Source organism: Echiichthys vipera (genome assembly GCF_963691815.1).
Source record: "Echiichthys vipera genome assembly, chromosome: 9".
NCBI lineage: Eukaryota > Metazoa > Chordata > Actinopteri > Perciformes > Trachinidae > Echiichthys > Echiichthys vipera.
In genome coordinates, this window is record NC_139834.1 from 8841143 (window position 1) to 8912700 (window position 71558).

Below are 71558 nucleotides of genomic sequence, written 5' to 3' on the forward strand. Positions count from 1 at the left end.
GAATTGAGCCGCTTAATCCCCGATGTTAACGGAGAGCGAAGGGGTGTGTATCGGGTTGCTATAGCACCGTACTAGGTGGCAGCCTGTAACAGCAGCTCCAGTGGGTTTTTAAGTTTTTGAAAAGTTTTTGTTGTGTTTGTGTTCTGGTTTTTGCTGAACTTTTGGCGACTCTTCTCCGGAGACTACGAGAGGACGAACACCTTTCTTTTTTTTCTTTTTTTGAACTTTCATGGCACTTTTTGTGTTGTTTTTGTTTTTGTGATGGTTTCGCTAACCCTAGCAACGGAGGGTCAGGAGCGCATCACTGAGCGCATTGTTTACACACGAGACCAGCTGATTGCGCTGTGTGAACCTGTACTGCTGCCCGGAGCCAGACCTGAGGTCCTGAAGGAGCTGCGGAGGAGACGCCGTGGCTGCAGAGCTGGAGTGAAACGAAGGGTGAAGAGGAGGAGACACAGACCGGCTGTACCGGCGATCATCATGGGAAACGTGAGGTCTCTGGGGAACAAGACGGACGAGCTTGCCGTGCTGATAAAGGCTCAGAGGGAATATCGTGAGTGCAGTGTGTTGTGTTTCACGGAGACATGGCTTCACTCACACATTCCGAACCACAGCGTGGCGATTCCCGGTTTCAGCACTGTTCGGGCGGACAGGGACGTGACAAGCAGCAGCAAAAAGAAGGAGGGATTGCATTGTACGTGAGTGAGAGGTGGTGTAATCCCGGACACGTTCACGTGAAGAAACGTCTCTGTACCCCGGATATTGAACTGTTGACTGTGGGGATGAGGCCTTATAATTTGCCCCGGGAATTCACGTCTGCCATCATTATCGGTGTGTACGTTCCTCCTTCAGCTGATGCAGCGCTGGCCTGTGACGTCATCCACTCCGCTGTTGCCCAGATACAGACGCTGCATCCTAACGCATTTATTGTCATCACTGGGGATTTTAATCACATCTCACTGGATAAAACCCTCCCAACATTTCACCAGTAAGTTGACTGCCTCACCAGAGACTGCAACACACTGGATGTGTTGTATGCAAATGCTAAGGATGCATACAGTCCCACAGCCCTCCCCCCTCTCTGAAGATCTGACCACAACCTGGTTCTGCTGACCCCTAAGTATATTCCCCTTTTTCAGCGGCAGCCTGTCCACACTAGGAGCGTGAGGAGGTAGACTCAGGAGGCCGCTGACGCACTACAGGACTGCTTTGAGTAGACAGACTGGGATGCACTTGTTGAGCCACATGGAGAGGATGTGGACAGCATGACCGACTGCATCACAGGTTCTGTGAATACACTACCATGCCAACCCGGACTGTGAGCTGCTTCCCTAATAATAAGCCGTGGATCACCAATGACCTGAAATCCCTTCTTAACAAGAAGAAGAGGGCGTCCAGGTCTGGAGACAGGGAAGAACTGAGGAGAGTGCAGCATGAACTCAGGGATATGCTGAGGACATGTAAAGACGCCTACAGGAGTAAGCTGGAGGCCAAACTCCAGTAGAACAATGTGAAGGATGTGTGGACTGGTATGAAGCAGATCACTGGGTGTAATTAGAAGGTATTTTTAAAAAGTCTTACATTTAGGGCGCACTCACACTGTCCTTCCGCACCGCGCCCCGGCTTTAGGGTACTTGTCCCCCCTCCCTCTCCCCCCGCGCCCCAGGCCCGTTTGTACTCATCATGATACAGGTGTAAACTGTCCAGCCTTAACAAGTGCGACAAAGTTAACAGGACTTCCTGGTTGAGCCAATCAGGAAGTGCCATAAGTGTCCACTAGTGTCCACTAACCCAGGTTTCATAATAGAGCAGTTTCTCATTGACCCCCATGTTAAACCGGCCATTTTTACAGCATAATTAAACCTGTTTAAGGCCTGGGACAAAATAACATTCTAGTCTGTATTTGGTCATATCTCCATGACAACACTGAGGGGGTGTTTTTTTGTACCAGGCTAGTTTTTATTTTATTGGAGGTTAAAGTTTATGAATAATTAGGGGCGTGGACTCTTGAGTGACAGCTAGCCCATGGCCGTCAATTCTCCTCAGAGTTAAACGTCAGCCAGAGGGACGTATCTCCCTCCCCCCATGCTTTCATACATGCCCTTTTTTGTCAGTCAAAGTCTCGATCAATTTTAGAGAACCAACCCCGACGGGTTTGCTGCGTCTATAATTAAGGGCGCACTCATACTGTCCTTCCGCACCGGGCCAAAACCGTTTTTTCGGGTCAAGCCTAGTGCGTTTGACCAGTGTGAGTGCACCCGCTCCGCGCATAACTGCGGTCAGATTTGGTCGGATGAAAATATTCTAAAACAGTCGGACAAGACGCACAAAAACTCTGAGGTCTATGGAAAGATTTGTAAACAAAGCGACGTATCGCGATGACGTCAATCAATGCGTGTGACGTGTTACGGCGTGATGACGTATGGACAGCGAGAAGCATTTGCGCGAGGCCCAGGCAGTGTGAGTACAAATGGGCCTGGGGCGCGGGGGGAGAGGGAGGGAAGACAAGTACCCTAAAGCCCGGGGCGCGGTGTGGAAGGACAGTGTGAGTGCGCCCTAAATGTAAGACTTTTTAAAAATACCTTCTAATGTCTTTTTGGAGGAAAGTGAATTTATTATTTCTAAGGATATAGAGCCTGTTTTCCTGATTACATACTACAATAGAGTGTAGTCACTCCAGGTTAAATGGTAAATTGGCTTCACTTTGACATGTGGACAGGAGGAGCCGGGGACAAACTGCCAACCCTGTGATTAATGGACGACCTGCTCTACTCCTTGAGCCTTCACCATCTACCTTACATAGAGCAAACTAAATACTTCAAACCTTTGCCTTGCGTCCGACTTCCAAACAGTCCTGAAGAGCCACTTTGTCATCCAGAGATGTAGCGAGAGGTCTAAAGAGAAACGCAGACAGGCATGTAAACTCAACACGTTTTTAAGGAATACATTTCTGTTTTTCAATGCGAGGATATATATGAAGAAAGGGGATATAACTGTGTATCAGTACCTGTTCATGCCAGGGAGGTTCCCCCAAAAGTAGCGCGCTCTGTGAGCAGGACTGACTTTCACTGCATCGATTAGAATTGGATTACACTGGAAAATAATGAGCAATAAAGATTAATACTGCATTAATCTTTATTGCTGTTTCCTGCCCCTGGGATGAAAGGATGCTTTAACGGGTAATTAAATATAATCACCTCAAGGAATCTGCAGATATCTGACTTGTCGTGGGCACTCATGAAAACCACGTTCTCAAACAACCAGAAGAACGGACGGTCGTCGTCCTCCTTCGGTTTCAACAAGGTCAGGAGGCGGTAGAACTCAAAAAAGAGCCTTCCAGTGCCCTCTGCAGTACAAACAGAGAGAGAAACACAGAAAGATTCATGAGTTTGTGTGTGTAGAAGATGCTGAAAACTGATTTTCTCCAGTATTTTATCAGTAACTGTTTGCTGTTCAGCATGCACAGCTATCAAAACGCATTTGCTCAGCTCTGAAGCTGCATACCAAATAATCCTTTGCGAAGAGGGTTGACCATTGACAGGTCGTTACACGGACTGCCTCCAATCAGAAGATCAAATGGACCCCATTCAGCGATCTGCAACACAACGATAGACCTTTAGTTCATATTTTCATGTTGTTTTAAGCCTCTTTGGTGTGACACAAATGACACAAACTAAACGAGTTAAAGATGAGTTCAGATCTGTTTTTAGAGGTTGGAGTGGCACCTGCAGACAAACAACAGCAGGAGTTGTACTCACATGTTTCCTGGTGATGGTTCGAACATCGTTGACATATTCGATCTGTCCTTTGTGCTTGATCATCCCCACAGCGATCGAATCCTCACAGATCTCTGACGCAATGTAGCGCTCAATCTTGAAGCCCAGTTCTTTGAGCACCAGGTATCCTGCCACGATACATCCGTAGTTACAAACACATTACTGACATTTTATGCAATGTAAGCTCCATTACTGTTCAAAATGGTACTTTTGTTTCAGGTAACGGTCAGATTGAAGCTTCTAAAATGCTCTTCTTCAGTAGTATGTATGGAAAAAACACCATAGACTGGATGAGTTTGTCTTAAAATATAAGATTGTCACGTAACATGATGAACCAACCTGTTGCAATGCCGTCAAACAGAGAGAGCACCTTGATTGGTCTGCGCAGATCAGCAGGGATGGAGGGGTAAACTCTGTGAGGCTCCTGCGATAATATCAAATAAATAAATAAATACAACTGTCAACATCAGTTAACAAACATGTTAAATAACAGCATAATTAGCATCAGACTGTTGTGTAACTTTCGTGCAAATCTGTGTCTTCATGTATTTGCAATGTGGAGAAATAGAACAAATCTCTTCATGATGGTTTGCCCTTTGATTGTAATCAACACGTCAGGAATCAGTTTTGTAGCGGCAACGGTTATGAATAAATTAGTCAATCAACATAACTACATGTGAATTATTTTAATGATAAAAATTGTTTCACCACCTTCAATTGTCTGGTTTAAGAGATCATATATACCGTTTATAAATAGTGGTTTCTGTTTCATATCACAGTAAATTGAATATTTGTTTATTTATATATTTTTTTAAATAAAAAGTCAACTCAGACTGAGAAACTGTGATTAACATTTGTCAATGTTTTCTGACACCAGGGATGTCAGAGTCGAAAACGGTGAAAATGTTTAAACATCAGCCTGAGAAATACTTTTAGGATGTTTAAAAATACACAAATGGACAAAATACACAGAGCTACCATAGAGATGTAGCCCTGAAAAGCCATGCCACACCACAGTGGAAAAGTACATCCCTGCTGCGCTGGGCTATCGAGTGGAGTAAAGTTGAGTCGAGCCTGTACCATGCTGTAGAAAAACACAGGTTTTTACACACAGATGGAGACACATTTATGTTGTAATTTTAAGTTTAGGTAGAGTTTAGTACTTTAGTTACTAAGGGCGCACTCACACTGTCCTTCCGTACCGTGCCCACACAGGTTTTACGGGTAAAGCCTAGTTCGTTTGACCAGTGTGAGTGCAACCGCCACGCCACGCCCCTAGCTGTGGCCAGCTGGCCGTCCACAGCCTGTTTAAGAGAGGTGGGCTTTTGTAAAGCGTGCGCACGTGTACGAGCACGAGCATGAGATTAAGCACGAGCACGAGCTCAGGAGAGAGGTGTGGCTGAAGTGCGCCTGTTCGGACATAGAAAGAAAAAAAGAAGACGGACTATGCGCAGACATTTAACAACAACAACAATGGCGGCGAAAGGTTCACGTTGGTGTGATGCGGTGAAAGTACTCAAAAACAGTCGGACAAGACGCACAAAAACTCTGAGGTCTATGGAAAGATTTGTAAACAAAGCCACGCATCGCGATGACGCCAATCAATGCGTGTGACGTGTTACAGCATGATGACGGATGGACAGGCAAGAAGCATTTGCTTGAGGCCCAGGCAGTGTGAGTACAAACGGGCTGGCCAGCGGGGGAAGAGGGAGGTGGGGGGGGGGGAGTACCCTAAAGCCCGGGGCACGGTACGGGCGGACAGTGTGAGTGCGCCCTAATACTGTGTATACAGCCTCCAAAGGGAGAAAAGAGCTGAATCAACATCTCTCAGACAATCTCAACAAACAGTGAGTATGATGAGTTTTAAAGTGGTTGCAAGATTGTTGTATTGGATGGCAATGGGTGTACCTAATAAACTTAACTGGAACTGTTTCAGTTGGGGCATTTTCAGTAATGTTAATTGTGCGAATTAACCCTCCAACAAGCCAACATGTGAACCAGAAAAGTGCAGAGAAAATGAAGTGCGGTACGTACAAACGCCATGGCGCTGTTGTTGGCAAAGAAGTCCTGAACCCTCATGCTCCAGTCTGGCCTGAGTTTGAGGTTTCCGTCGCACTGTGATGGCTTGCAAAAGTAGCAGCTCCATGGGTCAATATCTTTCATCTTGTCAAAGGTTCCCGATCCCACCAGGATTTCCAGACAGTCCTTACAGAAACATCTGTGAGGGACAGAAAAAGTCAGAGACAACAATGAGATAATGATAACCGTGCAGATACAAAAAAGAAAGAGCCGTTAGGTAACATGGAGTGGTTCAAACGTTGCATTTTAAGCCCTCCAGTAAACTCACATGTGGTTGAGTTGCATTTCAGAAATAGATTGTATAGCCTATTTTTCTTTTACCATGCTACAAATGTTATCATATAATTACTTGAAAGAATAATGTATGCAGTACACATTTGTATTGTTGCTTTAAAAGTTAATTAACATTCCTAGTTACAGTACTAAACAATAAACATCCAAATAACACTTGAGCAGGGTTTACCTGCAGCAGCTGGCGTTGCCACACAGAATGACCTCCAAGCCGGCGCAGCACACGGTGCAATACGACTGGTAGCCATCTTCATCGTAGCGAAACAGTGTCTCTGTGAAGTTCTCCTGCAACAGTGACAAGGTTGTTTTGCAGCATTTGGAATGTCAGTAGTTTCAGATGAAGGTTAGACAAACTTGGGCTGAGAAGAAGAAAAGCAGCCCACATACAGCACACAGAGATAGATCAGTGGGTTATTAGATTACCTTGCATTTTAGACAGAGACCACCTTCAAACAACGGGTGCTGCACTTCAATCTCAGTTGATCCACAAGACAAACAAAAATCTGAAATAACAAACAGTTAGCTTTAAATTGAGAACTGAATGTTTATATCAAAGATTTTAATTCGCAACTTCTTCATTACGTACCTGCAATTGTTTTGCCTTTCACTTTGATCTTTTCTATTATTGATTCTATAAAGAAAAATATCGTACAAATCACAAAAAGGAACAAATGATGAAAATAAAAGCGATGAGTGCATCTAGTAGGTAACATTTATTCTCATGAGAGTTGGATGTCATGTTTGTGGACTTGAATAATATCTACCTTTGTTATAGGTGATGGCGACGGCTGCATTTGCCTTGTTTTTAAAAACATATTTCCTTTTTGCTGGAGGCTGGTCAGACATGGAGTCAGAAGAATCCTGCTGTGAAGCAGCATCTGGAAGATCCGGAAAAGATGGGATCATGAGAAATTCTTAAAACACATAGCAACACTGTCTGGACATGTCTTCTCTGTGAGGCGTTCTGGAAATCTGGTCTATAATACAGAAGTAAATGTTTATAAAAGCGAACCTACCAGGAGGTAAGAATCCTTCGGGTCCTGTGGGCAGGAAACCTCCAGTAGCCCAGTCCAGCATCAGCTTCAGCTCTTTTTCTCTAATACCTTCTGCCTGAGCAAAAGACTTCCTACATCGCTCACTTGCCAACTGCAGATTACAAACATTTCCTGAGTGAAAACATTCACCATGATACATGAAACATCTCCGATGTTTGCAAGAACAACATGGGCCTCATTCACCGATATCTGTGCATCTATATATGTGTAATAAAAAACATGTGGAAAAAAGAGACATTGCAAGAATCAAGTCAAGGATGCCCAAACGAAAGTCTAAAGAGGTTGTAGCTCCAGATTCCAAACATAAAAAAGAAACTTCAATATCTCTAAAGTGGAGGCACTTCAGCAGGAAGTGAATGCCAAACGAGCTGTCACATTTATTAGCGTCTCACTCTCTGCAAACGAGTCTGCATGGTTATGGAAGACGCATCCCTCCTCAGGGCACGATTTGCAACATATTGCAGCAGCAGTAAATACACCATTGTGCGAGTAGGCCTCGGGTGCAGAAACACTTTGGGCCAATAATTAGGGTGCTCAATCATTAGAAATTGGATGCCATGGTCCCCAATTAACATGAGCGATGTGAATTCAAGTGTAAGTGTAGTGTTTATTTATTGTAAAAGACCACAATGCTCAGTAAAATAATGAAAAATATTATTATTATTATTATTATTATTATTATATGTTATTATAATAAAAATATTATACATGATAAAAACCTTATTTCTTCTTAGAGAACGGTTGGTGAATTAGGTCTGCCGTTCCTTATTGTCACTCAGCAGCTTAAAAGATGATTCAGTGTTGGATTCATTATTTCATTTTCATTAGCTGTTCAATATATTTTTTAACGAAAGGGCTAACTCATAGTTTGGTCCTAATCAGCAAACCTTGTGTTCATTAGGTTGTTTGCTAAATAAACAAACACACAGCCAAAGAGCTGCAGTAGCCAACTTTACACTTATTTGTTTCAATGTCTGTTGACACTTGTCTGATGAAGCAACAGTGAGGTAAGAACTAATAAAGATGAAGAATGCTGCATTTGAATAGGTGGAAACCGGTGGAATCATGTAAAAAAGCAGAATGATATTGAATTTATATCAAAGACATGAAAATGAATCTTGAGAAACAGGATGTAGTACAAGATGCTGAGACAGTTTTGGTTTCTTACCTCGATGATCTGATAGATGGCTTCCTTGTAGACAGGCAAGCTGGCAAAGGAGTTTTTGCAGAAGCACCTAGTGAAGGCATTGAATGGCAGCAGACCCTCCGTATAGATCTGCAACAGTAAGCAACCATGTTTTAGGAATCAAATTCAACACATGCAAAGTGTTTCTGCAGCCGGAGCACATGCACTGTTCTTCTGACCTCTGAGAACATCCCGTCTCCGAACCACTCCACCCTCCGCATTCCCGTAGGAGCTTGCTTGGTTTTCCAAGGCATCACCATCCCCGGCCACCAGGAAAAGCCCTTCACTTTCCCCCACACAAGCTCCCCTGACACAAAACCTTTCCCATCCTGCAAAACAACAAAGTCAAGCACTGATGAGTCAAAATATACCTTTTTTCTATGGCATGATGATCAATCACAAGAACAACTCTACTGCTGGCTTTTTCCTGGAGCTGTGACATTACCTGGTAAGCCTGTTTCCGTTGCCCTCTCGGTGTGGGTTTACTGAATGGTGACGCCACTTCAGTCTGAGAGTCAAACACATTTAAAACAGAGTCAAACATTTAATTTAAGTCAAAAGGCGTTTAGGTGAGGATCAGTGTATTTAAAAACAACAAAAACATTCCTACAATGGCATTTGACGGTACAAAGTTCTACATTTACCACCGATCAATAACACAACTGTTGAAACAACTGAGCTCTCATCATTAGAGGATTGTTTGTCTTTTTTGAAGTGGGGCTGTATGACTCACTTATTTGTAGTCAGTGTATTACCTAGAGTAGATGACGGTTAGCACACCACTAGTTTGGAGAAGCCGTCAGAGAGCCCTTTTCTTTAGCACTATATTTTCTCAACACATTCAGTATTGCACACTGTATTATGCTGTAGATCAGCTGATGGGTCAGACTTTCCGCAGTTTATGGAACAAACAAATGCAAGAAAATAAAAATGAGCCATTATGAAAGTAACAACAAATTTGGACAATTGGATACAGATGAAGAACTTATGCAGGGAGACAATAAACAGCCACGAGAGAGAGAGAGAGAGAGAGAGAGAGAGAGAGAGAGAGAGAGAGAGAGAGAGAGAGAGAGAGAGAGAGAGAGAGAGAGAGAGAGAGAGAGAGAGAGAGAGAGAGAGAAACTTCTGTAAAAACTGTAGAAAAACGCCATCTGCTATATGAAATATAGCGTGCATGTAAACTTAAATGGATTTTTAGGCAGCCCTTCTTTTAGGTATCTAAAATACTTAAGCTGCTGCCCCTGAACCTCATACAACCCCAGTTCAAAATATCCCTTTGAGCTATAAACATTGTTCAGAGAAGTATGATTTACTGAAATATAATGATTTATCAAACAGGAAAAAATAAAGGTTAAATCATGGTTTCAGCCTAAATTATCTAAACTAAATTGAAACATGGGACCAGCATGATGATTAGGAGGATGTGTTATTCCAGTTATTGTCTCTTTTCTAATTTGACTTGGCACCATGTGGACAAATCAAGTGATGAATCTGAAATGAAGATGTGTTAGAGGTGGGATTGCATTCTGATAGCTGGTTCCATTTAACATGTTTTTTAATTTGTTAAGCTCAGAGTCTAAACGGCAATCCACTCAGGAAGTGTTTCTGATTCTGTAACCCAGTCGTCTCACAGAACCGTGTAACAATGAATGAATCTAATTTAATTTTCATTTGATCTACTAGCACTTCAGAGGGTATTCTGGTAGTATACTTGAGTATACCTACCACCTCATCTTGAGATTCCAGACCCTTATCAACCTGTTCGGGGTTGGACCGGGTGCTAGCACCAGCCTGAAACACTGTACGGGCCTGTGGCTTCTGGCGCAAGCTGCTCTCCCAGCCATAATTTCCCCTACCGGCCATCTGAGAGACAACACACTCAAATATTATGCACATGCAAATGTACACCAAAACACGCACAGACACGCCTTCATACAGAGGTAAACTGAACCTCATCAAACCAGTGATTACGTTGGCTACAGAGAAGATGTAAGTAAAGGGACAAGACTCTTGATAGATGAGGAAAAAGAGCCAAATATAATGCCGTTTTTTTCTGTGTTGTTCTGATTTTGGTGTAGTTGTGTGTATAGCAGATAGTATGTATAGTCAAACAAAACCTATTACAGTTTCAGTTTAATTCAGCACAACAGAGTCCAAGTTGTCATTAAAAACTCATCTTTTTTTTTTTTACCACATTGCTTCTTCATTCATTCATCTGTTACCTCTTTCCACGGGGTGCCATTCTGTCCAGGTGCGTGTTCTTTAGAAAGAAACAGAAGGCATTTTAGTTTGTTTAAATGTTGAGATCATATGATGAAAACTGTACTTTGACATGTTTAAACTGGAAATCTGGAGGATCCTGTACTTGATGCTCATCACAAAATATTTAAAAAATAAATTACTTGTATAATGTTTCACTTTTCTCAAGTTCCAGTAAGGTTCACTTAGGGCACACTCACACTGTCCACCGTGGCTTTAGGGTACTTGTCCCCCCTCCCTCTCCCCCCGCTGGCCAGCCCATTTGTACTCACACTGCCAGGGCTCTACAAAAGCCCACCTCTCTCAAACGGGCTGTGGACGGCCAACTAGCCACATCTAGGTGCGGAGCGGTCGCCCTCAATTTTACATTTTTGAGAGTACAATTTCACTTAGGGCGCACTCACACTGTCCTTCCGCACCGGGCCAAAACAGGTTTGGCGGGTAAAGCCTAGTGCGTTTGACCTGTGTGAGTGCAACCGCTCCGCACGAGCACGACGCCTACGGCGGCTCTCACGTCATTCATGTGCGCCTGTTAGACATAGAGAAAAAAAAAAAGACGGACCATGCGCAGACATTTAACAACAACAATGGCGGCGACACAAGTACCCTAAAGCCTGGGGCGCGGCTCAGAAGGACAGTGTGAGTGCAAAAGAAAACAGTGCAAATTCTGCAAATAAAAAGTTAAAAAATGTTAACTTGCCATGTATCTTTGTAAGGCGTACTTCACATGGCTTCACTGGCATGTTGTGGCCATTCAATTCTGTAAAATAAAGTAAAAGCATAAACAACATATGGGATCCAATGCATGACCTTGCTAAATTTAAGGTGCGTTTCACCTCAAAATTAGAATTTCTATATCCTTTACTCACCCTGTGTTGTCTTGAATTTGTGAAAAAAAACTATTTTTGACTCTTTGTGAATGAAAAATCAAAAAGCTAATTTCTAGTGATAGAGGGCTGCGATTAATAACTACTGTTTATAAACTGTTTATGTGGAAGTCTTTTAAATATTAAGATTTTAGCAAACATGTGTTTGGGAAGTACTGAGTGTACAACTTGATAAATGAGCCTTATACTGTAGGAGTTGTGTGTGTGTTTTAAACAGCTGTTTTGATATAGTTTTGCCGTTGTTAAACCACCTATCACTTCAACTCATAAAGAATTTTCTTGTTGTTTTTGAGAACTTTTTCACCCCAAGGAAATTCTCTTCACAGATGCAAGGAAACACAGGGTGAGTCATTAATAAAGTATATCCTGATGGACAATCTTTCTTCTTACCTTGGGAGTGAACCGGGGAGTTGCTGATGCTGTCGGAGAGAAGGCTGTCGGATGTGACGTCAAGCTCGCTTTCTGTTAGGGTGTCACTCTCAGAGAACAATGCAGCGTCTTCATTCTCCAGGGCCTGAGAGAGGAAACACAGCAAGTGCACAACATTAATAACACACACAAAAACTAAACACAGACAAGATGTTGATACAACTCCTCCATTTACATACCTGAGTAAACACCTGCTGAGCCTCGAGTGGCGGACAGGGTAGAGACAAGAGGGTCAGAACAAGTTTTCTGAAGACCGAGGTTGGCTTGGTGTCCATCAGTACACTGGACCAGTATTTCTGCAGTCTAGCCACTAATGAGTTGTTCTTCTCTCCCCCCTCAGCCAGCTGATACTCAAGGAATTCACTTGTGAGCTGTTTGACCTCCTCAGGGGAGCTGCAGATCTTCAGCTCGGCTCCAAGCTGCCCAACCACTTCCCCAGACACCTTCAGCCTGCTCTGGGGGTTCAGCAGCTGGGCTATGTTTCTTAGCACCTCATCATTAAGAGGCAACCCCTCTGCAATGCAACCTGTGAGTGTGACGTAGAAAGACAACGCTTCCTCTTTAAACAGTGGCAGTGCCTCTGTAGCCTCAGACTCAGTCAGGAAATCTTCAACAGCTTTCCCGCCCAGATTGAGTTCAGAGCTTGACAGCTGGAATTTCTTGTCCTTTAGGATTTTGGCGTCCCGTTCTTTGAGAAAGCGAACAGCAGCTTTAGGGTGAAGAAAGTAGGAGGTGTAGGTGCACATGAGGCTACTGGCTTCTTCTAGGATGAGCAGCATGTCAGCTCTGGCAGTTCCCTCCTGTGTCTGAAGAAGCTTTTGGAAACTGTGCAGAGGCTTTAGGGCATGCTCCAGGAACATAAACGATGCCCTGACTTTGGGATCCTGCAGTTGGAAGCAGATTGACTTGGCTTTGTTGTCATCCTTGTCACAAGACTGAAAGTACATTATGAGATCTGCCCATATTTCCAAGATTTTTGTGACTAACGGACAGAACTTAAGGCAGCTTGTGTTGAGATGAAATGATGAACTGTCCGCACCGATATCTGAGCCAAAAAGAGCCTTGATGTTGTCATTCTTGGTAGAGCAGGAGGCGTAGTGGGCATAGATTTCTACCATCAACTCTTGAGCCTGACTGGAGAGCTCCTTAACCCCAGCCTGACAAGCAGCATCAGCGATGGCATACAGCCCTCCTAAGGCTACTATGTTCGGGTTGAGTTCCCTGAGCTGTGAGCAGATCTGCTCTGAGGCCACACCATTACCATCAGAATAAACAGCAGCGAGATTATCTGTGTGTAACCCGAATTTCTTCAAGGTCTCCACCACAGCTGCTGCTGTTTGATCTGCTGCACCATCCACAGACTGAAGAGCATCCAGAAATCGGATGCAGTGCCTGGCGGCTTCCACATCAAAGAAGCCAATAAGGACCACAGAGACAGTGTCATCCTTTCCCAGGATTACGTCTCCATAAATGTATACACAGTAAGGAGAGTGCTGGCAAACAGACGTGAGGTCGTTTGGGTACTGCAACCCCAGTTTACAGCGTGCAAAATGTCTGGACACACGTTCACCTTTAGCAGTGCCGGTGTAGCAGTGTTTGTGGATAAAACGAATAGCTGCATCACTACAGGGCAGTGGCTCAGGGCGTTGCTTCAGGCCACTTTTGTGAATTTGTGCCCTTTTAATGTGTTTTCTTGTTTCCATATGCCGCCTGAGTTCTACAAGGCCTTTCGTAAATGTCTTCAGGTTTCTTTCACAAGAGCGGCAGAAGGTATATTGCTCTCCAAGAGGACTCTGGTCAGTCCAAGCAAACATTTCCTTCCACTTTTCAGAGAAAGGGAACGTTTTAGGCGCCACAGTGCTGATCTCGTCTGGGTCTGATTCCAATTTAGATATCCCTGATGAATAGAAAGGAAAATATTATTACATAAAAATTACTGCAAATAGGATAAACGAAACACAATGCACTGTCTTATTGTATGATAGCAGTGAAAGAAAAGTTAATTTACCTTTTTGCAATTGGTGAGGTACCACAATCGGGCTGATATCCTGGCTGTCTCTGGCTTTCACAGGGTCGTATTCTTCACTTTTACCGTTTGTGTGGAAGAAAGCTTTGAACCACTTCAGGAGCTCAAAGTTGCTTTTAGAATCACCTTTAATGAGCTCCTCAACTGGAACAGTCTAAACCACAACAAAGATGACATGACAACATTTAGAAATGAATATAACTTCCTCATTTGTTACTAACATTTTGGGAAACACACATCTTCTTGTCAGGAGTCAGATGCAAAGATGTGTATGACTCTCATATCTCTACATTACATATAATGCTAGAGAGAGCATGTGGCTAGATTAAAGACAACAAACATGAGGTAACAGCTAGCCTGGCTCTGCCCAAAGGTACGAAAATCTGCCTACCAGCATCTCAAAAGAAATTATAATACTACTATTAAAGAAAGGGTAGATACCTTTATGATACCGTTCTTGGTGAAGGCCTCTTGGAGGAGACTGAAATTGTGCTTACAGTCTTCCTCCCCTTGTGCATCAAACTTCACCTTGGTCATGTCAACAGAGCCAGGAATAACACAGTCCATGACCTGACAGTGACACGCACCTGTAGGATCACACAGAAAATACAGTGTTGAACACTCTTTGCTGTATTTCAGTAGCAGTGACGATACTTTGCCGAAATGAGCTGTAAGCATCTGTGACCATTTAAGTCGTGCTTGAGTGGTGCAGACATTTTTACGCGCTGCTCCTCATCCAACAGCTCACTGTGACTGTTTGTGCTATTCTTTCCTGCAATATTTAAGACTGATCCTCCAGTGAATCTCACTATAAGCAACAAATCTGATTCATTTTCTATAGCTGCTTCACAATAAAAGCCTCCTGCCTGAAAACTTTTAATGTGAAGCAGCAGCAGGAAATTAGTAGTTACTTAACACAGCTCAATATGTGAAACTTAGCTCAGAATAAAATACATTTGGTTACAATTATAATTAATTGATAATTACAATACAAGTGCTGCTGTACCGTTGCACTGCATTATATCTGCTCATACTGATGACTCACCTGAACCCAGCTGCCGCACATCTTTGAAGTCCGTCTTTAGCAGGTTGTTCATCCAGGTCAACACGTAGGAGCGGCTGCTTTTATCATGCTGGGTGACTGGAATCACAACCACTGTGCTTGCCATCTTGCAGCTCTGGAACAAAGAACACGCTAATTATTGATTTGAAAAACAAAAACATTATCATCATACTTAACCCATGTTCATGTTATACACCAAACATAAAATCACAACACTTTGTACATTTTAACTGTTGGGTGGCTAAGGAGGTAGCTTGGGTTATCTGCTAATTTATCCCGATTACTACTGTTAAATCACAGGTCTCCATGCTTGTGTTCACCTTAAACCACCGAACCTAACTCCTCATTAGATGCTGCCCGGATGTGAAAGAAATACACCCTTTAGTCCCTTTACCATCTACACCATTCAGAGTGCAGAACGAAGTGACAACCCGTGTGAGTCAAAATAAGATAAAACTTTATCAGTTAAAGTGGTAAGAATGCAAATAGAAGAGAACGCTAACAATAGGACGCAAACCCAAAATATAAACAATGCCAAACAGATGTACTTCTCTACCCTCATAATCTTATTTTATTTGGTTATTATCATAGATGTGTCATAAGGGCCGCATACACGCAGTGTGTGGATGCATTTAGTGATGTAAAAGGAAACATTACCTTATTTACTTGCTTGGTTCAATCATTTGTCTACTTCTAATGTTGTCATTCGTGATGTTGTATTTATTCACAAATAATCCAGCTTTGATCCTGTTTAAAATGTGCACCCCCCACACCAGTTGATGCGTTAGTAAACACCACAACCATCAACTACATCATTCATATACTACTGTCTTACATATATGCTATATGATCTACACGTTTCAGTGATGAATAACCTACTCAAACATTAAAACATAACCGTGGATGACTGTATTTCCAAAGCTAGTGTTTAGGTTTACCCCTGCCCCGCTGGCTGACTTCTAGGGGTGGGGGTGGGTGGGTACTAATCCTCTTCTGTTTCACTGTGGAGGATAAAGACAAGTGCTTGCTGTCAAATAATATTTACATCGGCGTCTTTTGGTTGCATCTGACTGTTTCCTCATCGTGTGAACATTAAGACACCGAGCTGGGATGAAGCTCGTTGCTGCAGGACACTTGAGCCATGCTGCTGCAGCTGCTGCTGCTGCTGTCTCCCCTCCCCTTCCTGCTCAATGTATAGACAGCATAAATGAAATCTCGCGTTGTCCGTTTTTTACCGCGAACCAACGTCCAACCATACATAACTTTCACTGACAAGGAAACTTGAGTTTTAATATCAGATGATGTTAACTTGCAGGACAAACAAACCTATAATGCACCACAAGTGGTACAGTAACTACTCCGCCGACCGGCTCGTCTACTTCTAATAGTCAGCGTTTGCCTGTAAGATTTCACACTGCATGCATGGTGCAGAGCCTGCAGCCTGGCTTCACATGAGGGGAGCGATCTTTATGTATTGTAACGTTACGTTGTAAGTCAACAGCTAAAAGGTGACATGTTCAGACAGCAGTTTAACATACTGTTATTACAGCTGACTATCCGCGCATACTGACGTTATTACAGCAACCGGCAAAAATAAACTAATTTAAGTCAATCATTATTATTATTAGGAAGTCAAAACCTCCCCGGCTGCACAATCCAATCTGTTGTTATCGCTGTGTGTGTGTTGTATGCGCTGGTCTTTGTGTAGAGAGCCCGCAGAAGCTTGGCTTTACAACAAACCAGGACAATACAAAAGGTCCAGAAAGACCCTGAACGTATCATGCGTAAACCTGCCTATACAGACAGCCTCATTAGGATATAAGTGGCTGGTTTTGTGTGTTACATAACAGATAGGTTGTGAGTTAACTTACCTCGCCGGTTCCCCCTATAGATATAGATGCCCCTCCTGACTCCTCGCTTCCTCGAAGCACATTTTACGGCAGGCAGACCGGCCCTTGTGACGTCCGCGTTAACCGGGAATAATTCATTGGACGACGATGTAAGGAGGCTGTCCCGTAAACCACAAGCCTTCCCAAAATAAACCCAATAAACTGTTAGATTATTATTATTATTATTATTATTAGGCATAACCAATGCTAGCGCCGCAAAAATAAACGGCTGTTATCTCGCCGATGTTTTCAGTTTCTGAAAATGAACCAACACTTACATGAGCTTCAGAGTTCGCAGGTTCCCGGTGTGGTGCAGGTTATCGCCGTAAACATGTTGAAGTATAGCGTTATCTCTAACATAAACATCGCATTATGTTGGTAATATTAACGTGATTAAAAACTGGACATAACGACAGTCTACATTCATTTGAGTTAGCTAATAGTACAGGCGTTTAAAGAGGCTGTTCGTCATGGTAACGCTAAGTTAACAAATGGCGACGGTTAGTAGCTCGCTAATGGTTGTTATGGTAACTATTAAAAAAAACGGGCATAGTTATGGGAAGATAATGTCGCGCGCTATAACTGTTAAGCAACATGTCGTTTTCGTAAAGACGCAATAATGGCGGCTGTGTCACAACGACTACAAGTCGTTTGTTTTATCGGGGCCGCTTCCTCCTCCGGCCTACCTACACATTTGAGCTCAGTTGTAACAATGTAATTGCTTTAAACTATCAGACCAACGGGTGGACGGAGTGTCACAACACTTAACTATTCACAATGCAACCGTATCACACTGAAACTTTAACGGTTAATGTCAAAAGAAGGAACTGCTAACAAAAAAACCGACGCAGCCAATATGGCGCCTATGTGCCATTTTGGGAAAGGACAAGAGAAGCCATTACACCATCTGACCCTAGTTAGAGTCAATGACACAGAGGCCGAATGTCAATGTTGTAGGTGTCTCTTGTGTACCTTGTTTAACTTTGTTTTGAAAGGCTTACTTTATATAGAAAGTTATTATTGTCAACAAATGTGACTAAACTGTTTCAACAACAGCAAACAAAGGTTTTAGCCTCAGCATTATACTGTGCCTGGTATTTAGGACCAACACACTGGCACAGCCTATTAAAAAAAGTTTAAATAAAAATTGACCAATTGGCCAACTGTGCCTGCACATAAAACAAACCATTAGCCGCTTTCCCACCAGACAATCAACATACAAGCATAACTCTTGGTGTTGATCTTATTTAAGACTTAGGCTATATGGCACATACAGAACCTTGGCTATTCTTTATCCTGTGTCCAGGTTTATGGACACACTGGATCTTGGGGAATTGTGTCTAAATGAATGCACAAGACATCAAGAGAGATTTTGACGGAATGGCTCAGTCTTAAAAACATGTATTTGCCTATTGGATGTCATTCTTTATTAGCCTAACTTAGAGCGCTTAGAGCTGGAAAAAATGATACACAATAGCCATATAGCCTGTCAAGCAATTGGAAATTTTTATGTTGATGTTTTAAAGGTGAAAGGTGCAGGCAACTGAATGGACAGCAAATTGAAGCATAGTTGTAGATCTGGAATATATTAGTCTCACATTGCCATATCTCAACAGCTCTTTGTCAGTGCTGGAGAATGTAAAACAGACGTACTGTACAAACCCTGGCTTAAACAATGAACATGACTGTAACATGGACCATCACACATTGGGTAGTGAATGTTTTTGTGTGAAAAAAGGGTAATTTCATGGTGTCACACTGCAATTGAATGAGTGGTGCTTGAATGGTTTCTCAAAACCCGGGTAAGGGCTTAAATAACCTACCCGTAATCATGCACTTCTCGTGTGATCTTGTGATATCACAAGAACCCAGCTGCCATTCAAGGTAAAAGGGCTTATCCCGGTTTCTAAAAGCAGGATACAACACAGAATCACGATACTCCAAAAACCAGAATAGCAGCGTTCAAAAATGTTAGTGGAGCAGATTTGAATATAAATGACTTGAGAGATATATATACCTTTACCCCTATGTTGGGTAAATGAGCCATACTCTCCTGGTCATCCATTATAACAACATTTGAATGTCACGTCATCAATAAAATCAGTGTCTTTGTTTAAGTTTGTGTTTTTGATTGCCGTTCAGTTTCCTACTTTTAAAAGGGTGGTGTGACCGTAGATAGATCAATTGATTAAATGCTACAATATAAACTCCCATCATTACGATACAGAGAATTGAAGACTGAAAATTAGTTTCCAGTGTGTCTTCATAGTGAACACAGAGAGTAGCCTATACGTGAAGGAACCAGAAGTCAGACAAGATTTCTCAAGTCTCTGCCGTCAGCAGTTGGTTTCTGTTGAACATTCTGCTCATAGCAACCACTACTGGCATAGAGTTCCACAGTACTTCAACTGACATTGTAACATCCACCATTTTGTCAGATCTGTGACCAAACACATTTTGAATGGCAGCCATTTTTGCATCTACTCAAATAACATTATTGTAGTATTTTCTGATCGTTGATCTGTAATTTGTTTACTTAATTTTTCCTGTTATCAGTTTGATGCTAACCGCTTGCCATATTAGCTGTCGGAGGCTAATATGTTGCTATGTCGGTCAACTATTGTTTAATTCAATTTCTATTCAAATTTATTTATAGTGCCAAATCATAACAAAAGTTATCTCAGGACAATTTACAGACTAGGTATAGACCACACTCTATGACTTATTTATGATTTACATAGACCCAACAATTCCCGCGTAGAGTATGATGACAACGAAAACCTTTATTCTACTCTTTTACATTTTCTTCGGATGTAGATGTATCATTGTGTTGTACATATTGGGACTTAATGTTAATCTGTCACTAATGATACTGTGTTTCTTCCTTCCTGGCACAAGGTCCAGTGTACCTAATTTGACAGTTAGCCTATATTTTTGTGATCCCTTTGCGTTTCTTTGTCACTGTTCTATAAATACTTTCGTCCAACTCCATTTGGTGCCATGTTGTAATTCCCAGCATTGAATGTGTTGATTTCACAATTGCTTCCCGTAAAAACCTCAAAAGGCCAACTGCTGTCTTCAATCTTTATCGAAAGTGGGTTTCACTGGCTTCATATCTACATGTAAAGTGAGGGCAGATACATTTTCTAGCTATAAAGATGGCAAAGCTTTACCCTTTTTAGTTTCTTACTATATATCCAGCAATATAGGAATGATAAAATCAACTACAGCACTGTAAATAACTGGGTAGGCGAGTGTCTTGTGGAGTGAGATGTTGAAATTTAAATCTGTGACAAAAAAGTAAAACTGTTGTGTAACTATCACGCGTCAAAGTAACATTTTGTGCTTTGCAAGTTGGGACCTGGTTTGCCTTTCTGAAATTGACTCAGCCTTTTTCTGTCATATATCTGCTACAGAGAATCTTCTGAGAGTCATTGAGGAGGTGAATGTGTGTGTCTGAATTTATGTTCAAGCAGCAGAATAAATACAAGTGAATGGTTATAGAGGGACCACAAAGGATGGACCCTGTGTGTCCACGGGGGGAGCTGACGTTCACGGTATCACAGTATTTATTTATGGACTGATACTGAGGTGTATAACCTCGGTTTGGAAAATGCTCTTAGTTTGAAATATTGCTTTAATACTGAAAAAAACAAATTGTCCCTGAATGGCTTTTTATGATATCATTATGAAGATAACTCTGGGCCTTTGTGACACCATTGTCGGTGAGAGTAGCTCCACTCTGGTGGTAGTAGCCTACAGCGGGGTTACAGGGGTCAGGGTAGGCTTTTGTTTGTCCAACCACTCCTCCACCAGCCCATCCTCCCCAAGGGCTGGGTAATCAAAAATGTTCTCTTTCCTTCATGTAGCTGATGTTCAGTGATGGTGTAATGGTATAGGATGTGTGTGTTGTTATTAAAAGTTAAAATATTAAAAAAAAAAAAAAAAATCGCAGTTGTCTTTATACTCTCATCACGTGTTGGGTTAAGAGGTCAAACAAAGGAATTCTGGAGTCTCAATTGTAACCATGCTTACAAAAGGAGGAAAAAAAACACTATAAATCCCACTACTCAAAAGCTTAAAGTACTGGTGTAACAAAGTGTGTCTAATGTGTCAAACAAACATTTTGTTCAAGTGGGATAAATGGCAACAGTGAATACATTTGTTAGCCTGTCCTACTCTGAAGCTATAATAATCAGTTAATCTTATCATGGATAGCAGCTCTGGCCTTAGTTTAGGATTGTAAACTCTTGGGGCTCAATGATTAGATTACCCAATGAGACAGTGGTAGTTAAGTCATTTCTGTAAATGATTAACTCTGGTTAGAGAGAACATTTCCCCCAAAACTTCAAACAACACAGCACTTTCATTTTAAGATGCCATTTGATATGAACGAATGGAGATATGATTCGCTCACTGATTATTCGCTCTGGCCCCCAGAGTGAAAATGCGACTGTTGCACCTGCCTTGTGATGAAAATTTGATGGAAAACTGAAATAGCAAAACAGTGTGCGGTGTGGGCAAAGAAGCAAGAATAACAAGTGGTCTGAGAATGAGGAAGGAAAGTCTGAGAAGGAGCAGAAAACAAACAAAGTGGAGCACTGGGAGGCTAAGGCATTCAGGCTGACACTTTTATGAATGAGTATCATTTTGGAAAACTTCAACCGCTAGAGGCTTTTCAGAACAATTTGACTGCTCAGCCACCCGCCTAAACAGTCTGCAGCTTTGTTTGTTTCTGTACAATGGGTGGTCAAAGGGGATATAATGCTCATCCTCTTTTATTTGGGGTTTCTAGTATTATTTTTCTCATCCTGTCTGTCTGAATATACCTGTATTTACCCTCTGTCTGAAACACTTAGTTTTAGTGCCTGTCTCTTTAAGACCCCCTCCCTGAAAAAGCCCAGTCTGCTCTGATTGGTCAGCATTTCTGAGCCTTCCTCATCTGTACTCTCGGCGTCTCTGCAAAGTCATTACAGCCGGGGAATGAATTAACGACACTGTAGCAGCACTTTCCAGCTAGGCCTATATGTAGTATAGTCCTGACGGCTCGTTTAAAGGTTTCGTAATATGTGCATTTGAGTGTTTTGATACTTATATACAGTATTTTTGCAGCAAAAATTGCTTTATATTAATAATAAAAAAGGCATGGATATGTCACTTTTTACAATGTGGGACCTTGTTAAACATGTGAAAGTATTTTTCTACTGTAAAAACGGTCAATGGTCAAGGAATTCCACGAAAAACCAAATCAAACAATACAAAAAAAATCATTCCAATTAACATTTTTGTATCCACTGCACGATGAGCTTATTCCTCTTTGCCATGGAACTACATTATTATCAACGACCGACCAACATTGGGAAAATAATCTCAAAAAAGTTAGCTGGTTAAAAGTTTAGCATTATCCGCCCAATCAAATACATGTGAGTGATCATATCTTGTAGGTTACTGTAAAGAGAACATTGTACTTTACTGTGTATGAGAGATCAAATAATTGAAGCGTCTTAACTTCCAAGAGTTGTCAAATCCTTGCTCATAATATCACTGATTGCTGTGCAGTGTTTTAGTTCTCTAGTTAAGCCTTCACACTCAGTCAATGGAGCCCTTTGCATTTGTTCTATTGATGAGTCTACCGCTGAAAATAGTCCCAACAAATACACTATTTACTCTTGTTTGAGGTACGTGTGTTTGCTATTAACTGCTTAGGAAATGATTTTGCCTCAATTGAAATTAAATACATATACAGAATATACAAAGCATGCAACATGTTTTTAAATCGGCAATCATTATTTAACTTGGCCACTTGGGTGGGTGGCGGGGGCGGGGGGGTGGCGGGGGGCAGCAGAGACGAGCTGTAAACGCAACACTGAAAGATTATTTTAATCATAGTTTGGTATTGTTGATTTGTTAGCACAAGTTGTCATGGTGCAACATTGCCATTCATTTTGAGTCGTGTGTCTGTCCACATGATGAATGTAGGTATTACAGTCACTCCTTTTTATCTCTGTTTTTGGTCTTTTCGGTCTCTGCTCAGTGCTCCACTTTGTTCACCTGCTGGTCTCTGAATGCTCGCACTAATAGACTTAAGAACAGTTTTATCAAAAGCTATAACAGTGCTTAACACCGCAAATACCTTTACCTATGATGGTACATGATCAGGGCTCAGGGTGTCTGCAATCTACTTTTTTTTTGTTTTGTCTCCTTAAGCTGCGACGATTTGCGTGTGTGTGTGTGTGTGTGTGTGTGTGTGTGTGTGTGTGTGTGTGTGTGTGTGTGTGTGTGTGTAAGCTTGTCTTTTGAAGGTGTAGCCTATTCTTTTTTATGCTTTTAATATTAAAGTATTTATGCACTTTAAGGGATTGTACTGTAAACTTCGTTGTACTGGTGCAATGACAATAAAGAACCTTCTATTCAAATTTTAATTCTAATTTTATTCTAAGATTGTGTCTCTGTTGTTTATTTTTTTGGTTTATTAAGCAGCTGCCGCTCCGTCTGGAAACAAAACAAAAGCCACCGTGAGAAGAACTGACACATTGTTTGTTTTGGCCGTGGGATTTGTTGACTGTAAGAAAGCCAGCCTCATGCTTTAATGTAATTCAAGAGTTGGATTTAAATGGTATTTCAGCAGTCGTATTATGAAGATTTGTGACTTATTGCAAACTAAACTTAAACAGCAGAAAGCACAAACCATTACGTGCGATCAACAAGTATTACAATATTATTCATATAATATCATATCAACATGTGTTACTAAACCACTTTCAGGAGTGTCATGCTGCAGAGAAGGACTAACAAGTGGAAGAAACAAGGAAGAGAAGCCTGAAAAGGGGAAGAAAAACAGAGGCAAAGGTCAATGGGAGCATTTTGAGGAAAAGGCTTAAAGGACAGAGCCTGACGGGTGCAATCAGATGTGTCACACAGATGTGGCAAAGTGGATGTCAGTGCAGCGGCGGGGGGCTACTTTAAGCATGTCACCGCCAATCAGGAGAGGAGAGTTGGAGCTGGAGAGTCTAGCAACAGAGAGGGTTTGTGCCTCTCCACAGAGAGCCCATTACAGCTGTCTCCGCCGAGTAGTATTGGCATGATCGAGGCCACAAACAGGTGACACTGATGCATCCAAAGCCTGTGAGAGGGAGAGGGTGATCGAATAACATGCAAATTGGCTGTTTGTGAATGAACAGATCAGGTAAAGGGGTCGTGTTTGGGTCTGCTGATCATAGCAGTTGGCTTTCTGGCGACTTGTGTTGCTCATGGCCTGACTAGCAGAATTTGTTGCCACTTAACTTGTTCTTGTCCGCCGGTTTAATAAGCAGATGTTGTGTCAGAGATAACGCTTTAGTTATGAGCAGTGGTCGGGTCACCGGGGTCACAAACACAATCTGCCTTTGTGTCGAGGTAACAGGCTTCCTCTGGGCCCCTTGGAGCCTCACAGACCGCAGAGGAGCGTTCAAGACACACAATTTGTCTAAGACAGTTGTGAGGTTATAAATAATACAGAGGTTATATGCAATATATATAACTTCTCAAGAATATATATCTTTTTGGGGTTTATCATGAGACTTTCTGTCCTGACTCTTTGCATGCTCAGAGGATTTTGTAATCTTCCCTACATATTCAAATGTTAAAGTGAAAAAAGGGCTGGAAAACATCAAATCCACCTGGTTTCAGAAACTGGCTACATGGACTTGTTTCAGTGGTCCACATGCAGAAACTGCGGACTAGTTATTTAAACGTCAACACAAACATGAAGAATCGTGGGGTCCCGCAGTATTTGGATACTTGATTCTACTTGTATTTATACATGTATGTATGTACTGATCTTGTTTTTGCCTTTTTTTTGTTTTGTCTTTTCATTTGAATATAGGTTTTAGTCCTACCTGTAGTAAACAAAATAAACAACATAATACCCAGATTATATAGCTCATGATAGAAGCTGTACACACATAGTAGTATCCTTCTTTACATGTTAAAGGATTGTTAAACATTAAAATGTAAACATTTTAATAGAAAGCAGATAATGCATTACAAAGACATACTAAGGCAGGTTTATTGTATAATACAATTTAATATACGGGTGAACAACATGATCAGCTCCTCTATCACCTGCAGTCAGTTGAACACACTGCAGACTAAAACACTGCAGATAATGTAAAGTGAACTAGCTACCTGGATCAACCACCTGTGTTCATTAGACTCATGTGTTCTTTCTTTCCTCGTCGTTGAAATTTGAAAATTCACAAGCTGAAATTGACGCGATCACATTATGTTTTCTGTCTGTTTTTGGTCTCAAATGGGGGAATATATCTGGCTCTTTTGCTGCTAATTGTTCCAATGTGTTCACCCAGGCTATTCTCGTTCACTGTTTGTACATATAACAACACAGCAAAGCACTTTAATTTGTATGTATCAAAATATGTATAACTGTAGAAATGATGGGAAATCAGGCGACATTAACCAAGTCACTGTGTTGACTAAACTTAACCGTCGTGGTCCACTTCCGGTTGCCTTTTCACTGCGATAAATAGAATAAAAATGTTTTTGTAAGATAACATATGAATCTTTCTCTCGTTTCTGTCATATTTCATAAAATAGAGACCCTCTAGTGGACAAAATGATTTGACATGTACTTAGAGTAGTAGAAGTAGTAGTTTTATTCCCATCTGATAACATGGAGGGGATGGGGCGGGTTTACGACCAGCCACCAGGGGGCGATACACTTCACTTTCAGGGAGCTATGGTTGAGTGACCTCTCTCATATTATCATTTCAGCACACACACACACACACACACACACACACACACACACACACACACACACACACACACACACACACACACACACACACACACACACACACACACACACACACACACACACACACACACACACACAGGGCTCAGTTTAACGGCTGCTCTCTGGCTCCTCTCCTTGTGTGATCACTTACACCCCCTCATGGATTCACAAAAAGAGACGGTGAAAGAAGGGTGGAGGCCTCCTCTCCAGCTCACACTGACACTAATCCAGTGTCAGTCCTGTGCACGTGGGGAGGGAACGAGCTCACTTTGGAGGTGAGGGGTCTGCAGTGAGCCAGAACTGTAGCCCTTATCTCCCTGCCATTGTCCCTCCCCCCTCTCCTCATGATTAACCAGACTCATCGCCCTCTATGGTCCGTCGTTTCCTGTTACTTAGTTACCAGTTGCCATGATTTGCCTGGGCCGCTTGTGTTTCCATGGCGACTGTGCCCATTCTGTCGTCTCCTGGCTCGCCTCTTGGCTGTGCTGTCCCGATGGCCTGTAGCCACCCCGGGCCCTGACCCACAGCTCCCTGCCTCCCCTGCCTCATGGTCCCATAAGGCTGTCAGTGTGTGTTCACGTCGCACTGCAGCCCCTCACCACGCCAGACTGCTAAATGCAACTTCTGGCTGGTCTGTGTTGTGGCTCACTGAGCAGACAAAGGGAGAGTTGATATAATAGATAATAAATATGCAGTCGGCTCCCTATCTCTGCCTCTCTCTCTATAACACAGCTACATCTCATCACACATCAAGCATCAGTGTATGACGAGAACAAATGCATATTTCTGGAAGGGTGAGTGAGTTCAACCAAATCAAACTCAAAAGAACAAAAAACAACAACACGTCTCCAGTCAGACAGTCTATAGGTTTCATCTTTTCCATGTATTTTTTCCCCTCTTTGATCTGAAATCTTTTATCTTTATGAAAAATACCAATACAGCATTTTCTTTTAAGTCTAACTTGAGTATGGTTCAGGACTCCACTGCTCCATTTATGTGCTCTTTCATTTCTGTTGCCATTATTAGGGGTTAAAATTAAAAGATACAGTGCAGGTTTGGTTAAATGATTATTACAATTTAATGTCCACAATACAATTTTTTTCACAATCAAATTGCAATAAACAAAACACAAATCAAAGTTATCCAAATTTAGAGGGGTAGGGTCAATATTCTTATCTGACCTGCAGAGCCAGAAATCATCCCATTTAGAAAGACACTGTCACTTAGACTCAGACATATTGGTTTATTTTAATAATATTGTGCAGTATATATGAAGAACTTATTAAAATGAATAAACCGACACCAGATTGATTGATATTGATTTGAGTGCACAATGAAAAAAAACACCATCATCATTTATGAAAATACAGAGAGATATATCTTATCAAAACAACCCAGCACCAGTTTGATTGATATTTTCTGGCTTGCACAAAACATAAACATAATTCAAGACAAATAAAAAGGAGACGTCTGTTTTTGGAATTCTACATGTATTGTATGGATCTCACAGACAGCTACAGAATTACCTTGTGGACTGAAAGTTAAAAAGATACATTTATTTTATCTGATTTATTGGTTTTATTATTCAATGTTCATCATTTTGTTTCTCATTAGCACCAGTCTCAAATAGTTTGATTATCAGCTTGTCAGTCATGTGTAAAACACTTTGAATTGCACACTAAATTATATTTGAAATGCAGCATCTCTTTCCAGAAACCAGGAACAATCCACCAACTTTCCTCATTGTGGGATGTTTATAATAAAACAAGCTTATTTTATAATATAGAAATAGAAACATAGAGACGCAAGAACAATTTGGACTTTACTGTTGAATGCATTCTTTCAATACTTAAAGCACCAAATGTTACAAATATATATATATTGAAATACAATTTGATAAAAGTGTCTTTCATACATCACTAGTAAGCTTGAGAATATTTTATTATTATGTCATGTTATTATGTGATTTGGGTGAGTTTGCCCTTTATTCTAGGAGGAGTCATATTGCTTTATACTTCAAACCAAAATACAAACATTACAAACCATGCAGTTGGCTGAAACACAGAGGTTTGTGGCTGTGGCTGTGTGTGGCTCTTGTGTCGGACAGGTCCGGTTCAGGATGGGTGACACAAAGGAGGTGTAGATTTCCGCTCCACCATCAGGAGGCAGTACTGACTTTATCAGACTGAGACCATCAGCCGGCTGATTCACCATCGTTGTCTGTCTCTGTTTACATCCCCTCCCTTTAGCTCTGTTTAGGTTGTCTCACGCCTCAGAGACAGATTTAGTTTGTTTACACTCATTTCTCTTTACAGTGAAATCTGCAGACATCATCTTTGACAACTGTGTCAGTACATCCGAGGAAAACTCAGGGGAGGAAATTAACTTAAAGTACATTTACTCAAGTATTGTACTTTTTGATTCACTTCTCTTCAGTATTTACATTTGGTGCAACTTTACATTCCTACTCCACTACATTTTACTGACACATATAGTACTTTTTATATAGTTACTTTGCAGATTACGATGTTACTACCGCTACAAAACGTACGATGAACCTATAAATGATGAGTCATTTGTTTTGATTAAACTATATAACAGTATATGAAGGTGCAAAAATTAGCTCATCCATCACCAGTTGCAACCTTAAAATGCTGTTTTACATGTTAACGGTTCTGCATAATGACTTTTACTTTTATAGCATTGAATTATACGAATACAAACAGTATATCAAAAAAAAGTTTGGCCAAAAAAGTACCAATATCTCATGAACATTGGATCCTACATTTCCCATAATGCAACTTAATAGCATTCTGTCACACTGTAAGTCGACACTATGGCCACCATTTTCAATTATTTCAACTTTAGATCTGAGAAATCATGTTTTGCCTGTTAATTTGGTGGACAGATCTAAATATGACCAAACCCATGAGCCTTGACCAGCGTTGCCATGGAAAAGAAACCAGTCAGAGGCGTGAAGTAGAACGATCACAGCTAATTCAATTTGTTTGTTGCTATAGTTGCTGAGTTCCAAAATCGACCCTGACATTTTTATTTAATTTATTTAAGCTGCATTTTCTATTTTCTCAACAGAATTTTAAGTTATGTGATTGGATATTTCTTGCCGAAATGCACCTTGGGTAGTTAAATAATTTTCTTCCATGAAGTGTTTATGTACGCAGGCGAATACCTTTTCCCTTTTTCAACAAAGAACTACATATTTATATTTATATTGTATAAGATGTTTTGCCATTCTCAGGACATGTACAGGACAGGTACATTGAAAGTGTAGCATAAATACACATTATATAAATAAAAATAAACACTTTATGAAAATACACCCTTTGACTAATATAAAAAAACATTATCTAAAGGGAAGAATTAATGTGCCCTTTACTTCTGGAACCAGGAGCAGCAGAAATATCTCCTCCCACTTCACAACTCTATTCTTAGTTTTAAAAGTTCTCTCGGAGCCACAGAAGACATTAAACAACGGTTTTCACAGGCTGAGCAAAATAGCACTTGTAAAATCAGTGTCATGTCCTTTCAATATTTCCACCACACTTCATAGACTGTATAAGAAAAATGTAGCCACAGTGACGTCTGGTTAGTTTGGCATTTAGGCCGTCGCCATCTTGGTTACTTTTGCAAAACAGAAGTGACCAGACGTGATCACATTTGGACGAGAGGGTTGGGCTGGGGAGAGTCGTTTCACTGGCACTGCGTTAAGCTAACAAGAGGGAAACTTTGGTGACTTTTAACCAGCTGACATGCATCATTAGGTGAGTGGGGAGCAGCCACGCCCCTGATTATTCATAAACCTTAACCTCCAATAAAATAAAAACTAGCCTGGTACTAAAAAATTCACCCCCCTCAGTGTTGTCATGGAGACATAACCTAAACATACAGACTACAATGTTTTTGTACCAGGCCTTAAACAGGTTTAATGATGCTGTGAAAACAGCCTGTTTAACATGGGGGTCAATGAGAAACTGCTCTATTGTGCAAACTACCCTAGTGGACACTCTGAGAACTGCAGTTTTTGGCACTTCCTGATTGGATCAACCAGGAAGTGACTGTGGTGGGGGCTTGCTCTATCCTCTATAAACACTTGTCAATCACATGGTAGCCACACCCTAAAGTATACCCTGCTTTATCATCAAATTTACTTTAAACTGGTTCATTATTAACAAAACGAACATCCTGCTGCAGGCCCAGAGCTACATCCACTTCTTTTACATCCACTTCTTTTACACAGTCTGTGGTTCTCTGGATCATGACGGAGATGACACTGTAGGATACACTGCTAATGCAGAGCAGAGTGGGGTGCAGGTCAGAGTGTAAGCAGATGGGTGGGGGCAGCTGTCATGAGGAGGGTTTTATTTTTGAGTGTGGGGTATCTCAATGTGAGACAGTCTTCGCTGTGGCCCTACAGGAGTTGTCCACCTCATGTTGAAGGGAGAGCGCTCAGTGGGGGATTGTGAGCGTAATTACAGCAGTTTTGCCTCATTAAGAGTGAGGAGGCGTGACCCTGCCCACGGGTGTGACAGCTGAACTGCACGGATGGCGGCGCTGAGAGATGATCTCGGGGATCGGTGCATCACAGGAGAGCAATCTGAGTCCTGTTACATGTGTGTGTGTTTCGTCCAGTGGTGGAAGAAGTATTCAGATCACATACTTGAATTAGTGTAAAAATAAAAAAAGTCCTGCAATCAAAATTACACTTTATCAGCTCTCAAAGAATCATCAAGTACAAGCAAGATTGTACTTAACGGGGAAATACGCCCATTTTCAAAAAGCATACGTTATTCCTGGGGTCTAAGGCACAAATATCAGTAAACATGAACAACAAATCCAAAAACCAGCGTGCTAAAACTCAAATTTGTGATGTCATTAAGCAGGCAGTCCTCATTCACTGTGTGACATAAAACTACGAAGAGTAATGCACTTTAATTAGTGTGTATTCTACGTTTATATTACTGTAGAAATCATGTCCGGAGCAAAGAAGGAAATCAGGTGACATAGTATAAGGCCGCTAATCTCCACGTAGGGAAGAGGGTAGGGGTGGTGGATGGGTCCTAAAACACAGTGTCCCGGAAGTACTAAGAAAAACCATATGCAAATTCCCAGCTTGGGATCAATGAAGTATTTCTATTCTATAACATTTTTTCTAACCCTAACCATCACCTTTTGTCTCCTATGGTCACGTACCGGTCGCCATATCCTGGCGTTAAACAGAAGGTGGGGTATTAGGGGTAGCCAAACCTTTTTCAGCTTGAGACCCAAAAGATAGATTTGGTGTCACCCTGGGACCCAGACTTACAAAAATAAGATTAAGAGTGAAAGAAGTCTCACTCAATCTTACCTCAGGGCGGGAAACACACGGCATTTGAGCGAAACAGACCAACATAACAAAAACGATTTGCCCATTTTGGATCCTAACTCTGCGGAAACATATCTACAAACCCATTTCACAGCGTTACATAGAGAGTCGTATTTTGTAATATATCATACAAATTTAAGTTTTTATATTTGTTGCATCAAATATACAGTAAAGTCTGGAGCTGCTGCTTAGACAATGGATTTGAAAAGATGTTATATGATATTCAATGTTTTGAGAATATGGGTACATTTTCTGTTACAACTACAATAAAATAATCCTCAAGTGAGTATAAAAAAGAAAACAAACCAATATGTGGGTCTGCAAAATGGAGCAGCTCCAGACTTCACTAAAGAGCTCACAAGTTTCTTTGAGCTCATATTCAGAAATATTGACTGAACTTAAAGGAAACAAAGGAAAAAACATGTTGGGATCCTTGATTTTTGTTGTGTTCTCCTTTTAGTGCACTACATGAAGTGAGTGAATACTTTCCACCACTGGCTTATCTTTGGCACATTTTAGCAAGAGCAACAAACTGGAGATTGGTGTCGAAACCCCTGAAACCTTTTCAAAATAAGAGCCTGTGTTGAGAGGTTTGCTCCCCTGAGGGGTGGATAATGGAGGGAGCCCTGGAGCTCATCCTGCATCCAGGCCAGTCCTGGGAGAAGACACAACAGGAGACCAAATGATGAAATTAAATGAAATAGCAAACACACACACGCACACACGCACACACTCACACACTCACACACACACACACACACACACACACACACACACACACACACACACACACGCACACACGCACACACACACGCACACACTGACACACACACACACACACATTCAGTCGGTCTTATTGTCGTTCAGTCGGGGTGGGGCTCTTTTTGTCCAGCATGCCGTTGTCTGAGTCAGGATGGAGGGATGAGGACGGGGCATCCCACTCACCCTCTGCACGGCCGGAGACACTGCTGCGCTGCTGTCATGGCAACAGCAGCAGTCACCACCGCCAGCACGGGCCTATAATGCACAGGGCCAGCAGGAGTCACACTCACACACACAGGACAGAAATCCGGATCCTAAATATGTGCAGTGTGTTGTCACTGCATATGAAAGTGCCTGTAGAAATAATGTTAAAATGCATTTTTAGATTACTATTTTTTTCTTTTTTTTTTTGGACAGATGTTGCAATATTGAGAACTGATTTTTTATTTTATTTTTTTAAATTTTATATTTCACATTAACAGGCTAAGCTTCTCAGGAGAAATAATGTCCTCATGGTTTCTTAACTCTTTGCTGAACTGTATTTATCTGTCCTCATTTCCATCTGGGCTACACAGAAGAGTTACACACCAAAGCTCATAAATACACAACAATTAGACCCGAATTAAACTGTTAGGCCTACGTGAGAATATAGTCTTTGGGGGATATTTCTGTGTGTTTTTTACGTTTTTTGCCTCGTGGCTGTAATAAGGCTATTTAACCCACATTTCACCACCCGTATCTTGTATAAAAAGTGTTTCCTATATAAAAGGAAATTGTGTAATCAGTGTTTTCAAGCAGGCTATGTTTTCTGCCCCCACCCTCTCTTACCGTCTGGGCAACATAACACTACTTGTAAACCGCAGGCTTTTCCAGCAATTGAAGTCCTTATTTATCATAAGGCAGATATGAGTGGGTTTTCCGGGATAGATAGAAAGAGCAGACAGTGCAAGCGCGATTCACATTCAAACAGGTGTGAGGAGCAGAAACAATCCCAGGTGGCGCATGTTGATCGGATATGTGGCCACACTGTGAACATCTTTGCGCTTTTTTAAAAAAAAAAAGGGCTGAGCACCGCATCCGAGAGCAGTGTTGGCTGTTAGAAAGTAGGTCGATAGGAACTGAGAGCGACGTTTGTTTCCCCGCTTTTGTCTGTTTTCTTTGTTGTTTAGCGAGGACTGTGTTTTTTTTTCTTTCCCACAGCCTACCGTTTAGTGGAGAGCGTTTTACGCACAGGTGGGTGATACCCGCTCAGCGTGCTGTAGGACAGCCCCCCTCTCTGCTCCTCAGCGGAGGATGTGAGGAAGTGACATTTTTCACTGCTGCGGTTCGGGACAGAACTGCTCCGCTGCAAACAGGTGTGCTACCGTCCGGGTCACTTTTGCTGGGAAACCACAGAGAGACTGCGTCCCAAAACCGGAACCAAGCCTTCTTGACGCGGGACAGCCGGGACCAGAGCAGGAGAAGCACCCGGTCAAGTCTTTATTAGCCTGGGCTGTTTCAACGGGTTCAGACAGAGAAAGAGAGAGAGAGGGGGGGAGAGAGAGAGAGAGAGAGAGAGAGAGAGAGAGAGAGAGAGAGAGAGAGAGAGAGAGAGAGGGAGAGAGAGAGAGAGAGAGATGGCAACGAAAAAGGCGTGCGTGGATGCGCCCAAAAGGAGCCGGAGCCCGGTCGTGTTGGAGGCGGAGATGTTCAGTGAATTTCAGGACTGGTGTCTCCGGACTTATGGAGACTCCGGTAAAACAAAGACCGTCACCCGGCGGAAATATAACAAAATCATGCAGACACTGTTACAGAACGAGGAGTCGGATGGCGTTTATATCGACAACAGCCACATCAACGCCAAATTCAAATTCTGGGTGAAGTCTAAAGGATTTCAGGTCGGGACCAACGTGTTGGGAGAGCACAACAAGAAAGGAGCTCCGGGGAAACCCGTCCTATATGTCCCGGTCAAGACGACGGTAAAGTCTCTGTGTGTGTGTGTGCGTGTGTGTGTGTGTGTGTGTGTGTGTGTGTGTGTGTGTGTGTGTGCGTGCGTGCGCGAGTGGGCTCTGTGTGTGTTTGTCAGAGAACGAGGGAGTACACGCGCACGAGCTGTCCCGTCGCCGCCTATAAGTTGTCATTATTTCAGGCTGCACACATGCACCTGTCACATGAATAAAATGATAACTTATAGTCTTTTGTGGTCCCGGCTCGCCCGCGTCTCTCCTGATAAAGCTCCACTTTGTCCACATCCCAACCAAAGCAGCCCTACTCTCATCTCCTGCTGCCATAGCAACGCCGGTGCCTCCTGGCAAATCGCAATTTTTAAAAGGTAGGCTATCATGCATAGCCATCTCGCCAGTGAGGTTGAAGTCCTGTCAGCGACACGCTTACGGGTGAAAAAGCACGAGATAATTGACTATTGACAACATTATAGTTTGAACCGTGCTGTTCTGGTCTCGTGTAGCCCGATGTGGTGACGCTATGCGCGCGCGCGTGGATGCAACGGCATGTTCGTGGTCCGGGCATGTCAGGGTGCTCCGGTGTGTGCTCCGTGATGGACTACAGGCCATTAACTCCAACTTAGATAATGTCTGATTCACCTGTCTGCCGCGCGCTCAGCAGGTTTGATTGTCAGCGATTCATCAAATGACACGCGCCCTCACTGTCCCATCTAAACCGAGCAAACCGTACTGTGTCGCGTGCATCGACAAGATTGATGTCTTTCTTTTGAGGGAGAAAATGTACGTTTAAAAATACTCAAATGTCTGTCTTTTTCATGATATCGTGTGTGTGGCAGACAGCGTGAGTGTCGGTGTTTGCACCGCACTTTTCATTGTCCTGGGCAGGATGCGGATCGGCTCGCAGGCACTCGTTGCTCTGGCAACACCTGTGTAGTCCAGGATAGCCTGCCTCTGCCGCATTTTATTGAGTACGTTAAGACATTAAGCCCCATAAGCCTGATTAAGACTGTGTTCGCAAGATAAACATTTTTAGATGAATTTCTACATTTGATGGTGGCTGTGCGTAATTGGTGACCACGTGAGAGGCTGTGGCGGAGACAAAAGGGTCTGCTCGGGACTGATCGCGACATACGCCCACAGTTGGTGCTCTGACTTGACTTGCACATGTCTCCGGATGACGGGGTGAGATCCTTATTGAGTGTAACGACAGCCAGGCATCACTGAAGGCTGCAGGTGTGTTCAGGGTTAAATCACATCTTTTCTCCAAGATAAACATGTACATGGTGAACTGTCAGCAGTGCCCCAGTGGCTCTCTTTGTGCACGCACGCACGCACGCACGCGCGCGCACACACACACACACACACACACACACACACACACACACACACACACACACACACACTCACACACACACACATACACACACACACACACACACACACACACACACACACACACACACACACACACACACACACACACACACACACCATGCCTCTGTATGGTGGTTTTGGCGTGCTGTGCCAGAAAAGGAGACAACCTCCATTTTAAATAAGTGCCTTCAGGGAATAATCCCCCCCTCACCCGCCCTGCTGGGACAGAGTCTCTCTGGACCTCAAAGAGCACACACACATTTTCTGTTTATAGAAGAGATATTGGCACTGCAGACTGAATGCTTTGATTTTTAGTTTGAATAGCACTCATCCCTCCACAGGTGCTACACCTGTGTGCATGCACAATTGAGATTTAGGCCAACTGTCTTCACAAAACTCCTCTAATCTCCACTCAATATTATGTTTCCCTCAGGGTAAGTGGGCAGGTGTGGTCTGTCTCTGCAGGTGCAGATGGTGCCTGAAATGTGTTGTTGATTAGCTTCTGTCTGTGGCTTTTGTCATTTCATGTTGATATACACTCTATTTCCAATATATTTATCTATAAACCATCCTCCATGTGAGTCTGTTCCCTGTGAGGGCCCATCTAATATGAGATAATTCACTGAGGAGAGACCGGGGTAGTCTGACTGTTTACTGGAGAGGAGTGCACACGCTTCGTAGCTAATATCATAAGGCAGGGGAAAGCATCCCCCTGACTGAACTCCACTTGAGAAAATCAAACAAACAAAACATCAGCCAACACAAGCTGCTTCTAATGATGAGTCAGAGGCAACAAATCAACCTATTAAAATGCATTTAACTGTATTAGAAAGCAGAGTTTTTTGATTCACTGTTTGCGTGGAGGCTTTTAAATAGGCCGTCCTGGGCCAGTGGAAAAGTGACACACACACGAGCACACACACACGCACACAAAATGGTCACTGCCTCCTCATACGGCTGCAGGGCCGGGGGCGTGTCTCTGGAGCTCCAGCATTGGAAGCCCCGCTGCAGCTGCTCCCAGGGTGTGCCAAGTTTCTGTATGGGGGCAGGCATGGGGCTAAATGACGGGAGGCTGGGTGGGGGTGGGGATGATGGTGGCTGATGTGCAGACAGAGAAGGTCTCTTCTATGTGTCAGTGAAGCATACAAGGCTGCTTCAGTGTGTGACGGGACAGAAAGGCAGTAGCACACATTCAGCGTAGATGCCTTCTTTTCAAGCTGGACGCAGAATTATGTTCCCTCTGTGTTCTCTGTCTGTCTCCGTCCTCCCCGCTCACGCTGTCTCGCCCTCTTTCTGCACAACTCAGAGAACCCAGCAGCCGCTCAGTGTGGAGATGCAACCTCGTTTAGCTCTCATTATGCCTTGATTAGAGGACGCTACAGAGGAGGAGGGGGATAGGACCAGAAACAGACACAGAGATGAACCACAGAAATGCACACTATCTGAGCACAGGGGAGTCAGAGAGCAGCCAGTTTCAAAAGAAACGCTTAAATGCCCCGTGCATTTCCTTTTCAGCTAACAAGAGCATTGTACTGAAAAATTTGAAGTACTGCGAGCTGTTGCTTTTTGTTGCCATGCCAACTGAAATCTGTAAATATCTCTGTTTGTCCCTTACAACTAGGTTTTGGTGAACACACACACACACACACACACACACACACACACACACACACACACACACACACACACACACTTACACACACACACACACACACACACACACACACACACACAAACACACAATGTTAAAGTGAAAGTTGAATCGTGTTTTGCAAAGGAACTGTCACATAAGCGATAATGCAGGACGAGGTGTCCATTATCAGGAAATAATGGACGACCATTTATTCCTGATAATGGACACCTCTTCAGGCATTATCCCTTACTTAACGGACACCCTGCAACCAATCACAGTCCAGTATTCACCCACACAGCCTGTCCTTATTCACTGTTCCTACAAATACCTAAGAAAAGTCAAACCTTAGTTAAATAGCACATTTAAAACAAGCCAAGTTGACCAAAGTGCTTAACAGACACAAAATACCAACACAAATAAATACAAAGTAAAAACAGAGGACATCAATAAATGTAAAGTAATACACTGAAATTCGTATGTAATCCACATATTTATTACTGCAGAATTTATGTCCGAAGAAAAGAAGGAAATCAGGTGAAGTAGAATAAAGGCACGCTCACACATATTCAAGATGAACATTGGCCTCCTGTTTACTTCCATTCGAAGGGGTGAATAAAACATTTGCTTCTGGTGAAGAAGCAAATTCACATGGAGTTTAACTTTACTGAACTCTGACCAGCACGAATCTGTCACCTGCATTGGTGTATGTGTGACCGCGACTTAAGGGCGCCAAAATACGCATTGCGAGGAGGGTCGCGGTGGTGGATGGGTCCCAAAACACAGGACTTTCCCTCAGGGGACTGGTGTTTATGTCCCGGATGTATCAAAACCTATTTTCTAATCTTTACGAAGTCGTTCTGGTGCCTAAACTTAACCGTCACCTAAAGTCACGACCATGGAGCGGTCGCAGTTTCACAGCGTTAAATAGAATGTCAGTACATCGACCCATATTATTATATATATAAAGACTATTAATCAACATCAGCCTGTGTAAACTTTCATACTTTAACCTATTGACTTAAATAAATAAACGTCCCCAAGATGATTAACGGTCAATCAGCGGAAAATGTACTGGCACCTTAGGCTGAAACTTACACTTTATTAATGATACATTTTTGACCAGTTCGGTCTGGAAATGTCAGAAAACACTGAAAAAAAATGTCCATCGCAATTTGTCAAAGCTTACGAGATAGTTAAAACTCAAAATGATCACCGCATACCTCCATGATGAATGACTTTTCCGTTTTTGGATTCTTTATGTGAGAAAAACTGTTTTTCTGCTTAAAATCAGGGCAACACGGGGTGAGTAATTGATATACAAATGACCATATTGAGGGTGAAGAATTTCTTTGAGGTGATGCTTTCGAATGTTTTTGTCTGTCCAATAGTCCAGAGCACAAAGATATTCAATACAACTTTTATAGAAGACATGGGATAAAGGAAGAAGAGAAATTTGGCATTTTTATACAAAAAATGACTCAAAACTATGCTTTCCTTATCAAAAATAGTTGTAGATTATTTTCTGTCAATCATCTAATTATTAAAAATGATAATTTCATTGTTTTCAAGCAAGAATACATTAAAAAGAATGGTCCCAGCTTCTCAAATGTGATGATTTGCTGCTTTTCTTTGTCATAAATGATAATAAACTGAATATCTTTGGTCAAAATAGGGACTTTGCTTTGGGAAGTTATAACAGGCAATTGTGAAACGAATCCGCCTTAAAGTGACGGGACAGGATGATCTTGAACAGGGACGATGGCAGAAAGAGGTTTTTCTGAATAGAGGATTTAATAATGCTATCAATTTACAAAATAAAGGTTAGTCTTGGGACGTCCTCTCCTCGTGTAGAAATCAGAAACCAATCCTCCTAATCTGCGTCTTGGCCAAAAAAAATGGGCCCTAAATGTTTGTGCTTCACTGTCAGACGGGGAAAGAGGAACAACATCATTATTATCTGATTAATTAGTCCACATTTCCCCTGAGAGCTCCTCTTTTGTGGAAGGGCCACAGAGTCAAAAGAATACTGGCCCTATTATTCAACAGCATTTGCATTAATGTTATTTCTGCATAGAGGATCTCCGGTGCTTTTGTCCCGTGGTTTGTTTTGTGTTTCATCCGTCTCTGGCAGCGCTTGTTAGGGGGCAACACATGGGCTCACACTCGTGGGTTCAAACGGTAAACGCTCGCCACTCCAAACAAGAATACTATAGTTGGCATGGATGGAAGCAGAATTCACCTGTGAGTGTCTGCGGGGGTTGACTTTTGTTCTTTAGGGTGGAGATGTGTCCGTCTGAGAGCTTACATGACGCTTTGTGGTTGCGACTTACTGTAAATGGGTGCTGAAAACCATATTGTACGTTATGTGGTGTGGTTTGTGTGTGTGTGTGTGTGTGTGTGTGTGTGTGCTCGTACAAAGAGGGGGTCGCTGATCGCATGCTCTGTGTTTCCTCCCTTCAGCACCCTCTCTGTTGCCATGGAGAGACCGTTCTTTGCTTTCCCATAGGAGGAGAAATTAACACCATTTTTAACTGGCCCGGGGGCCTCCCCCCTGTGTGGGAGATAGTCGGAGTTCTGCTCCACACACACAAACACACACACACACACTCACACACACACACACACACACACACACACACACACACACACACGCATACACACACGCACGCACATGCACGCACATGCACGCACAGTCTTTAAGACCGCAATAATCTTCCTACCACACCGCTACTGTCATTTTTAATACCTTTGCAAGGCCAACGTTTAACGAACTGGGACAGTATGATAATAGCCTGAAAATGGACTCAGTGATGATGTATGTGCAAGTCATTTACATACCATTTTGAGTCAGAGGCTGGAACGTCAACAGTGCCAGTCTGGCAGGGGCTGCTGGGGGGACTGTCTGCGTCTCCGGGTTCGGTGGGATATTGGGGATGTCACACACTCTATCAAATAATGTTTTATCATGGGAGTAACTGGGAGAGAAAGACACACACACACACACACACACACACACACACACACACACACACACACACAGACATGAGGGGTAGAGCATCTAATGTGGATTTAATGATGGTGAAAAGAAAAGACATAGAATGGGACAGGTTTTTCTAAAACATTTGGGGCACTGTGGAGGTATTAGCAACGTCTTTTATCCCAGTTTTTCCTATGACATGAATCTTGCACTACACACACACACATACACACACACACACACACACACACACACACACACACACACACACACACACACACACACTCTTCCATTTACGTGTCCATTAGCCAGCTGATAGATTTACAGAGGGGGAGATGGGGCTTTAAAAGATGACCTGTTGTCACATCTGCAGTGAGATAATCTGAGTCATGAGTAGTGTTGACACAGCCATCTTTACTCCCTACTTGCTGGCCGCACACACACACACACACACACACACACACACACACACACACACACACACACACACACACACACACACACACACACACACACACACACACACACACACACACACACACACACATACACACACACACACATACACACACGCACGCATGCACGCACGCACACACACACACACACACACACACACCTGAGCACATCACTGCTGCTGTAACTTAAGCTACTTATTGTGAAGCCACCTCACACAATAAAAAATGGATGTTAATGTTCAAAGTTAAAGCTGAATGTCTGCATTTTTGCATCCGTTCCCCCGGTGCATCTTCATCTCTTCTATCTTTGCCGGCCTGTCTTTGTGACCCAGCTGCATCCCATGAACCTCCCCTCCTCCTCCTCTTACTCCATCACCTCCTCCTCCTGACCTGCCTGTGTGCAGGACTGCTCCTCTCTCCCCTCTCTGCTACAGTGTGTGTGTGTGTGTGTGTGTGTGTGTGTGTGTGTGAGACTGCCAGCGGGGGTGGGGGCAGCCGACTGAACCCCTTCAGTCTCCTAGCAACAGAGCGGTTTGGTGCGGGACGGGGAGAGAGCGAGCAGGGGATGGGGGCTGGTTGTACAGTGACTGGGGAGAGCAAAGTCCTACGGGGATTATAAAGATAGAGAGAAGGAGAAGAAGAAGGAGGGCGAGGAGTTTTTGCGGTGTTGTTGGCGATTAGGGATGCTGACATGCCTCCTTTGCTCTTTAAAAAAACGTCACGCTGCTGCTGATGAGACCAAATATCTTCAGCTCTGTTCAACAGCTGTTCTCCTCTGAGATGCTTCAGCTACGAGCTCTGCCCGGTAGACATGTGCTGCACTTAAACACACACAAACACACGGCGCTCACGAATACACACACACAAGCGTTTTTAGAGGTGAATGTTTAACTCCCGGTTGACTTGTGTTTGGAAGCTAAAGAGCTTATCGGAGCAGGGGAGCATGAGAAGGCCTTCAGGTCACAGGGTGGATGTGGGAAGGCTGGTTAAGAAAAGCAGCCTGCAAGTTTTTAAAGGTCCTGTATCGTATAAAGTGAGATTTCCATGTCTTTTTTAAAATCATAAAGCAGGTTGAGGTGCTATATAAATACTGGGAAAGTATCAAAACGCTCTATCTACAGAGAAATGCTCAGAGCCTGTATTCAACTGTCCCTTTAAACGGGACTTCCTGTATGGTTGTGATGTCACAACATCACTCTATATATTAAGGGTTTGCACACGGGTTAAGGACATACTCCGGTTTCTCAAACACCATGTAAAGGGTACCCTGGGTAAAATCGGAGTTCTCATGCCCCGTTAACAGACGTAGAGAACTACCCCGATTATTCTCACATGTAAAGAGCCTTCCAGGATTAATATCGGGTTATGTGCCTGCATATGCTCCATAGGTCATAACTCCCGTTCCCCACTCCGCGGCAGTGGCTATTGACCCGGAAACAGAATAACAATAACAATATCAACATTTCTATTGAATATATTTTCCTATATTGTTTCTATCGCAATGTTAAATTGCGTCACGGCAATATTTACGTCCTTTGACTGATGTTCTGATCCTTTTACCTTGTGTTTATTTTGCATTAAAAATCTTAATTATATGAGAAAACACTCCTGTTCTTTCTATTTGTGAGGTATTTAATTCACACTGGAGTATACAAAAATAGGCTTTACAATGTGGTTATTTCATATGAATTACCAGGGGAGAAAAATGCTGTATGGTGAAATATATTGTTAGCTAGATATAAACTGAGCTATTTTAGGATAGAAGCTTTTGGCCCTAAATTAATGGGTAATCAATTCAATATATATAAAAGTTATGATTTTACCAAAAAATCCACAAAACTCATAAAATGCCGACCGCAAATCCTCATTTCGTGCCTATATTCAGTTGATTGAATGAAAAGCAGCTTCTCTTTTCTTTCCGCAGTGTATAAAAAGATAGCTTCGATTTCCTGTGGAATCTCAGTTGTACAACAGCTCTTCCCCTATTTAAGATCATTTTTTGTGTTTTCGGGACATTCAAGCTGAATACTAACGCTTGAAGAGACAGGCGCTAAAACAGAGTGTTTCAGACAGAGGGTGAATACAGGTGTATTCAGACAGACAGTGCCAGAAAAATAAGGTGTTTTTTGAACATTAAAGCATGTAAAGATGTTCTAGAAGGAACCCAAAATGTAAGAGTGAGCCTGAAAATGATCACAGTATGGGACCTTTAACGTCACTTGTGGAGTAGTAGAACACAACAAAGTAATATTTTACTTATCGATTGATCTTTTGAGTCATTTTTCCAGAAAAAATGCAAAACATTCCTTAATTTCAGCCTCTAAAATGTGTTTTATTTTCTGTTCTATTATTTTAAACTGAATATATTTAGATTTTTTGACTGTTTTTGATATTGTGATGGCCGCTTTATAGACCAAATGATTAATCCGTTTATTTAATTTTCTGGTTCCAACTTCCCAATGTGAAGATTCAGGGCTTTTCTTTGTTATATACTTGATAGTAAACTGAATCTATTTGGGTCTTAGACTGTTGAAGAAACTTGTAGATCACATTTTTCAGAAAGTGAACAAATTTATCAATAACAGTTAGTTGTTCAACACAAAAGCATTGCAAATATTTGTCAAAGATTCAGACTTCAACCCCAGTTTGTTGCATTATGTATGTGTGCGTCTTTCAGTTGGACTCCAGGTTGGACACATTCCCATCAGAGCATCCGGTGTGTGTATGCTGGATATTTTGTTGAGGTAGAATTCAGTGCAGGATGCAGCCGCGGTGTGGGTGCACTGCACACCCCACAGTTGTATGAGATTATCTAAATCCAGCGTGAATGGACCTGACACCATTGTCCCAAGCAGCAGCAGCAGCAGCAGCAGCAGCAGCAGCAGCAGCAGCAGCAGCGGAAGAGGCACTGGTGGTGGTGGTGGCGGCGGCGGCGGTGCTGGTGATGTCACTGGGGGAATGATGATACCTCCAAGTGCGATAGATTACAGCTGTGATGATGAGGTGGAGGATCGCTATTATTTCATTTATTATCATTATTTAGCCCATGCTGACAGGGGAGAGTGGTTAGAAAGAGGGAGGGAGAGAGAGAGAGAGGCAGAGAGGGCCGGATTAAAACAAACCCGCTCTGTGAGCTGGTTTTAGTTGCCATGGCAACGATCATTACCTCGCACTTGGGAGAGCAGGAGCAAGACGAGGAGGAGGTGGGGGGAAGATAGACAGAAAGAAAGAAAGACGGGACAGAGAGGTAGGGGATGAAGACATGGAGGCAGGAGGGAGGACGGAAAAAAAGTGAGAAAATGAAATGTCAGATCCCAGGAACTGTGCAGAAATGTCAAGTAGAGGAGAGGGACAAAAGTGTGATTCCTCAATGCCGGCGGGACAACTTTTTGAACTCCGTACCCCCCTCTCACTCAAACACGAAAAGATCACTCTCCACCCAGAACCCAATCTCCAGAAAATGCCAGAGCTTGTCTCACATCTGTGTAGAAGAGGTGGACCCGTGGAGGAAAAAAAACTAATTAAAATGCCCCAAACCATTTTGTGCCTGCACTTTAAAAAAAACATCAGCAGGTGCATAAATATCAAGATAAGATCTGGTGGAAAATGCAAAGCGTTTTCACTGCTTGTGAGGACGCATGAAAAGAGTTATTTGGAGAAAAAAGATGGAGGCTGAAAGGAGAGGAAAGCCCCATGTGGTAGTGCGGATGGAGGCCGTTGTCCTGACGATCCCACTTCTATGCCGTGTCACATGACCCTTTGCCCAGCACACCTGCCCGAGAGAAATCAGCGGCAGTTTCTATGGCGACAGGGTCAGCAGTACGGGAGGCAGGATGGCTGCCAGAGGTGGTGGTAGGAGGGAGTGCTGGTCTTGTACAGTTGGTGGTGTTATTTTTAAACATTGCAGAGAAGAGGTGATGGGCCGAGACTTCTCCACCCGAGAGAGACATTTAAAGACTGCTGGACAAAACAAGGCTGTCTGTTCTGTTTTCTGTTAGGACACCTTGCGCCGTGTGTGTGTGTGTGTGTGTGTGTGTGTCTGTGTGTGTGTGTGTGTGTGTGTGTGTGTGTGTGAGACTGTGCATGCAGGGAGCTCCATTTGCAGCTATAACAGATGATACACACACGTCATCTGTGGGAGCCCGAGGCGGGACATTAACCTAAACTTCAGTCTCTGTCTGTGTTTCAGTGCTCAGATGGGAATTCGGCCCAAGACAACTCCTCCCTGAAGCGCGTCGCTGTGGTAGAAGACTTCTTTGACATCATCTATGCCATGCATGTGGAGATGGGCGCAGACCCCGGGAGAGCACCCAAACACGCAGGCCAAAAGAAGACCTACAAAGCGGTGGGTATATCCAACTATGTACCTGTGGGGTCGCAGTGCTCCCAGAATCTCACACAAAGAGACAGGAAAGGTTGTCTGCACACTGACATTTGCAAAGCCTCCCAAATGTTTTTATTTTGTCAAAAGGTTTTTGTCAGGGAACCATGAGACCATGAACAATAAGCAGTTCCTCTATATAAGACACACAAGATTAAGAGTCTACAGCAACGCTAGCAGCCCTGTGAGGCTGTGTCTTCGTTTCCGGACAGAACAAAACATGGCCGATGACAGAACAATTAAAACTTGCTCCTGGGGACCTCTCTCCATTTTTCAGTCTTAGATGGGTTAGACGGCCAGAGCGACTTTTTCTAGGCTATGTGCATAAAGCAGAACATATGAGTGGCGAGAATTTCCACTCCTCACTCGCAAATCTGAGTGCTCAAAGCTGTTCGGAGCCGCTTAGTTCAGTATTGTTCCACGCTCAATTTGTTTTTTCACCCCGTTCAAATCGCTCACCACTCGCTCTAACAAAAGAAAAAAAAAGCTGGATGTGTTCTGCCACGCTGCAATAATAAAAAGACGAGCTCGGGCATGCTTCAGCTCGTGGTCTGAGCATATTTGGAGCAGGAGATGAAGTCAACAACTTTTTAAAAATCCTTTGCTCCACCCAAAATCCTCCTGCTCACATGCTCTGGCAGAGAGTCATGCGTGAAGAGTAGCCTATAACGCCAACTTCTGACGAAACTACACTCCCAATCTCAGAACCAACAAGCTATCGGTCTGACGACGATTCAGCCTCTGATTCAGGTAATATTTCAGACTGTCCAGGACAGCCAGCCGATATCCAGGCCAAGACTTCCTCGACCGAGCGGCAGTCAATGTTGGTGGTCTAATTACGGACTTGAGATGCGAGAACGGAGACGGAGTTGAGAGATGATAACAAAAAGCTAATGAATAGCGAAATTGTCATCTGGCAAAATCGGATGGCCTCTTTTGTTCTCCACACGGACTGTTTACCTGCATGCAACCAAAGCATGCTCATTTGTGATTGGTAAAGGCTTCTCGGACTACAAACGGAAACCAGAACGCTTCTTCTACCAGAATCTTTATATTCTTTATAGAGAGATTAATGGTTGATGGAAACGCACATTACACGCATTTCTATTTAGCAACATTTAAAAATTTCACTCAAAATTCGCTTGAATGGATACACGACTATTGATACTCATGCTGATCGATATGTTTACCATGTTCACCATCTTTGATCTGGAGGGTAACATTATAACTAGCTATCTAACTGGAAAAAATGTACTGTGCAGGGTGATGAAGTATATATTCATGAACTTAAGTATTTTACACATTCAAACTTTGACCTGTTGTTGCGGTAGATGAAAAGTTTAGGGACTGCTAAAGCTATTACAATAGCTACACATGTCATGGCAAGTAGCTGTCACATTATTTCATTAAATTAGACAAAAATACGCTCGAGGCAAAGTCATCAAAGTCTGTAGGATTCCTCTTCCGGGGACCACAAACATGTTGATCCATTCAATAGATATTTCAGTCTGGACCAAACCACAACTATATTGTAAAATCTGCTTTTTGTTGTTTTTCTGACAAAGACCTTGCATCAATAAAAGCATTTATGGAGGTGTTCAAATTATTATTGTAGACAGCGCCTCCTTTTCCTTTTGATATAAGGATTATTTCATTTGAAATAAATAAAACTGTTCTTTCAGAGGAACAGAACTTCCACACTTCCACGCTTGTAGACAAGACAATAGACTTGATTTTTAGCTCCAATCACATACAGTGCTGATAGAAAGTCAGGATACCCTTTTGAAATAGTCACTTTCTTTTGTTTTACAGCCTGAAATGATAATACATAAAAAATATATATTTTTCCAGTGTGATTTACACATTTTGCCTTACAACATTCCAGTGAATTTGCTTTCAAATTTTTTGAAAATGAATTAAAAAAAAAAAGAAAAACTAGAATAGCAGTGTTGGAAAAGTGATGAGTCCCTTTAGAATAACCATTATAAACAGTTTCAGGTTTAACCAATCACCTTCCAGATCACACACCAAGTTAATTTTCCTCCACCTGACATCAACTGTGCTGTTTTTGATTTGACTTCAGAATAAAATCAGCTGTTCTTGAGGATTCCTCTCTTAGTAGAGCACGGTAACACAAAGAGTTCACCATGGTTGGAAAGATGCTTTCAAAAGAGCTCAGGATAAAGTTGTGGATAGGCACAAGTCAGGAGAAGGATATAAAAAGATTTCAAAGGCTTTAACTTTCCCTCTGAGGGCCGTTCAGAGTATTATCCAGAAGTGGAAGGCATATGGATCCACCCGAACCTTTCCTAGATGGGGCCGCCCCTCCAAACTGGAGGACCGAGCCAGGAAAAGATTGATCAGAGAAGCTCCCAAGAGGCCCATGGAGACCTCAAAGGAGTTACAAGTGTTAATGGCAGAGGTTGGTCGATCTGTGCATGTGACAACAATTTCACAAGTTGTACATGTTTGGCAGGGTGGAGAGAAAGAAGCTTCCTCTGAAAAAATGTCACACTAACTCTCATTAAAAAAGCACACTGAAGATTCAGATGCCATGTGGAAAAAGGTGATATCATCAGATGAGACCAAATTTAACTTTTTGGGCTGAACTCCAAGTGCTGTGTTTGGCAGAAACCAAACACAGCACACCACCCAAATCAGTTGGTCAGGATTGAATGGAGAATGGATGCTAAAGTTAATGTTATCTATCCACAAAGTATTACATCTGGGGACTCGTCCCTTTTCCAACAATGCTATTCTAGTTTTTCATTTTTTTTAAATTAATTTTCTGAATTTTTGGAAAAAACAAATTCACTTGAATATTGTAAAGCAAAATGTGTAAATCAAGTTGGAAAAACATATGTTTTATGTATTATCATTTCAGGCTGCAAAACGAAAAAAGTGACTATTTCAAAAGGGTATCATGACTTTCTATAGGCACCGTAATGTATAATGTCTAGCATCAGGGGTTACCAAGGGAACAAGAAACCCGCTTTACAGGAAAAACAAAGTACTTATGGTGCTCAAGAGTTTTATGGCGTCACATGATCTCGGGAACAAAGGTAGAATATGAGTTTACAAACGGAGGTGTGGTCCGGGGTCGAGTGTGGCATCCTGACAGAAGGAGGGTCTTTGTATGCAGCTTTGGTGAAAGGTTGTGGGGGTTTAGCAGGACTCTGGTACCCCCCACCCCTCAGGATTGGAAAAAAATAATCACAGAGCCACTTCCTCCTGCCCTGTAGAGAGGTCCTGTCATGTCTCATAGAGTGTACCCTTTTGAGGAGGCAGCATCACTGGGGCAGGGCATAATATGGAACTGTCACTGTGGCCTTCTGGGAGGTGCACGCTCCTCTGGGTGGCCTTTCCCTCTCAGCTGCCTCAAGGGGCCAGGAGGGGTGGGGCGGGCGGTGGAGCAGGAGGGGAAAGGGGACGGGGAGCTGTGGCAGTGGTGGCGTTGGGCCGGTGGGGGTGGGCACCCCCGCTGCCTCTCCATGGTCACGTGAAGGTCGCATTTTTACAGGGAAACGCCAGCGGGGGCGAGGAGGGGAGGGTGGCACGGCAGCCGAGATAAACAGAGCAGGAAAGGCCGAGCTTGAGAAATTGGTGCAGATAGGAGTCGACTGCACCTGAGAGGAAGAGGAAGATGACGACACCACTTGTGTTTTAGAGTATCAAAGCTGGAATCAGGCAAAAAAAAAAGCACGAGAGATCGCCTAGAGGGAGGATTTCTGCTCACGCCACATCCAGATGACACATTATCACTGACCCCAAACTTTCACACATGCACGGTACAGAGAAAAGAAACAAACACCTGCACACACAGTTAGAGTTCACAGCCTGAGCCATCACTGCTGCCATTTTTGTTGTCGTAACCCAGTCTCCTGTGCTCACTCCACCGGCACAGATAGCAGAGACCTATGCCTTCCTGCCCAGAGAGGCGGTGACTCGGTTCCTAATGAGCTGTGGAGAGTGTCAGAAGAGGATGCACATCAACCCCAGCACTGCAGAGTTCAAAGGTAATGGCACCACATCGGACCTGTGGAGGGGCTCGCTAATTCTGGAGACATCATTAACTGATACGCTATTTTTGAGATCAACCTTTAAGAGTGGAAATTGTTCAGATCCTTTGACATACTGACATGGAAAAGGGGTAATTAATGTGTTGCAGTGCATGCTGGGATGGTGTAAACCAATCAATCTTCTGCTTCAACAGCCAGACGTTCTTGCTGTAGGATTTTCTACAATTATTTCATCATAAGATTCATAGAAAGGTTTATTTGGTTTAAGATACAGGGGAGTTCTCCAGACACTAAATATGAGCTGATATGAAGGCATTTATGTTTTGTTTAACGTTCATTAAAAAAACATAACGCCAGTATATATATATATATATATATACACATACACATATCCATCACAGCATGCTGTAACAAAGACTCAAGAGGAGCTCATCTCTGGGATTGTATAGACCCACTAAACTGATCACAGAGTCCCTCCTGTGGCAGCTGTGGAGACTGCACACAGCTCTCAGACACATTGTTTGCTATCAGGTGTTACATACAGCAAAAAGCTGAAGCTTGGATTTCAACCTTTTGCGTTAAACGTATAATTATAATAGAGCAGAGGTTTTCAAACTGTGATTTGATTGACAGGTTCATTCCAGTGCTCTAAAAAACAACAACTGGAAGTTAGGTTAGGCCAAAAAGTGCACCCAAAGCTCAGTTAAATTCTGAAATCATCCATTATTCACATACATCAGAATAAGTGTGACTTAAGCTTTCTGAGAATATTGTTTCCTCTGATGTTAATCGCATAAAAACATCCATAAATCCATTTAGAAATCATAGAAAAAAAGAAGCTCCTCATAACTCCAAAATAAGGTTGTCAAAAGTATTGATACCTTTCAATATCAAGTGTTACACATTTAATATCAAAGCGTAACAAAAGCAGAACAGCAATCTGCTGAAGAACAAAAAGCTGCAGAAATGAAACAACAGGGAAGAAAATCAGCTGTGTGGTTGTTATTAAAAAAATAAATAAAAAGAAATGATATTGTTTTGTGCATTGAAAGGTATCAATTATAATTCTTTATGCTAATATCGTATTGAAGTTTAAAATTCTGATATTGTGACAACCCTACACTCGAACTTACCAGAGAATCATCATATTTTTCAGTTTTCTTCAGTCTGAAAGAATTCCAGTAATAGTTTATATACATGACAACATTTCAAACAGGAGCTGCTTCACTCTAATTCTGCTAATTTAATGTAAACGATTAAAACTATTGGGGTGATTTTAAGCCTCATGTGAAAAGTAACGAGTAACTAAAGCTGCAATATTTCTCTCTCATTGGAGTAGAAGCACAGTAGCTTAAAATGGAAATTGTCACGCAAAGTACCTCAAACATGTTGAGTAAGTGTACTTTAATTACTTTGCAGCTGATTTATTTCCACTCTGCTGCTGCGTTACATAAACTAGATTCACTGATAAATCTTCTGCTTTGTGTCCATATTTATTAGACATTGAATGATCAGTATTAAAAGTTATTACAAGCCTTTTTTGTTGCTTTCTTTGTCAGAAAATGACAGACCCACCTCACTGGTCCCGGACCTCATTGATTACAACATGCCTCTCACTGCCACCTACCTGAAACAAATGAAGCTGCAGTGCATGACGGCCACTGAGAGGGTAAGTGAGCACACACACACACACACACACACACACACACACACACACACACACACACACACACACACACACACACACACACACACACACACACACACACACACACACACACACACACACACACACACACACACACACACACACATACAAGGTGTCCTGATGGATTAATTAGAAAACTGTTAACTTTTCACTAAATTGTATTTGTATTGACTGCACAAAGCCTCTGGTTACATTGTGTTTAGGCAGTTTGTGCAGGCAGAATAAGAAATCCCTCCTCCTCCTCACCATTTGAACTCTCCTGCTGGGAGGAGGAGGAGGAGGAGCTCAGTGTGAAATGAGGATTAGCAGATCTTCTGCACAGAGTGACGTCACGTGCAAGACCACTCCCCCGTGTGTGGCTGTGACAGAAACACTCAGAAACCACTGTCACTAAAGTGCAGGGAGCGCTACTTGATGATGATAATGTGGAACCTCACTCACGCATAATTAGGATTATCCGGAACAATGACCCAGGCTGTGATTTGTGGGTGAGTACAAATTAACAAATGCTCAGTGTTGGCCACATCTGTGTGTGCAGACTGAGAATCAGCAAAGGGGACAAATTATTTAATAATTAACCATCACAGAGGGATTTTTCCAGTGTTGTAGGGAGACTTTTAGTGATTTGTTCTGTATCTTCGCTGCGCTGGTTTTGAGAACGGTTCAGAGCAGAAGTCGGTTCAAAATGCATCAGGTTTGTTCTGTTAACAAAAGCAGATCAGTAGAAAATGTGTAGATGTGCATCTCATCTGCTGTTTGCATGTTGTTTTGCAGGACTTTGGTGACTGTAACAGTACATATGGTTAAAAATGACACTACATATTTAAAAAAAAACATTTGTTCCCTATCATATTATGCTAATTTTCAGGTTCACACTTGTATTTTGGGTTTCTACCACTGTTACTAAACAATTATTTTTCTCACACTGTCTGTCTGAATGTACCCGTATTCTCACCTGACTCCACCAGATGGATTGATTCGCATGATTCTCATTTGCTCAGCGTATCCATCTGGGAACTTTCCTTTGGAGATTTAAACACCTGGAGTAGGCTGTTTATTGTAGGCGATGTTCGGCAAAACATTCCATAGCATTGTTTCATCATATTGTAATTCAAGTGTTCAACGGGAAAACTAGACTTCTGCATCTCCACTTGGGTGTTTTCCGGCTTCAGAAAACGTAGTCCGTGATGGGAGACTTTGACCAATAACAGGTCATTTCAGAGAGAGAGAGAGAGAGATTGTTCATATCCGGTCTTTAAGTTGTGATTTAACGCCCATTCAAAGTTCTATTTATGGATCAAGGCCTTGTATTTATACAATGCGGCAGTGCTGTGTTCCCCAGTTGAACAGATTTGAGTAAATAACAAAAAAAAAATTGTAATTTACTACTTTCCTATCGATGAAAGGCGACTCGCTGAAGAAAGATGTGATCGCAAAAGGTTCACAGGTCCAGCCGTTTTGTTGAACGGAGTGTTTGGACCCGGAAATATTATTTTGAAAGGGTGTTAAGTCACAATGTAAAGACCACGTTGGCCCAGGACAGAGCATGAGGTCTACAGGAAGATGTCTTACTTCATTTTTTTTGCTTTTTACCTTCCGCAGCTTAAAGCCTCCCTCCCAAAAAACTGTCTGCCCTGATTGGTCTGCGTTTCTGGGTCTTCTACATCTGCACTGTTATTGCAGCCGGGGGGACTTTCTACCTTTATATAAAGCATTGTCGTTGTGGCATCACAACTGTACAGAAGTCCTGACGACTTGTTAAAAGACAGTTTCTGGGCGGGCTGTGGGCATTTCTCTGTGGATTAAGAGTTTCGATACATTCACTGTATTTATAAAGCAACTTGACCTGTTTCACGATTTAAAAAGGCATAAAAATCTCACTTTTTACAATATGGGACCTTTAACCAAACATTCTCACTGTTATACACATCACTACATTGTCAAAATAGACTGCAACTAATGATTATTGGTCCTTGAAGCATCAGAAAATAGTTAAAATGCGAATCAAAATCCCTAAAGCCCAAAGGCACATCTCCAGATGTTTGTTGTTTTGTCCTATCACATACAATGCACAGAAAAGGAGCAAATGCTCATAACTGTGAAGCTGGAATCGACGTTAAACTAATCGTTTTCACAAAAATGATATCATATATAAGTTAAATCAACATCTTAAGATATATTATGTTGCGTTTGTTGCCTTACTTGACGAGACAATAAAGTTTTTTCTAGAGGTAAAGAGGTTCAACTTAATTCTTTATAAAACTCTCTTTCGGTTTTAAAAGTAAGTCTTAATGAAATAATATACTTCTCTTAAGCACAGACATTGATGATGCTACATTTCCAACTTAGAAACTATGTAATTATAGACTCCCTCCCTCTTGTGTCCCTCTCTTTATTGCTCATTTGGTACCTAATGGGGCTGTCACTGAGCATTTTCGTCCTCCTCAAACCCCTTTACAGAGGGACGGATGCATATTCCCAAGAGTTCAGGCCTGTTTGTGTGCTCGTGTGGCGGGAATGAGAGGACGAAATGATATTTCCGCTCCCCTTCTGCCAGCTGAGAGAACAGAGGTCACCATGTACGTTAGTGTGAAGTAAACCGGCCCGTGTCGCTCTGAAACTGTTTGGAGCCAGTCAGGGCGGACTGTAAATAGTTTCTGTAGATTATTCTGCTCTCCTTTGCTAATCCTTAACCCTCATGGTTTACTCATACTTGTGTAACACTACAACGAGCATGTTTAGGGTCTCTACGTAACAGACTTAAAAACAGCAGCGCTCAAAGAAACACATTAGTACTTAACAGGGATTTTCTGAGCCAAACTTTAGTACATTTTACTAAGATTTAAATCAAGAAAATGAGAACACTGAAACACTGAACACAACTAAACATACTTTGTTTTCTTTCAGATTGTTTGTTTGCAAACAACTTCATTTCATTTTTAATGAGGGATCTTTTTTTCATGTTTTTTTTAGGTGTTTTAGGTCATTTGCACCAATATAAAACACGGTTGATCTGTTCCTTTGATTTAGAAAAGGAGGAAAGGGAAACAGAATAGTTCCTGAGCATCATAACAGGCAGTTAGCCGTGGCGTTTTTACACAACATTCGTTAAACAACCGACTGTAATCTTTACCTCTTTCTCTGGTTGTCTGATCCGGTCCAAGTTGTTTGATCTTCTACAGTCAGGAACACTGGTCGTCTCCATCCACAACTCTTGTTTACAGTTATCGTTCACGAGTGAACTGTCCATCACTTAGCAACTCCACGGAAGAGATTTGGGCTGGAAAAGATATTGCCCTGTGCGCATGTGCAGAAGGTCGGCCATCTTTGAAAACTTGCTTTGGCTACACCACTTGGACAAACCAGGTGGAAAAGAAATATATACTTACACGAATACTTGAAAGGTCTAGTATGCAGATACAAAGTGTATGTGAGAAATGCAGACTTAATAACAACAAATGACAGACACTCGCTTAATTTTGAACCAATTTTAATTAAATTTGATTTGGGCTGAACTTCTATATACACATATCTAATAAAAATCTATAGTAATATATTTACACAGTTTATTAATTATTTTTATCCTACCTCCCCTTATGTTTCTGTCTTTTAATGTTCACGCATAGTGTGTAATGTATGTAATGTTTTTGGTTGAATTGCTCACTTGTTACGTTACCTGGCAGGATGTAGTTACTCGCCAAAAGAGCTATCCTCCATCTTTCATTTTGATCAAATATCTCATCTTCGACCGCTTATCCGGGGTACGGTCGCGGGGGCAGCAGCTTTAGCAGGGGACTCCAAACTTCCCTTTCCCGGGCCACATCAACCAGCTCTAACTGGGGGATCCTGAGGCGTTCCCAGGCCAGTGTGGAGATATAATCTCTCCACCTGGTCCTGGGTCTTCCCCGAGGCCTCCTCCCAGCTGGACGTGCCTGGAACACCTCCCTAGAGAGGCGCACAGATCATCCTTACTAGATATTCACTCTGCAATAAAAATGTTTATCGGAAATATTATACCTGGAGTACTGGGTCTTATGTGGTTGGTCAAAGGGGTGTAGCTGTAGCTAGCTGCACATGTGCGCCTCAGATTGTGTATTGACAGTTACATGCATTCAGCTGCGTGTGTGTTTATGTGGAAGTTTCAAATCCCGTCAATTTGCGAGACCAGCTTTCCTCTCCTCGCAGCTGCTCAGTTCTTCTGCAGTAAATTTAGATGAAGAGTAGAAGGAGCGGTGCCATAGCGCCCTCTATGGGACAGCCGCCACTGGGGTTAGGCAACAAAAACCCTGTTAAGTTTAGCAAAAGCTCATGTTTGGGGTAAATTAAATATGTCTGTTATACAACTGAGCTTCACATGGGACAGGACACAAACGGGACAACAAACCACAAACCTCCCGGGTCAAAGTCTGGTGTTTGACCCATCCATCCACCCTGACCTCCTCCATGAAAGCGTTTCTGTGGTTTGCATACAAAGCAACATACAAACATACAAAGCCAAAAATGTTTCCTGCTGACCAGACTGGATATCGACAGCAAAACAGATACGAAATGATACGATAGGCAGTGTCGTGCATGAAGAAAAAAAGTATTGAACTCAACGTCTCAGTTTGCAACTAATGAACGTGAACGTGAGCGACATTCACTCTTCCTGACAGTTAACGACACTCCAGCACCCGAGGATTTAGTTCAGTCAACATGCTGGTGTTATGTCGAAGACTGTCTACTCTCTGAGATGCATTTTCTTCTACTGAACGAAACCTTCAGAGCGCTACAGGAAACATATTTTTATCAGGAGAGAAACACTATTTGACCAGGGGACAGACTTCGACACAACACCGGCTCTGACAAAATAGAACCTCGCCAAACGTCAACAACAAAACAAAAAACCTGCAAAAAATGAACGTGAACTAGTTCATTTTTTGTGACTGTGAACTGAACTTTGATCTAGCTAAGTAACATACGTGTGAACTTGAACAAAACTGACGATTCAATACGATACAGTATACTTTATGCCCCTCGAGGGGAATTTGAGATTTTCAGGAAGAATACCATCAATATCGCTTTAAGATAAACTTCTAAAAGGATCGGTAGATGAAAGTTTCTGTTCTTCTTCTCTTTATCTCTACGGGACAAATGTAAAACTTGAGGATCTTTCTCCTGACATTCAGCAGCCCTCTCTCTCTGCATGCCCAGGTCTTTTTCTCTGTCCGTCTCACAGTCTCTTCCTCTCTTCTCGTCAGGATGACAGTTCAGTGAGCAGCGAGGACATGAACGGCGTGGAGCCTGCATGGGTCGCAGCAGAGCAGCCCCCAGTGCCTGAGCCAAGTCCACCGAACGGAGAGAGAGTCAGCAACTCCACAGCCGCCATTAAAGAAGAGGACGGTAAGAAACTGTAGACACACAGACATCTTGTGCTGGTTGTCTTTGGCATGATGTTTATTTACATCTTTTTTAAAAAAGGTCCTCATTACACGAGAAGGCTGCAGATTGTTGTTACACAGGAAACAGCTTGCCTCGTTCTTAGCGGACTAATCCAAATAAATCCACTCTTACAGGGGGTGGGACACCAAAGCAGCCCCAATCCATTGTGCACCCCTCTCTCTCAGGGTTCAGGGCTTAGAGAAGTAGGACAAAGGCTGACATTAACCTTCAGATTAGACGGAGCTAGAGAAAATACTGAACCATTGAAATGGAGAAGAGAATTATTCTGTTCTGGTGAACATTAGGTGGGCACAGATCAGTTCATGATCATAAAGTGGGTTAAAAAGCTGGACCAGGAAGGGAAGGCTCCCTCCCCCCATAAGTCCCTCCTCATCCTCATCTCTTTCTCTCGTCACTGTTAAAACTCAGAAGATGCCCCCTTCTACCCTACCTTATTTATCTTGACAGTTGACCCCAATACACACACACAACATGAGGCAGGAAGTCCCATCCCCCTGTAGTCACACACCCACTCCGCTGCTCCCCAAGACAGACAGAAATAGTCAGCATTGTAGGAACCAAACCCACATTAATGCAAAGTGATGACAAACATACGCACAGCTCATCTCTGTGTCTTCTGCTTCATCCCCTCTGCCAGATGACGACTCCTCGGAGAGCGGCAGTGCCAACGGGCTGCCGGCCCTGACCTCCCCGGAGGTGCTGGCTGTGGGTGGGAACCCCCCAGATGGTGGGGCCCCTTATGGGGAGGCGACAGAAAACGGGCTGAGCGCTCCCCTGGACTTCAGTACCAACTCGCCCTCGTCCTCCTCAGAGGATCAGCAGCCGGTCAATCTGAGTGACAGACTGCTGCCGGCGGGGAGCTCGCCGCCAGCCTCTTACCCCGCAGACACCAACAGGAAGTACCCCATCAAAGCAGAGTACAACAACAAGGTAAGAACAGAAACTTGATTTTGTTAATCATAGCTTCAAATACTTTCTTTCTGATGTGGTTCCAACTTGTATTACTGTGCTTTTAGTCCCCTCCTTACAGCTCAGGAAGCTATGACTCTGTGAAAACTGAACTGAGCATGAGCGCAGAGGACTTGACCTCTGGTCGGGCACAGATAATTGATGACGACGATGACGATCATGACGACCATGATGACAGCGACAAGATCAATGACGCTGAGGGTATGGACCCTGAGAGACTCAAAGCCTTCAATGTAAGTAACTTGTCTAACTGTTGCAGTATAATAAATCCATTCAGAGAGAATACAATACCGTGCCTGGCCTGTTGAGTGTTATGCATATATTACTGTGCTAAAAATAATTCTCATATCCTACTTATATTGTGTAAACATCACTGTGCAATGCAAAAAATGCATCCATGAGTGAAAAATCATACTAGAAACATTGTCCAGACTATGAGAAATGGTTCCTTTTCCATCGCTTCTGTTTTCATCACCTCCCCCTCTCTCTTTATCCTCTTCTACCTCTGATGCTCCCCCATCCGCTGCCTTCCCTTTCCTCGCTTTTGTTTTCGACTCTCACACCCCTCTCTCTCCCCAACACCCCCACTCCATTTTTCTGCTCTACATCCCCTCTCTCCCCTCCCCCTCTCCCTTTCTATCTCTCTCTCTGTCAGATGTTTGTGCGTCTGTTCGTGGATGAGAATCTGGACCGCATGGTGCCCATCTCCAAACAGCCCAAGGAGAAGATCCAGGCCATCATCGAGTCCTGTAGCCGCCAGTTCCCAGAGTTCCAGGAGCGCTCCCGCAAGCGCATTCGCACCTACCTCAAATCCTGCCGCCGCATGAAAAAGGGCGGTTTTGAGGTAGGAAGTTGCCCCCAGCAGAAATGCAATCAAACATCCCAATAAATCCAATGTTTCACATTCAGAAATCTCTCTGACCCCTCCGGCCAGATACGACCGACACCTCCTCACCTCACCTCTGCCATGGCTGAGAACATCCTCGCTGCCGCCTGTGAGAACGAAACCCGAAACGCTGCCAAAAGGATGCGGCTCGATGTCTACCAAGCGGTAAATGTCTTGGCAGTTGGTGTTTGTGAATTTGCCCAGCAGGGATTTGGGAATGCGCTAGGATGGCCATGCATCATTAACGCTAAACTGCACAACACAAACTACAATATTCTCTCCAAAACTGAAAGCATTTGATTTTCTTACAGGATGAACCTGCCTCTGTGGACAAGACCAACTCCAGGGACCCGGCCTCTGTGGCCCCATCAGGGTTCACCATCTCCAGCGCAGCTTTTGCCCAAGACCAGCTCTACACCAATGGAGGCCTCAACTACAACCTGCGGGGATACGGGACAGTCGGCAGCAACCAGCAGAACTCTGGTGCTGCACAAACCAACGGTGAGGTTTTTGAAAAAAAAAATCAGCTTTCTTTGCAAAATCCTTGTGCAGGAATCAAATTTTCTTCACGGTATTTTGTCCTTGCATAGTTACTTAATGTAAATAGATTTTATATGCTGAAGATGCTTCCTGGTCACTGGGTGCAGTGCACGCCCCATGTGGGCTCAGCTGGTTCGAGCCCGAACTGCAGCCCTTTGCTGCATGTCATCCCGTATCTATCTACTCCCTTTCCTGACTCAGCTGCTCTACTAAAAACTTAAACTTAAAAAAAGACACTTCCTGGCCCTTTTTCCTGTCTCCCCGGTGCATCTCCTGTATTTCATGTCTTATTTACCTTCATGGTTGTGTCTGCAGGTCCCACAGATCTGAGTATGAAGTCAGTCGGCCAGAACTCCACTTCCTCCAGCGCCAACAGTCACGGTCAGGGAGGTGGTGGCGGGGGAGCTTCGGCTCAGCTCAGCGCTCCGGAGGTCACAGCAGTGAGGCAGCTCATCGCAGGATACCGGGAGTCTGCCGCCTTTCTGCTACGCTCAGCAGACGAGCTGGAAAATCTGATCCTGCAGCAGAACTGAGTCCGAGCCAAAACCTTCTTCCAGCCTGTCCATCTCGATCGCCCTCGGTCACACACACCTGGGCGGACTTTCATACAAAGACGCAAATGTACACGAGTGATACTGCAGTGCACAGTGGGTCCTGTAGGTACGGTACCTTTACTTATTCCCACGTGTTTATGTATTTGGACGGGCCAGAACAGATCACAGGCTGAAAAATGTTTATTTATGCATTTGGTTCACTTTGACCTTAGTGCCCTGTTATCTGTAGCCATCGAACCCATTCAGTTAATTTTACCACTTCAACCTCCATTCGTCTCAGGAAGCGCTGATCTATGGGAAGAATTATCTGCGTTGGTGCACAAGGGAGCACCAGAACCTTAAATTAGCTGTGACCATGATGCCACATTGGCTTGTTTATGCAGATGTTTGGACAAATTAGTAGTTAAATAGCAGTGATTTAGTGTCAGAACCTTGTTTCTACTTTTACAGAAATGTAAAATAAGCTGTACAGTGGCATGATCGGATTGGATCGTCTAAATCATTTCTTAAACGATAACTCTCCAAATTAACGTCCGTCTCGTGGAAAATTTGGAGTATTGCTTTCTGAAAGTCTATAGATGAAAATCGCTGCTAAATCCACTGACCTGTTAACCTCAACAGAAACCGAAGGATGTGCTGACTGAAAACACATGCAGAAACAAAAAGGCAGAGACGGGAAATAAATACAATCAAGACAGCAGCCGTGTTTCCACATATTTCTATGTGCGTTTTGAAGTATCGCTGAATGAAACAGCAAAATTCGATAAACGCTTTTACACTTGCTCGAGGTGGTTTTTTGCTTTAAACCTGGAGTGGACAGTTCATTTATGAGAGGGTCATGTCTAGATGGTAACACTAGATTTGTGAAAGTCTTGCGAGATGGTTGAGGTTAGGATAGGTCGTTGGGTAGCGAGTCTTGTAAATCTAGGGTTAACCTTCTAGACACGACTGAAAAAGAGTTGAAGCGCTAAATGGGACATGGAAACACTTTGCCAAATAAGTTCTGATGTAGCGAACATTCAACTCACATGACTGAGCTGTTTCGCTGTCAGTGTCTTCTCGGATATCCCCATAACGTGTCTTCATCTCCCGGGCAGTTGGGATGTGAATTGAAAAGATTTCAGTGATACGGACGCCATTATCCTTTATCGAATCACTTATTGATCCATGATTTTACTATTTCTAAAGTCGGCATACAGATTGTGTGTTTCACAGAACCATCTTAGAAGGCGTCATTAGAAGCTGATTGGGAAAAGGGCAGACGCTTTCAAAACATACCTGTCCAGTGATTTGATGAACCATCTGTCAATCAAACTCAAGTCAGTCAAAAGAAGAGCCATACAGATTTTCTATCCTGAGAGATGCCTTCAGCGCTTTTCTCTTCTTTTGTTGTTATTGCAGCATATAAGCTAACTTTTTTAGCAAGCCCCACCCCAGTGACTTCATGGTTGATCCAATAAGGAAGTGCCAAAAAACGCAGTTCTCTGAGTGTCCACTAGGGGCAGGATTTATAATAGAGCAGTTTCTCATTGACCCCCATGTTAAACAGGTCGTTTACACAGCATCATTAAACCTGTTTAAGGCCACATTCTAGTCTGTATGTTTAGGTCATATCTCCATGACAACACTGAGGGGGAGAATTTTTTAGTACCAGGCTAGTTTTTATTTTATTGGAGGTTAAAGTTTATGAATAATTAGGGGAGCGGCTTCTTGAGTGACAGCTAGTTGCTGGCCCTCACTTCTCCTCAGAGCCTAGTTGTCAGGATAAGCATCATTAGCATGCTATCTCCGTCATCTTGACCTATTAGTCAAAATCTGACAAGATGGCGACGCCCATAGGCGAGGACGATTGCATCAACTTGAAATAACTGACATCGATGTAGAGGCTACATCCATTTTATATACTATCTTTACTCTTTAAGGGTCGCTATTGTTGCTTTGAACAAGTCGCCTCTCGTCTCGCCGCTCCCCCTGCTCCCCCCCGCTCCCCACTCATCTGCCAGTAGCTCCTAAAAGGACTCTGATTGGCCCGCTCATTTTTTGGCTCTAACGCATTACTTGGACCTGACCAGACTCTTGCATGATCTCGTGCTGCCATGCAAGCGCCACTTCTGACAAAACTACGCCTGGTTTATTTGCTGATGTCTTTTGCAACTTTTCCAATTCGACTTAATGCGTCTTAAAATTTGCTTGACAGTTGAATGGAAACACGGCTAATGTTTGACAGTTTTCACCTGAAAAGTTTGATCAACCTCGTCTCTGCTCTGTTGAAGTGGTTTCCAGATTCTCGTGCTTACTAAGACAAAGACTCATTACCCAAGATGACATTTTTTTCAATTATTTAATTATGATCTATCACGGGCAGTGTCTCATTACTTAAAAAAAGGATAGGAGGCTTTTAAGCAGCCTGGGTATGCAAATTGAGGTCACAGACACCTGTCAGGGAGAACAAGGAGATTAATTTATTGTTTAGACGTTCCGTTTATAACTAGTGCTACTGGAAACGAGGAACAAGGTGCAATATTGAAGATACTAATCTGTTATGGTGAGCTCATGACTGTCAGACTTGCTGAAGCGTTTTAAAAAGGTAAAAGGTGGAGTACTTTTCCACAATCTCCTCCCGCTGTAACTGTCAAGTTGTAAAAAACAACAAAACAAAAAAAGATATCCCATGCAGCATTGTAGCCAATTTCAATGTTGTTGTTTGTTGTGAATACTACACTGACCTCATAACTGAGGCACTTTCATGTATTGGGATCAGTCATCCATAGTGATAAAAGGAAATGGGACCTGGCAGAAAAATGAGACTTTATGTTGCACGTCTTATTTTTTATTTTTATTTTTAAAGTGATTTTTGGGGTCGTTTTGTGAAGGAATCGTCCTGTGAGTATTATTTTTAAGTTTTAAAAAGGAGCACATTGAGCTCACATGCTCACATATCGGTGTAACAATGACATCCATGTGGCTTTACTGGATGCAGTGTGAGTGTGTTTGTGTGTGTGTGTGTGTGTGTGTGTGTGTGTGGACTGCTCAGACAAACGAAACTCCGTACTTCCGTATCATCCCCCAGCTGTGTCAAACCCTCTCTCATCTCCATGATATCATGTCTGAAAACACACTGTCTGAAAATGAGCAAGAGACAATCCTTGAAAAAGATGTAATCACATCACAGTTTACTCTCCCAGCTGTCTGCTATGGTGTGTGTGTGTGTGTGTGTGTGTGTGTGTGTGTGTGTGTGTGTGTGTGTGTGGGTGTGTGTGTGGTCTGAGGGCACACAAGAGTACTCAAAGCAGATCTAGAGCACAGTCTCACAACAGACACTTTTAATGGTGAGTCACTCGGCACAAAAACATGTCGATTAAGCGTGTGTGTGTGTGTGCGTGTGTTTTTATTCCTTTTGTTGTTGGTTGTCAGTGTTGTTATCGACAGTATGTTGTTGATTTTCTGTTGTGTAAAAGTGGAGTGACCCAGTTTGTACGACATCAATCTGTGAAGATTTAATTCAGTCGTCTGAAACATTCCAAACAAGGACAATGACTCTTCAAGCAGCCGGAAAAAAACGGCTCGCACCTTATTGATTTGTCAAAGTTTAGAGAGATATATTTCTGTATTTATCACAAATCTAAATCAAATGTATCAGTTATTTATCACGAATCAGTCTATTTCTTCACCGCCACCATGGTCTAGAGTTGGATTTACATGCATTTATATTCCCATGTCCCATGATTGGGCCGCATTACATCTACATTTTAAATCATTTTACCTATTGCAAGTTTGGAAGCACTTTATAGCTCAGGATTAAGGTAACGTAACGCAGTGATTTGAGTGTCTTTACCTCATTTGGAACATCAGTTCAAACATATCAAGAACTGATTATTTAAACAAATGTTTAAAAAAGGACAAGCTCAATCTGCTTTATCGATTTAAAAAAGGCTCGTTTTTTAAAAACCTTACTTGAGCTCAGTGTGAGTTTATCAGTGGTCCATCCATCAGAGAGGAGCTTGTTGTGAAACTCTTGTCGAATTAGAACAAGCATAACTGAACGAGGATGAGTCTGTTTCATAAAGATGGTTACTTTGTGACGCTCGTAGTGATGAACCAACAAACAATTATCACCTCAATCTGCGCCTCCCCTCGGCTTTATCCGGCCCTTAAGTCTGACGTAAAAAACGCTCTTTTCATTGATAGGAAAGTCGTAAAATGACAATTCTGTCTTTTTTTATACTCAGATGTGTTCAAACGATGGGGAACACAGCACTGGGACATTGCAGAAATACGACGCTTGGATCCGCAAGTAGTACTTTAAAAAAGGGCGTTACGTCACAAATTTAAGACCGGATGGCACTTTAGAGGGAATTTCAGCTCATCGTTTAACTGTCTGCTGCAATTTTACTCTTTCGGTTCACTCTCAACGCTTCGTTTTAGCTGCTCAAGCACCAAACTTCACACTGATAGAGTTATCATCGAGCGGATGAACACAGTGCAGCATTAAGCAGCTGTAGAGATGGTGGAGACTAAAACTGAGCTAAAACCAGAGTTATTATTGGACGCGAGGACAGAAAACACAACTCCAAATGTAAGATCATGTTTCTCCTGGTTGTGTAAATAAACTGTTTTCCAACTAAGTTCATTTAATCAACTTTAAATGATGATGTGCGAATGTTCACAACCCTCAAGTGGCCGGAAAACATTATTGCAAGTTTAAGTTATCTTAGGCTACGTTTACACGTGGCGGGCTATTTTCATAAACATGCCAAACCTGCAGGTGGCAGTGCATGGAGAAGCCTACGCCAGTGATCCATGACGAAAATGTAAACATGGGTCGCACCGATGACGCAGAGTGTGGCACCGGCTGCTGGAAAGTCCATTTTTCTCTGTTTACATGCAAACGTGCAACTGCAGTTTTTAGAAGGAATCGTTTTCAGAGGCGAATTCTCTGTTTGCGTGTAAACAAAGGGCACATACGTAGGGAATTAATAACTGTGTACATGTGAACGGGGCCTTAGTTTGTACAAGTGACAGCTTTAAATTTACTTGCAGTGCATTTAAAACACGTGTTGATTTGAGAACTGTGCATTATAACTCAGACTTGAATTGTGCAGTTGTCAGTGTGCAACATAAATGTGTTGTTTAAGTCCAAACAGACTCATAAAGAGGAACCTTTGAGAGATCGTAACACAGTTTAAACTCGAGCTGAGGCCGACGTCTGACGTCTTCAAACCTCCTTTATGAAACAGAATATCCAGACTGACTGGAATACGCCTGGTTTAACTGGTGTCTTGGTTCGATGAAACGCCGCTCTGGGCTCAAACAGACGTAATCGTAGATGTACGTGGGACCCGAGTCCTCACACATGTCTTCCTCGTCTCCTCCAACCTGCTCGTTTTGTCGCTGCAGCCATAGCAGATCCTCACACTTCACGTCAGAACTCAGTGATGTCCCATTCTCACAACCAAACATCAGCTTGCTAGATTTGTAAACTGTCTTTAAGTCTACGCTGAGCAACATTTGTGCTGGAGTTACTGTGATCAACGACAACCACGCGTTGTCATGTTGTTGTTTTTTCTAATAATGCCCAATGGATTTTCTCTTTGTATTGACTGGACAATGTAATCTATTGGTGTTGATTAAAAATGCCCTGGTAGCTTGTGAAATGCTAAAGTGGTCAGATAAATGTACTGTATAGCTGTACAAAGAGTGATAAAAAGATGTTTTAAACCTTTTTTTCCTGTGGGTACAGCACTGTTTAAAAAAAAAAATCAAAGTGGTTTTACTTGTTTTAACTTATCATTTGGTGGTGGTCTGTATTTCTTATTGTTATTTATATGATTTCAATTGTTGCCTCTCCTGCGCTGATAAGAGACTGTAGCTCATGTGCAGGAGGTTGTACTGTAAACCTGTGTGAAGCTTTGTATTTCCTCCCCCTCTGGTTTTTGGACTCAGTGAAAGTGTGATGTTTACATGTACAGTTTTTCAGAATACTTTTACGTTTTATTCAGGCTAGATTTTCCTTTTTTTTCCTCACTTATATTCCCCCCTCGAATCTGTTTACATTTGCCTAGATATCTTTCCCTTTTTTTTGTTGTTCCATTGCATCAAAAGTGCAGACGTGACCTCTCTTTGACTTTAACTTGGTCACAGGGTCATGAAGTGTGCCGTGACAGCTGCTCGGCTCGGTGTTGTGGTGGCTTCCAGCATTTAAAAAGAAAAAAGAAAAGAAAAGGAAGAAGAAGGTAAATCTTAAGTAAAGGGGAGCTTCACAACTTCTCAAAGTGGACCAGCAAAGTTTTATCAAGGATTAACTTTAATCAACCGTTTTAGAAAACTATTGTGGCCTAAATGGAGATCGGTGGGGCGTAGGTACATTTATTATATTACATGAAGTGCTCAGAATCTTTTAATATCCCGGCCATATTGTCAGGGAAACTCCTTGTCCTGCTACACTGAAAAAAGGTACACTTTGACCTGTTGTAATATCTCCTCGGTAACATAAAAGCCATTCCCCTCTCCTGGCCTTTTTAAGGGGAACCCATAAACCTCAGGAAATACTGAATCTCCAAGTTTAAGTTTTTATCCACTGATTTCTTCTGAAACGGGATTTAAATCTCTTAACGAAAAAACCATTAACATTTATATGAGATGTCTATTGTTTTGTACATTTATCATTGTGATTTAAAAGTGGAGCTTTTTTCCAGTACCTGTGACTTACTATTTTTAATTTCTTTGTTTGTTCTTTTGGAGTGTTTATAGGTATGGATATTTATTATTATATGTGAAACAAAAAGACAAAAGAAAAGGTTGAACCTGTTTCATTTGTATGTTTCATGCAAAACTGTCCAGGTGAGATTCTCTCTGCCTCTCTTACATATCACTGATGAGGGACCTGTGTTTGTTTGGAAATAGCGCTTTTTCAGTGTTGCATCAACGCTATGAATAAAAAAACAAAAACAATAAAAAAAAAACACCTGTGGTTTACCAACAGCAGAGTTGCGAAGCTCTCCTCTTCTCCTAAGATGTCAGTAATTGAATAAAATAGTGCGATGAGCTATCGAACTGAGACTTTGCTTGTTGTTTCTTATATTTTATTTCTATGGTCCGTGTCAGGTCAAAAAGAAAAGTCAAGACAATTTTATTATATCACAAATTTGGATCTTTAATATCGGCTCCAGCCCCCCGCGACCCCGACAGGGATAAGCGGTTAAAGATGAATGAATGAATATCTGTCCAGCATACAAAACCCTCTGTCTGTTTTAACCTTTGGATAAAAACTCCCAAACAAACACTTTTAATGGGGAGAAAGAAATGTACGAGACCTCAGGATGATATTCTCACCACATAATAACTGTACACATATATATGAAAAAAGATGGATTGGGGTGTCTGCAGGAAGCCTGAGGTTAAATGTAAGACCTTTTAGGACCTTTGTAACGTCCCTTTCCAGACCTCATCGCCACTTCAAATTCTAACTTCAACTCACATTTACTACAACTTGATCATAAGGTCAAAAAAGTAGCTTAAAACCTGTCATAAAGGGACCTTTTGTGAAGGAAATCAGTTGTCTTTGTTGTATTTTATTCTCATGCACGTGAAGAGACAGTTGCCTGAGTGTCAGAGACTGCAGAAATCTTATACAAAGTATAAAAGTTTATACAAAGATGCACACAATGAAGATGGCCTAATAGTTTCATTACATCACTACCTGGACCATATAAGGAGTTTGTTTATAAGCTAGCAGTTACATTATTATCAGTTTCTCAGGCGTTCTCAGAAAACCTCCCTCCAGGTTTCGTTTGAAACCTCTAATCCAGGGCTGCCCAACCCTGCTCCTGGAGGGCCACTGTCCTGCCTGTTTTAGGTTTCTCCCTGCTCTAACACACCTGAGTCTAATGATCTGCTCGTTATCAAGCAGCTGAAGCTTGTCACAGGTTTGAAAATCGTTAGACTCAAGTGTGTTAGAGCAGAGAGAAACCTAAAACATGCAAAGCATTGGCCCTCCAGGAGCAGGATTGGGCAGCCCTGCTCTAATCTCTCAAGGACATTTGGCCAATTTAAACTGATAACTGCCATTCAGTACTCTAACAAGTGCATTTCAGAAACAAGATACTAAAGAAGGTGATAATATATGTTTCCCATACACTTCAGTCGGTGGGTCAGCAACTACAGAGGATCTACATAAATAAACTTCACAGAATCCAACTGCAAGTCCACGCAATGATTCAATTCATGCAACCTTTTGTGTCCAACCTCTTTGGACAAATAAACATATTTTAAAAACCTCGGTTTTAAAGCCCCTGAACATCCACACAGGTGATTTCACTTATCCTGGCTGATTAGACCTCTGCTTGGGTTGAAGGTGGGCGGGGCTTTGATGAGAGTTTGATGGGGATTTATGAGGTCATAAATGTCCATCTACCAATAAGAAGGATAAAGGTGAACTTTGTCCCGCCTACCACGTTCATAATGTCATCTCCATCAAGGCCATACCTTCTTGAGAGGAGTCCTACGTCTTTATAGATTAAGGAGCTACTTTTAGCACTAAATTGCTTTTTGAATTACACCTGTCTTAAAAAGCTAGGAGTCCTAAAATTAGGAGTGAAACACGAAATGAGTTACTCCTAAATCAGCAAGTTAGTTCCTACTCTTTGCCTTAAGTTGTTTTGTGAATAAGGCCCCAGAGGTATACACAAAATGACAAAAAATTATGACAGAGACAGAAAAAATGACTACAAAACAACTAAAAGGTCATTTGGAAGTCTTGTTCCATCATAGACAGAGTGGGGGTCTCTTACAGGTCTGTGCCCAGGGGCCCATTGCCTCTGAATCTGTTGATGAATAGAGGAAGTTAACTTCCACTTTGATTCATGCCATATGTTTTAACATTTAACCACAGCGAAGACCTCTTTGACTGAGGTTCAACTGAATCCAGAAGACGAGAATAAGTTGCAGGCATTGGTAGACATATTTTTTTTTACTGCTGCAGCTTTCCCCAGTAGAGCAGGCAGCAGATGAGGTAGTAATTTCAACAAGATGGTTATTGGAGTTATTTTAAGCTAACTATTTTTCTGAAAAGTTTTATGTTTTGAAGAGTGACGTTCTTTGTCCACATGAGGGCAGAAGAAGGCAGTGGGATAGATGCAGAGTATTCAGACCTTCACCTTCCCTCATCAATCTACACTCAATGGGCCAAAATGACAAAGTGAAATAAGGAGTTTAAGTTTCGTTGCAAATGTTTTAAAAAGACAAACCTGAAATATCACACTGAAGATGGGCGTCGCCTGGGTTCCTCCAGACGGGACACTTAAGACTTGAAACCAAATGGTTTAATCTTGGTGTCATCAGACTAGAGTCTTACAGTCTGAGAATCCTTTACATGATTTTTTGCAAATTCAAAGCAGGTTTTCACTGCAGGAATGGCTTCGTTTCTGCTATAAAGCCCACGTGCTGCAATGGACGTCCTTCTAAAGCTTCTCCACACAGGAAGTCTGGAGCTCAGCCAGAGGGACCATCATCCCTTCAATAGAAAGTGTCCTCGTTGTTTGAAACTTTTTCCATCTAAGAATTATAAAAGACACTGTTTTCTTCAGAAACAGTTGAGATATATATATATATAGATATAGATATCTATATATATATAGTGAGACCTTAAATAGACAGGTGTGTAATCATGTTCAATTAGCTGAATTTTCCACGGATGGACTCCAATCAAGGTGTAGAAACATCTCAAAGGTGATCCACACAAATGGGAAACTCCTGAGCTAAAGTTCAAGTATCTGAATACTTATCAATGTTAAAAATGTACAGATATTTCTAAAATCCTGTTTTTGTCTTGTCATTATTGATGTGAAGTGAAAAAAATCATTAAAACTACTTATTTTTGAACATACAGTCATTTCCGTTATTAAATTCAAAATGTCATAATCAAACGATGTGACACACATTAACTTTATAAATAAAGTTCATTGCTCGTATCACACACACACACACACACACACACACACACACACACACACACACACACACACACACACACACACACACACACACACACACACACACACACACACACTGATCTGATGTTTAGGAAGATAATTTTAGTGTGCTGACAATTACTAATTCACACTGAGCATCACTAAAAACACTTGAGACTAATGTGAAGGTAATTCATTTTTAGGTTTCGGGTCATAAACCGTTGTCGTGGTGGTTGGAGGAGAAGTTAAGGGTTCACTGAAGTTAGGAGAACACGTCCTGAGGCGAACATCAACACATGAAGTCACATGTTTGGGCTCATGGAGGTGTGGGAAGATCTACAGCTGCTTTCACAAACAGATTCTCATGTGTGGAGGTGGACGCCGTGTTCCAGCAGACTAAAGTCAGTGTTCACACAAACACAACAGTGACCTCATTATTCTCGTTTACAAAGTTTCAGACAGTTTCAGACAGTTACAATGATTGCTTGAAAGGTAAATGTGAAAGCTCTGCATTGAAAATGTTAATACATATTATTGGCAAAATGTATTTTAAAGTATCAAGAGTACAATTTAAAAAAGGGGCCCCTATAACTTTTATATTATTATATATAATATAGTTACCCCCACTGCTCTTCATTATCTTTATTTAGACAAAAGAGAGGCCGTAAGGGCTCAGTGACCCGACCATTTAAACAATTTATAGAATTTATATTTTGAAGACATTTACATGTAATAATTGAGTTTATAATAAACATCGTTAGACTTAATTATGTGTTGTCATGGAGATATGAGCTAAACATACAGACTAGAATGTTTTTTTGTACCAGGCCTTAAACAGGTTTAATGATGCTGTGAAAATGGTCTGTTTAACATGGGGGTCAATGAGAAACTGCTCTATTGTTCAAACTACTCCTACTGGACACTCGGAGAACTGCAGTTTTTGGCACTTCAGTATTGGATCAAACAGGAAGTGGCTGTGGTGTGGGCTTGGCCGGTTCCATATGTGGGTCACAGGTGATTTTATTTGGGACGCCCCAAAAAAAAGAAAGTATAATTTAAGTTGCTTTTTATTTTAGATTTATATCTGCAGTACACCTTTGAGACACATGAAGGAGCCTGTTAGCATTTCTATTACACTTCACAGTTTCTACCAATCTGCTGCCATCTTGAATTGTACACCGCAATGTGGGGCTTCTTGCCAGCCACAAGAGATGGGTGCTTGGCTAAAAAAATAAAAGAAGGCCGAGCTAAAGTCCAGACTAGTTATAACGGTAGCCAAACTACCACCGGTGAGAGAAGCTAGCATGAGGAAATAAACAAAGACACTAAACTCTACCTAAATGCTCTTTTTTGTCTCATTTATAGTGTTTCACACTATGTTTTCAATAACACATGCATGAAACAAAGTTGTGATTTATCAAATGTATATCTCGTTCAAATGGCTGGTTTACCTACTTGAGGTAATGTCAGGAAATGGCAGTAAAAAGTGTTCAGGAATGTTTATTTATGCACAAATTCGCTGTCTGTGTACGGGTAAGGCTTATTGTGAGTTGAGTCAGAAACAACCTAGAGGGGTTTCAGGACTGGACGATTGTTTGTTGTAACTTTTCCAGTAAATGTTCATGACCTAAGCAAATTTTTTTTAGGGTGTTTCAAAAATAAAATCCCAAACTTGATCCAACCCCAATAAACAACTGTGGCCTGCAGAGATAAAGGATCATAGTGGAACTTTGTGTTGTCACTGAAAGTCCCTCAGTGACACGTGAACTCACACAAGCTGCACTCGCCCTCACACGCCGTCTGCTCATGCTGCTGATCAAATATAGACCTAAAACGACGATGACACCTGATCCCCTGCACCCAGTCTGGACCCCCTTCACCTGAAAAGACAAACAAACGATAGAACGAACTCATACTGAGAATCAAATCTTTGCTCTCCTCTTATCTGTGCGGTATGAACTGGTGCTGTGTGTGTTGTGGGAGGCTGGGGGTTGGATTCTCCTCTGAGCTACAGTCACAGGCTCGATGCTTCTGCCCCTTGTCCCAGATTCCTCATTTATCTTTGAGCCAATTCATGTGCGGGGGAATGCTCAGACATTTTCCACTGGATATATTTTAACTGATCAGAGTTTAAAAAAAGACTCTCACCCCCGAGGATAGAGTTTCACTGCTCCATAAAACAAGTCATTTTCACCTTCCTTTGTCCGAGGGAGAGTGTGCACACAGGTGTGTTTCACAGGATCATGAGTAACACCTGTGCTTTTCCTACTGTGACAAGTCACAATGTCTGCTGTGAGAAAGGCCTAGTGAGCAAGAAAATACCTGCAAGTAACCGTTATTTCCATGATCTACTGATGCACTGATGTTTTCTTGATTCATTGTTTAGTACAAATGCCAATTATATTTTCCTAGAGCTCAAGTTAACTCAACTATATTCAGTTTACTGTCATGTTTGATGAAGAACAGGATCAAATCATCAAATTTGAGAAACTGGAATCAGCAAATATGTTTGATTCAAATACCATATTTTGGATTTTTTTCTTTACTATTTTTTATTATATATATATATATATATATATATATATATATTTATTTTTATTACCAATTCCACAGCTGACTTTAATGTGCACAATTATCTTTTCCAGCTCCTAAATAGTGGATTTTGCCATGTATATGTGCCAGATAGATAGATAGATAGATAGATAGATAGATAGATAGATAGATAGATAGATAGATAGATAGATAGATAGATAGATAGATAGATAGATAGATAGATAGATAGATAGATAGATAGATAGATAGATAGATAGATAGATAGATAGATAGATAG

General features: G+C 42.2%; 2 protein-coding genes across 2 annotated transcripts in view; one reads left to right on the top strand and one right to left on the bottom strand.

Annotated features, from left to right (window-relative positions):
• Window positions 1-15157, bottom strand: part of dnmt3ba (DNA (cytosine-5-)-methyltransferase 3 beta, duplicate a) — a gene marked incomplete at both ends in the record, with an annotated part of 15775 nt that extends 618 nt beyond the window's left edge. Inside the window, 22 exons of the mRNA XM_083920482.1 lie at window positions 2825-2894; window positions 3008-3093; window positions 3198-3346; window positions 3505-3595; window positions 3759-3904; window positions 4116-4200; window positions 5811-5994; window positions 6319-6431; window positions 6570-6649; window positions 6733-6777; window positions 6911-7024; window positions 7163-7292; window positions 8370-8477; window positions 8567-8716; window positions 8833-8895; window positions 10113-10250; window positions 10610-10647; window positions 11924-12047; window positions 12142-13455; window positions 13993-14142; window positions 14430-14575; window positions 15034-15157. Coding sequence (XP_083776608.1) covers window positions 2825-2894; window positions 3008-3093; window positions 3198-3346; window positions 3505-3595; window positions 3759-3904; window positions 4116-4200; window positions 5811-5994; window positions 6319-6431; window positions 6570-6649; window positions 6733-6777; window positions 6911-7024; window positions 7163-7292; window positions 8370-8477; window positions 8567-8716; window positions 8833-8895; window positions 10113-10250; window positions 10610-10647; window positions 11924-12047; window positions 12142-13455; window positions 13993-14142; window positions 14430-14575; window positions 15034-15157 — 3648 coding nt within the window. The remainder of the gene's footprint in view (window positions 1-2824; window positions 2895-3007; window positions 3094-3197; window positions 3347-3504; window positions 3596-3758; window positions 3905-4115; window positions 4201-5810; window positions 5995-6318; window positions 6432-6569; window positions 6650-6732; window positions 6778-6910; window positions 7025-7162; window positions 7293-8369; window positions 8478-8566; window positions 8717-8832; window positions 8896-10112; window positions 10251-10609; window positions 10648-11923; window positions 12048-12141; window positions 13456-13992; window positions 14143-14429; window positions 14576-15033) is intronic.
• Window positions 15158-33495: 18338 nt separating this feature from the next.
• Window positions 33496-58739, top strand: nol4la (nucleolar protein 4-like a; the record flags this gene model as incomplete). Its single annotated transcript, XM_083920396.1, has 11 exons — window positions 33496-33837; window positions 44451-44606; window positions 48547-48658; window positions 50221-50330; window positions 55610-55751; window positions 56449-56741; window positions 56828-57013; window positions 57436-57624; window positions 57715-57831; window positions 57978-58167; window positions 58522-58739. 11 exons carry the CDS (start codon window positions 33496-33498, stop codon window positions 58737-58739), a joined length of 2055 nt encoding a protein of 684 aa, XP_083776522.1.
• Window positions 58740-71558: the final 12819 nt, after the last annotated feature.